Source organism: Nannobrachium achirus (genome assembly GCF_963921795.1).
Source record: "Nannobrachium achirus genome assembly, chromosome: 21".
NCBI lineage: Eukaryota > Metazoa > Chordata > Actinopteri > Myctophiformes > Myctophidae > Nannobrachium > Nannobrachium achirus.
The window spans coordinates 47263532-47334466 of record NC_137828.1 but is presented as its reverse complement, the minus strand read 5'-3'; the positions used below and the strand labels follow the sequence as shown (position 1 = coordinate 47334466).

At 42.6% G+C, this 70935-nt stretch overlaps 5 protein-coding genes across 11 annotated transcripts in view; 2 read left to right on the top strand and 3 right to left on the bottom strand.

Annotated features, from left to right (window-relative positions):
* dcaf11 (ddb1 and cul4 associated factor 11) overlaps nt 1–5192 on the bottom strand; it is a 22605-nt gene extending 17413 nt beyond the window's left edge. Inside the window, exons 1-5 of one of the 3 annotated variants that reach the window (XM_080751486.1) lie at nt 5004–5192; nt 3854–4118; nt 2015–2142; nt 1757–1875; nt 849–913 (exon numbers count right to left, since the gene is read on the bottom strand). In XM_080751486.1, coding sequence (XP_080607612.1) covers nt 849–913; nt 1757–1875; nt 2015–2142; nt 3854–4083 — 542 coding nt within the window. In that variant the 5' untranslated portion in view covers nt 4084–4118; nt 5004–5192. The remainder of the gene's footprint in view (nt 1–848; nt 914–1756; nt 1876–2014; nt 2143–3853; nt 4119–5003) is intronic. The other 2 variants (XM_080751485.1, XM_080751487.1) reach the window with 2 other exon arrangements.
* Nucleotides 5193–12563: 7371 nt separating this feature from the next.
* Nucleotides 12564–14357, bottom strand: thtpa (thiamine triphosphatase). The gene is made up of 4 exons (XM_080751532.1): nt 14257–14357; nt 13921–13990; nt 13146–13730; nt 12564–12724 (listed from the first exon to the last, which is right to left on the bottom strand). Exons 1-4 carry the CDS (start codon nt 14293–14295, stop codon nt 12624–12626), a joined length of 795 nt encoding a protein of 264 aa, XP_080607658.1. The 5' UTR covers nt 14296–14357; the 3' UTR covers nt 12564–12623.
* Nucleotides 14358–21197: 6840 nt separating this feature from the next.
* On the top strand, nt 21198–38396 carry zfhx2 (zinc finger homeobox 2). Of its 3 annotated transcripts, none has more exons than XM_080752112.1 (5): nt 21198–21273; nt 24146–24304; nt 25337–25397; nt 25962–30169; nt 35002–38396. In XM_080752112.1, exons 1-5 carry the CDS (start codon nt 21268–21270, stop codon nt 35446–35448), a joined length of 4881 nt encoding a protein of 1626 aa, XP_080608238.1. In that variant the 5' UTR covers nt 21198–21267; the 3' UTR covers nt 35449–38396. The 3 variants fall into 3 exon arrangements, with proteins under 3 accessions (XP_080608238.1, XP_080608237.1, XP_080608236.1); XM_080752111.1 differs by having other exon boundaries at nt 21227–21567; nt 35053–38396; XM_080752110.1 differs by having other exon boundaries at nt 21227–21567.
* A 486-nt stretch (nt 38397–38882) lies between these two features.
* pabpn1 (poly(A) binding protein, nuclear 1) lies at nt 38883–61147 on the top strand. Of its 3 annotated transcripts, none has more exons than XM_080752174.1 (7): nt 38883–39383; nt 48898–49006; nt 50026–50093; nt 50394–50500; nt 52930–53017; nt 54822–54985; nt 60549–61146. In XM_080752174.1, exons 1-7 carry the CDS (start codon nt 39249–39251, stop codon nt 60733–60735), a joined length of 858 nt encoding a protein of 285 aa, XP_080608300.1. In that variant the 5' UTR covers nt 38883–39248; the 3' UTR covers nt 60736–61146. The 3 variants fall into 3 exon arrangements, with proteins under 3 accessions (XP_080608300.1, XP_080608301.1, XP_080608302.1); XM_080752175.1 differs by having other exon boundaries at nt 59277–60672; XM_080752176.1 differs by lacking the exon at nt 38883–39383 and adding an exon at nt 39930–40054 and having other exon boundaries at nt 60549–61147.
* Nucleotides 61148–64694: 3547 nt separating this feature from the next.
* On the bottom strand, nt 64695–70678 carry ngdn (neuroguidin, EIF4E binding protein; the record flags this gene model as incomplete). Its single annotated transcript, XM_080751953.1, has 11 exons — nt 64695–65128; nt 65262–65325; nt 65585–65738; nt 66453–66627; nt 68073–68190; nt 68479–68531; nt 68708–68792; nt 68995–69132; nt 69412–69483; nt 70316–70375; nt 70658–70678. 11 exons carry the CDS (start codon nt 70676–70678, stop codon nt 65109–65111), a joined length of 960 nt encoding a protein of 319 aa, XP_080608079.1. The 3' UTR covers nt 64695–65108.
* Nucleotides 70679–70935: the final 257 nt, after the last annotated feature.

The following is a 70935-nucleotide window of genomic DNA, read 5'->3' as shown; positions in this document are numbered from 1 at the left end:
GAGCTTGTAAATCAGTTGTTTTTGGTGAATGTTCCACCCAGAATAGGGATGCTGGGCATACTTGGTTACTTCAAGTATACATTTAATTTCAATCTGCCATAATGGAAACGGATATTGTCTAAAGTTTTCCTCCTGACATACCTGTATCTTGAGGGGAAAGATTTACATATTGATGTACTATAATATGACATAGATGTAAGGTGATATAAAATAACAATGTAATTCAGGGTTGCCGTGGATGAAGAAAGTTATTTACAGGGTTGCCCTGAACCAAAAAAGTTTGAAAACCACTTCTCTAGTGCCGGTTTACTTAAAGGTATTATATAGACACACACAGCTTGTCACTGATGAGTCCTTATCTGTGAGACTGTGTAGATCTTTGTTGCAATTCTCCTACATGGAGTCCTACTGTAGGTCACACAGACAGAAAGGCCTCTGCCCCAAGTTATTGATTTACTTAACTAAGTGGGGGCAAGTCGTTTCTAGGTTCTGCGTTCAAATTCTTTACAACCACAACTCAGCAATACATTCCATTTATTTATTATTATTTGCAGAAGAAGCTACATTTTATTGCCTGCGTTCATTTGGCCACAGTTCAGTTTCCATGGAAATGAACATAACAGATTTGAATACATTGCAGCAACTGTAGCAACTCATAAAAAAACATTTATGCAAAAATTCAAGGACCAGTCAATAGGATATGATTTACCCAATTTTTTGCTTTGTTTACCTCTGCAGTAAAAAGTAGTGTAGGCTGCCGTGACGGCATGTTGTTCTAACTTGGAGCAGAGGTGTTTGACTAGTCTAGTGTGGGAGTGCATTGTTGCATGTGGTCTAGACATACTCACTGTGTGCGGATGCGACTGCACTCGCCATGGGAAAAACTGGATCCTCTACACCTGCCTTGTTCCCTCTGCCAGAGACACGGAGCACAGAGAAACAAGACAGTCAATGAAGTAGAGCTCGGCTTTGGCTCTGACGCAAGTTCGTTTCTCTCCGGCAGAACCTCTGACGAATGTCTGTTAGGACTCTTTCAATACCTAGCCCGTCCTAGTGAGTTCTATGCTTAGCTTAGTGATTCTTCCTGTGATCAACTGGAGTCGCGTCTCTGGAATCTGACCCCGATCTAGGTGGGAAGCCGGTTTATATATGTTTCTCTGATGTCATATTGATGACGTCAGTCTGACACGTATGCCGTTCATACCTGGTTGCCATTGACTCCGGCCTAACAAACGGCTACTGTCTATGACGGTAGTCCCATATGACATGATGGAATGGACTATCTCCATATATAGTGTTCTCCACATCTCCATGTTAGGCCAAACAGGTTCGCTCCATATCTCCATGTATAGGTCTAAATCCCCAAGGTTGAGCTTGGCAACGAAACGTTCTTAACAGTCAACATTACAAGAACTTCTACAAAGCATGAACTCCAACACATTCTCAAAATACCAATATCGATTAAAACTGAATCCATTGGTAGTAGCACACACTGCACAGTATTAGTGCGGTGTTACCCAAACTTTGAGCTGTGCCCCATTTCGGGTCGCGGATCCCCTTTTCTTTTTTTTTAAATGGGTCACAATTTTGTTGTCTAAAATAGTTAAAGTATCCGATCTACAAGGTCACAACGTGTTGCGACGGGACACGTTGGGAGCTTGTATATGTGCTAGTATTCCTTATTTTTAAAATATGGCATACATACTTAATTTAACATTTTGGGAATACATCTGTTAATATTTATTTTACGTATTACCCCTGTGAGCATGTGGGTGAAGCTGCGTCGCCCTCTCAGGCTGTAGGAGGCAGTGGCCAGCATGATCTGGGTTCGGATCTCACTCTGATCCAATTCCTCTGTGTCAGGCTGGGTATCCACTGTCGGTCGCAAAACAACGGGTCAGTATTTTTTCAGAGAATAATATTTATATCATTATGATGCAGGGTGTTGACAGCCAGGCAATCTAGGTGTTAGATTTTCATGAGCAGTGTAGATACATGTAAAATGATGGGTTACCGGGGGGATTATATCTGTGTCCCAGACGGCCCTCCCAGGCTCCATCACTGTCATCATCAGAATCTGAGTATGACTGGACCAACTGGAGTGCTGTGGCCCCACTGCCATGGATCAGCCTTACCTGGCCCCTGCACACACACAAAATACCACATCAAGCAAGTAACCAATTAATCAATCAATCAATCAATCAATCCAGTGGTTCCCAAAGCTTTCCATGCCAAGTACCAGCAAATGGCTGAAGATACCCATGGCAATAGTTGCAAAACAAACATGCAAAAACACAAAAATTGCAATCAATTTTGCCATGTGTTTTTTGCTTTAAAAATGTTGAATCATTTTGAAAATAGACATTACAATGTCATACCCAAAATATATATATATATACATACACACTGTATATAATATATTATATTGTAGTTCTTTAAAAAAAAAATCCTCTACTTTCCAAATGGTCCCCTGGCGCCCCCTGGCAGCCCCCCTAGGGGCCACCAACCCCTCTTTGAAAACCTGTGACTCAACCAACCAATAATGAACCAATCAATTACAGTTGGATCCCAAGCACCACTGATAGGATGCTCAACAGTTTTTCCTCCACTGTAGTGAGACTGCTAAATACGCAGTAGTGTAGGACTGGCTGTACTGGCTTTATATCTATTTATAATTTTACGATTGTTAGGTTTTAAATGAACGTTTCTTGCGGTTTTGCAATTTATTAACTTTTAACTGCTGCTGTTTTAAGCTGTTTTACTTGAAATTCATGTGATGTGACAATAAAGTTCTATTCTGCACACGCACACGCGCACACACACACACACACACACACACACACACACACACACACACACACACACACACACACACACACACACACACACACACACACACACACCGCAATTCATTTGCTGTACGTCTTAGAAAGAAATAACCTCCATCAGGAGTTAGCTAATTTACAGATGTACACAGCAACGATCAATCAAACTGGGTTCATGATCTCCTGCCTGGCTGCAGCCCTGTTTCTCCGCTGTGAGGAGGAAGTAGCCTCTAGGACAGATTCATAGCTTTTGGCAGCATGTACCACTGTTTTACATGCTGTACTCAACTGTGTCTGGCTCCATAGTGCTTCTGTGGTACTTATTAATTAAGGGAAGGGAAAGAACAATATCCTCCATTCCACATGCTGGTTGGTTTGCGGGGTGGTCTGACATCTTACCACTGGTGTCACTGCAATTACCAGGGACTGGTTATAAGGGCAGAAAAGTAACAGTTGGCTAGTGTTGTGTCCAAAGGTTTAAACACTTGACACATCTCAGGGGTTGACACTAAGGTCCTGAACTTGCCCGTCAGGGTACAAGTCATGTTGACACTTGGGCCCGATTTGGACATTTTCACTTAGGGGTGTACTCACTTTTTTTGCCAGCATTTTATACATTAATGGCTGTATGTCGAGTTATTTTGAGGAGACAATAAAATGACACTGTTACTGTATACTGTACACTGACAACTTTACATTAGATCAAAGTTTCATCTCTTCAATTTTGTCCCATGAAGAGATATAATTAAATATTTGCAGAAATGAGAGGGGTGTACTCACTTATGTGAGATACTGTACCTGCCAGGGGCAGGTGGGCAACCCTTAGTGACATTGCCATGACAGCATTGTGGGTCCCAGTGACACCCAAAGCTTACCATAATTTCTGCTCCTAAACGTTTCAACAAAACCAAACCTTTAAATTGTTTTCACTAGCTAAATGCATTACATTCTTCCCAGATCACATCCCCTGTGCATCAGCTGACACTTGGCTTAAATGGTAAAATGTTAAGTTAAATGTAAAACTCAACTCAACAAACCTCCTCAATAGGTGAGCCAGCACTTCAGCTAAATCGACGTCCTCCTCTGATGATAACTGTCTGTCCGCCTGCTGCGCCTGCTGCCTGTCAGCCGCCCTGCGGCCTCGGCTACTACCACTGCTGCTCTGGTTGGGTTCTTCTGTTGGATCGGTCTGGTCTGCTGGGTTGTCATTGGAGGATCCCCTTCCACCGGACATCCCAGAACTGGACTGAGAGCCCATAGACTGAAGAGATCCTGGCGAGGGAGGGGAGAGAGCTGTCTGGGACTTATGGTAAATCAATGAGTTGGTAAGCATAAAAAAGGCTTGGTTCTTCTGTATGAGAAAACCCAAGCTTACAAATGCACTTGCTTTCTTTCTCAATGACTCAGAGAGAGACTGAGGTACAGAACTGCATGGAAGAAAAATCACACTAATAACCCACTCATCTGCTTCAATGTCATTTATTGACGTTTCAAGCCAAGGCTCTTCAGCGGATCAAAACAACTGGATTGAGGACAGGAGACTACATACTGTAGTAATACTGAGTAATAATAAATGCTTCTTTATCATACTGCAAAGCAAGACAGGCAGGAGTAAAAGCTATAAATGATCTGATCGGCACAATTACACAACTCAAAATTAGATAGTGTCATAAATTAATATGACTATTTTCCACCAGTAAAAAACAAAACAGGAATACAAGAATTACAAACTGGTGCAATGATGCATCAGGGGGAAAAACTCATGTTTTTGAGGAGTAAGGACTAAAAAAGGAGACCATAATTTAAGATATTGGACTGTTTTGGGATCTGCAGGCTTCCTGATGTCCCTACCTCAATTGAATCAATCATCAGAGACAGGTGTAGAGAGAGAGAGAGAGAGAGAGAGAGAGAGAGAGAGAGAGAGAGACTACGTAGTTTACGTGGCCTCGCCTCATGAATTATAACAGAGCACAGCAGTCGAATTAACGAATTAATGATCTGCTCTGCAGCTCATGTCAAGACTGTCTGTGTTTCACTGATGCAAAACATGAAATACATATCTTATTCTCGCTGTCAACTTGTAACTTTGCCTCGGTTCATTGCAGTAGATCGGCGACGTAAGATAAGTCTCTTCAGGTTATCTAAGAAAGCTACCATTAGCAAGATGGCTAACATTACCTCTATATTGATAGAACGGTCTTCTTCTTGACAGCTCGGCGGCAGAGCTCTTTGACGGTGTAGTTTGCACTTATAACACGTCCGGTTTATTAGCACGGGTCAGATTAAAAAAATGTAGAGTTTATGTCATGTAAAACGTGGACCGTTTTACCAACGCAATATTTCACCGAGCAACTATCAACCTTTGCAGTCCGTGAAGCGCCATGTTGTTTACAAAATGTAAGAACCTTCCTCCGTTAAAGGGCCTGCCCAGAGTATTCCTGTCACGTGATCGCTCTGTGCCACCCACCCATGGTCCCACCCCCCAGCGCCCCCTATGACCCCACCTCTTACCGCGGGACTCAAAACCCAACACCTAAGTTTTAGCCTATGGTTTTAGCTGAGAGAGATGAAGCAGCCAAGCAGGGACCCCCACAACCTTTTCAGAGATTCCATAGTTCCATTGTTTGACTGCACAATCATCAGTGTATTTTGGATTCATGTCAATTTGTGTTTTCAGATATTTAACCACCTGAACCATTAATAGGCTACATCATAAACTTGACCTTTCACTCTGTAGCCTACTTCGACCGAAACCGAAGATTTCGGTCAAAAGGTCCTTTTCGACCATAAAATGATGTCCCTCAGGACATCTGAAAAGCATTAGACCGAATGAGAGTTCGGAAATTTGCACGTCGGAAAACACAACTCACCGAACATTTCGGTCGAAGTATAGACACTTAAGGCCTCTCCATACTTCGACCGAAATGTTCGGTGAGTTGTGTTTTCCGACGTGCAAATTTCCGAACTCTCGTTCGGTCCAATGCTTTTCAGAAGTCCCGAGGGATATAATTTTATGGTAGAAAAGGACCTTTTGACCGAAAACGGCGGTTTCGGTCAAAGTATGGACAGGCCTTAAGACAGGCCTTTAGTGTGCTCTTTTTTCCCCTCTACACCAAACCTCTTTGCCGAAAATAGCCAATCTACAAGCTCACAGATCTGCTATTTTTGCTAAAAAAAGGAATAAAAATGTTTCTATCACAAAGATTTGGAGGCCCCCCTGTAGAAACTCTGATGACCCTCTAGGGGTCCCGGACCCCCTGTTGAAGACCCTTGCCTTAGAGCGGTTGCAAGACCCCAACAAGCCATAGTGCTTTTGGGGGTTAATGATTTAATCCTATAGACCTTGTATCTGAAAGGTTATGTAGGACTACTATCATGTCTTTTCCTTGCCGCTTTATCACTGTATAAGTGTGGGGTGGCTCACGGTAGCTGACAGAGAACAGCATCTTGCAATGGGCCTGGTGTACAAGATAGGCCTACACTACACCAACAAGATACCCATGTACCTGACAAAATACTTCATAAAAGGTCAATGATGTCCACAATTATAACACCAGAGGCAGCTCCACAAATCACGTTCAGCCCAGATTTTACTTTAAAAAAGGCACAAATTCGTTCTCCTGCTAGGCCTACCACTAACATGTGGAACAACCAAGCCCTAATGGAGTGTAAATCCCTAACCTCCTTCAAAATTGGTATGAAAAGTCACCTACAGACGGCTGCTACTTTTCCACTGTAAATATCTTCCCTTTCTTTTATTTTCTTGTTTTTCTTCTTTTGGAACGCTGTTCTCCCTTTTGTTTTTGATGATATCCTATGTAAAGTAATGTGTTCTACCCGTCTGTCTTTCAATGTTATATAAGATACCTAAAATGGTTCCTGTGTAAATAAACCGAATAGTTTACAGGATCTCCTTTTAGTTGACCTTGTACCAGTGATTTGTACTGTCATGAAACTGTACTTTTCCCTATGCAACCTTCTAATAAATTCTTCAATCAATCACTGCTAATAAAGTAATCAATCAATCAATCAATGATTAATTGTAATGAATTGTTTCAGTTAAATAATAGTTATAATTATACAATATCCTTTTTTATGTCAAGGAAATTGATACCCTCAAAATGATTATGATATATATTTGGCCAGGCAGGGAGATTTAAAAAGATTTTTTGCCAGTGGTGCCCGCATAAGAGATTATAGTCGTTTTTATAAAAATTATAAACGTGAAAATAGCAGATCTGCTTCCATGTTGTGCGGTGAATTGTGATCTTGTAGACCTGTTATTCTTAATAGGGCTTAATAAAGCTCTATTATTCTGTTTAAGAATAAAATAATTTTGTTCCATTTTTATGGTATAGTATGTTAATACAATATAACTTCAATTGAGACAGTTGTATTGTCATTGGTCTACTTGCTATTCTTTTGAGAGACATTTGATCCTGTGTCTAGGTTGGACACGACCTTTTGACTCAATCCTGTTTCTGGTTTGACATGAATTCTGAACTGAAGGTTAAAAGAAAATCTCCCCAAAGCAAGCAGGCAGGCTCAGGGTAAACATGTCAGCACTTGCACAGGACACAGAGAATTCTCAAGTCTGGTCAAACTATTCAAACTTTAAAGTCCTTATTTAACTTCAGTATAATCTGTTTTTGAAGTTTTGTGAGTAAATGTTCCCATTGCTGAGCTGAAGATTTATCAAGTTGCACTACATTTTTTCCTTAGGCAGCAGAGGTAGGCACGATGTTTAACTTGAGCGACTGGTTCAATAGGTAGGTAGTACTAGGTACGATAGGATGGACGTGTGACACATCCGTCACACCTCTTTTTGATTGATTGATTGAAGGCTTTATTAGAAGTTTGCATAGGAAAATGTACAGATTCATGACGGTACAGTTCACTGGTACAAGGTCTACTAAAAGGAGATCCATGAAAAGACTAAGCTTATTTCAACAGGAAACCATTAAAGTATCTCATATAACATTGAATGACAGACAAATAGAACACAGTACTATGCAGTAGATATGTAAAGAAAAAAAAGAAAACAGTAGGTCTATACAATCAGTAAGTACAGTATATACAATATATACAAGGAAGGGGCAGGTAACAGTAAGTCTAAACAATCAGTATGTACAGTATATACAAGGAAGGGGCAGGGAGGGTAGGGTTGGGCTAGGTTTTTACCAGTTGTGAACGGCTGCTGCCTGTAAGTGGTTTTTTAGGGCAATTTTAAAGGATGCTAGTGATCCACACTCCTTTATGGCCTTCGGTAAGGCATTCCACATTTTTGTGGTGTAGCAGAAGAACGAGTTCGACCCTTTCTTTGAGTTGACTCTGGGTTGAACGTGATCTGTGGCACTGCCTCTGGTGTTGTAATTATGGACATCCTTAACGTTTTTAAAGTATTTTGACAGGTACTTGGGTATCATAGTGGTGTAGTGTATCTTGTACACCAGGCCCATTGCAAGTTGCTGTACTCTGTCATCTACTCTGAGCCACCCCACTCTTAACTGGTGAGTAGCGGTGAGGTGAGTCTGATTGGGAAGGTTAAGCAGGACCCTAATTAGTTTATTTTGGGCTGTTTGGAGTTTAGTTTTTAGGGCTTGTGGGGCGTCACGATACCATACGTGGACTCCATAGTCAAAGAGGGGCTGGATTATTGCACCAGCTATGGTCTTCAGTGTGTTGAAGTTGACCATTGGGGCGATCCTCTGTAGGAAACGAGTTCGTTGGTTGATTTTTTGTATTACTTTTGAAGTCATCTTTTCGCTGGAAAGATTAGCTTCAAGGATACATCCTAAGTAGGAGATTTCGTTTTTTCGTGTTATGACCTTGTCACCCACTTTGATTGTGAAGTTCTCTACCTTTTTGAGGTTATGATTTGATCCAAAGAGGATGGACTCGGTTTTGCCCAGGTGAATTGATAATTTGTTGTCGTTAAGCCATGTGCAGATCTTACTCAGTTCAGAGTTCAGTGTCTTTTCAACCTGCAAGTGGTCCTTGCCCGAGACTAGGAGAGCCGAGTCATCCGCGAACAGGAACAGGTTGCAGTCGCAAGCAGATGCCATGTCGTTCACGTATATTAGGAACAACAGAGGTCCCAGTATGCTACCTTGGGGAACTCCACAGCTTACTGGGAGGGGGGGGGACAGGGTACCGTTAATCTCCACCACCTGTTCCCTCCCCACCAGGTAATTAACTCCATCACCATTAACACAGACTGCTGGGTTAGTCATCTTGAGAGATTTTAATACATCCCACGGTTGAGAGCAGGTACCGCGAGTGGTTTCCTCCACCTCCAGTCAAGGAAATTAAAAACAAGGTAGGGACATATACGTCATTTTCGCTATCATGCAATTCCAGACGGCAGATTCGTCTCACCATGGGAGCCAGCCCTGCAGCCGGAAGTTTGGTGGCTGCATTGGATTCCATGGAAGTCCGTGGAGAAGCTCATGAACAAACCACCAACAAACAATTATTCTGACTGTCTTAGACCTTTGTCAAATAATCACTTCTGGAAAATAAAAGACATCATATAAAACTTTTTTTCTGCTATGTTACTTTTCAATGTGCACACTGTGCAATTTCATAGAGGTATCTAAAGAGTACAAAGTACGTTCTGAACGTGCCAAGGATTTAGTGTTGCCATGTTCGCTTATTATAAGCGACTTTGGGCTTAATGTCTGTGAAGTTGCTTGTAAATATTGGTTGTTGCAGGTGGCGTCTGTGTGTGTGTGTGTGTGTGTGTGTGTGTGTGTGTGTGTGTGTGTGTGTGTGTGTGTGGGGTGGGGGTGGGGGGGGTCCACGACCCCCAGGGGGTCCGCGGAGGTACTGCAGGGGGTCCGCGAAATTATTGCTTGATTGATGAACAAATAAATACATTTCTTTTACTCTTTCCCCCCCACATGTCCATTTATCTTCAAATAATTATTTTAAAACATTTTCCACATTTATGTTAAAAAATAAAACATGCTTACTGTGCAATTGACATAATGCTGATAGTATTATTGACATGGTTCTCAGTTAATAAGGTATGCCTATATTCATGTTTAAAATAAAAGTATGAATATGTTACATATGAAACAAAATTTTATACATGAATATAGCCTACAAATGTAGCCTCTACGAGGTGGTAATTAAGGGGATCTGCTCCATCTCTGCATCATTTTGAAGGTCCCTGGCCTGATTGAAGACCCCTGTTCTAAAGTGAACAAGTTGCTTATTTTTTATTGATTGAAGAATGTATTAGAAGCCTGTAAAACTTACAGTTGTATGACAGTATAGGCCTACTTGTACAGTACTCATTGGTACAAGGTCAACTAAAAGGAGATCCTAGTAAGCTTTTCGTCTTATTTTAAGCCACTTTATGTAGGCCTATCTCATAACATTGAAAGAGACCGATGGAGCACAGTAGGCTACTTTGCATAGGATATCATCAGTAACAAGAGAATGGGCTTTTTATTGTTTTAACCAGTGGTTCTAAGTGGTTGTGGTGGTACCAACGTTTTTTACTTGAGTAAAAGTATCATCAATATTATCAATGTTTCGATCAATTGAGTACAAAGGACCCCATGGAAACAAGCCATACTTGTACTTTTTTGGAAAAATAATGTTAGCAGATCTTGTACTGTAGCCTACTGTAGGCCTACTGTACTGTAGCCTACTTCTCTGTACCTGTCTCTGCAAACTGTAAGTAATCAATCAATACTAGGGGTGTAACGATACATTTTAATAGCGATTCGATACATATCACGATACATGGTTGACGATACGATACATGGACGATATTGGTTCATTCATGGCGATACGATACGATTCGATTCAATGATTTAAAATCGATTTAGTAACTATTTAGCAAAGAAATTAAATCTGTGTGAAAGGTGTGGATAGTGCAAGTAAACACAGTGATTATCTGCCAAATACATGGACATTTTATATTGACAAACCTGCACCTCGACATGAACCCAGAGATTACACACATTTATCAATAGACCAGTGTAGCTATATGGAAAGGAAAAGTAATTAAACCCCTCCTTTTAATTTTTTCTTCTTAAAAATGCTAAATACAATGCACAAGTAGGTAGTATCGATACAATCGATTCTTTGCACTGCCGATTCGATACGATACAAAATAAAACGATACGATTCGATTTTAGCTGTTTTCATTTCGATCTACTTCGATTTTTTAAGTTAAAAACGATATTTCGATACAGTTACTATATCGTTACACCCCTAATCAATACAGCAATTTAGAAATAATCTCACAAGTTAAACTCAGGAATAAAAAAATGAATGGTATTAAAATATAATTAAAGTAGGCTACCAAGTAGAAAGTGCTCATTATGCAGAATGTCGCATTTGACAAGTTATCAAATTCTTAGCAGAACTATTAGCTTGTTGATGGTTATTTTCCATACAGCAGTAAGTGCTCATAAAAGCCTAGTGCCTGCCTGGCCCTAGTTGGTTATTTTAGGCTTGTTTTCCTAGGCCTGGTTGCTTATTTCTTAGAACCTGGCAACACTACCAGAAACGATACATGACGGAGGATGAGGCTGTTTAGATGCCTCAATAAAATTATACAGTGTGCACATAAAAAAACAATTGATTGGAAAACAACCTATGATATGCATTTTTTTATATTCCTGGACCGATTAACTGACAAAGGAGACAAAAGTTCAGAAATAAATTATTCACAAGCATGGTCCAGCTGGCTGTCTTCCTTCTGCCATGGATTCCAATGCAGTTCACACAACTTCCGGTTCCAGTTTTGGCTCCCATGAGCGTCAATGGCGGATGCCCAGCCATTTTGGCGACTCTACCTTCTTTATAGTTATCTTGCCTCCAGTGAGGAATTCAACAGCTGACTTCAAAGCCATGCTAGAATAGAATATGTTTCCAAACAAACTAATACGTGCACAAATAAAGTACAGATACTAAAAAAAAAATCTACTTTACGGTATGGTAGTGGTGGTGGACAGGAAGAAAATACATTTACTTTGGTACTTTTGGAGTAAGCCTATCTGTAATTCATTTAAGTTTTTTGCCTCAAGTAATGGGGTTGTACACCATTGTACAACCAGTTGATCCATGCTGATCAAAAGTGGAGAATTCACAAAGCTAAACAAGGCTTGACAGCGGAACGCATCCATGTACTGTATGTCTGTGCCTTTTCATTAAAAAGTACCAGATGAACTTTAGAGTGCTGGCGATTCTTTTGTTCTTCGTTTTATACACCAAATTAGGCTACCTACTTTAGGAATTTGACTTGGTCAGACTCTCAGAAATCTCAGATTTCCCAGTTCCTGGAACTCTTTTTGTTGAGATAGTATTAGTTTCCTGCATGGCAACGTTAGGTTATTGAAGATTCTATTGAATTCCATTGCTAATTTCTGTAGCAAACTGACAATTCCACCAAAGCCAAATCGATTGTTATTTAATCAACAATATTAGATAAAACGTTAAAAGTGTAATGGCTGCTGGCATGTATGGAATGGATATGGATCAGTGCTCAATGTCTAACACCTCCTCCCATCACAGAGTGATATCAGTGACAAAAAAAAAAAATCCCCATACTTCATATTGTAATAGATTTTAGTTCAAAATCATATCAACTATATTTGTTTTACATATTTTAATATGTGCATGTATTACAGGTAGGATATGACAACTCAGCTATACAGAATACAAATTGTGCATTAAATTATATATGTTCAGCTATTTTCTTATTTTCTAAAGTTTAATATAGCCATAGTCTCTCCACCTCATTGGGTCCTTTTTAATTGTTGGACTCAATCCAATTTCTCACAAAATATGGGCACTTAGTAGTTTTGCATAATGCTCAGGGCAATATCTTTGAAGGTAGACATCCATTTTTCCTTGAACTCGCTGATCCCCAGTCAGACCTGTGAAGAAGCAAATAAAAATAAAACAAAAAATAATAATAAAGGGTTATTAGAACAGGAGCGCAGTTATTCATATAAGCTAGTCTATTGCACTTCAGGTCATGTTCAAAGCACAAATTGTGCAAAGCACACAATGGCGTATGAAGCTCCTTAGATTAGAGTAATATACTGTATTTCTATGGTGAAAACAAAACAGTAAAGTGTTATGAATGAATACTTAAGTATTTTTTAAAAGCAAGTAGGCCTACTCTGTTATTGTATCAGGTACAAAATCTGACTTTCAGTTAACCACAGGTATTTATTCTTCGACTCAAGTAATGGGGTAGTGTACTTTGTCCGCCTCTGCCTACACAAGATATAATAGAAGTATTAAACTGTTCAGGTAGTTAAATATATATAGTTAAGGTTTAGTGTAGTTTACCCAGCTTCTGTGCTGTTTTCTCAATCTTCTCCATGGCAGGCTGCATGTCTTCTCCCTCAGGTACGATGACCTCTATCTCTCCGACACAGTAACCGAAGTCAGCCTTGTCAAGATCTATATGCACTCCTTCCTCGAGAGTGAATGAGCACCGCACTGTCGTAAACTCTGCAAAGCACACCAGATTCAGCTTGCTCAGCCAAGATTCATCTCCCTCTGATGAGCCTTTCTCTGCTGTTTTAGGCCTTATCTGGTCAGCTACCAGCAGCTTCTCCTCTGCTGAATGTATTCTTTCTTCTGTTACTTCCTCTGGCAGACGTTGACATGACATTTTTCCATCCCTGACACTGTCCTTTAAGACATCTTTCAATCTCTGTTGAATTTCTGGCAGACTAGTTATCTCTAGGTAGCGAGAGCACAGTGCAGCCTGTTCTACTCCACTGTTCTCTGCCTTGCTGACTGTTGCTGTTGGACACTTCAGCTCCCAGCAACCTCTACGTTGACGCAGCCAGGTGTCTTTCAAAGTGAGATGGAAATCTGGTGTGTCAAAGTACCGGTCATGAAACTGACGCTCACCAATACACACTCCTGGTTCAAAGGAGGAGAGAATGAGAGATGACAAGTTAGTTATTAGTCTATATTATAATAATAGAATTGTTTATTTCATATTTCATATGCTGATTTAGGACACTCGTTTAACTTGATCATTAATAAGAGGCAGTTTGCATTGCAACCACTGTAGGCCTATGAGGATGGGGACATAATTATGAAAACATACCTCCAATCCCTTCCAATGTTTTCTGAATGTCAGCATCACATACAAACTTTCTCTCCACTTCCACGCTCATCTGAAATGAGACAATTTGACCGGCATCAATAACCGTCATTACATGCTAGCTATCTGTTTTTATTAATGTATGTAGGCACAGCATGTACACATGCAATTTAGCTGTAGCTGCACCATTAAAATCTGAGTCAATAATAACGAGTTCCATTGAGCTGACGAGTTCCAGTCTATCTATGGTTCCAGACAGTCATTCAGTGCATCCTGAGCTCATGCGTGCAGCGTGCATATTTATTACATTGTTACAAGTTAAAACTGTAATCTACAGACCTTTAAATTCACAATTAGAAGTCCAAATTCACTCGACATACAAAAGAATAAATACAAAAATAAATCACTGGGCAGAAACTCTGCCCTAAGCAACAAATCCTGTAAAGTCCAAAGCTTGGTTTGTTTTACTCAGGCACAACATAGACACCTATGAGAGTGTTCAGGACAATCATATCCTGTCCCAGTAACGCACGCACATGCGTACCAAGCGCATACATTCAGATGGTGCATTTCTAATCATCTCTGCTTTATAAATAAATATGAATTATTCTGCACAGAGATGCCGTTGGTGTACGTCACATTTACTGTATAAAATAAATACATGTAACAATATTGTTTAGTTCATGCACAGTAACAGCGAAGTATCTGTAAAGGTCGATCATAAAGTCTTAATTGATGATTTATTATGCAACTCCTGACACGGTAATTTCGGGCAGTAAGGGATTCATTTTGTTTCACTTGGATGATGTAGGATTCCTCAAGGATTTGTAATTGTTTAATGCAGATATCACTTTCACCTTTTGGACATGATAATAGCCTACATTATTCAAGCAGTTTTCCCTTAATGAAGTTGCTTGCGATGATTTATCATTTAAATTTAAGTCAACTATATTTCAAAGCCTCCTGATCAGTGGTGGAAAAAAATACTCAAATGTTATAAAAGTATCAATCAGTACCGCACTGTAGGAAAAATATTTTCCTCTGAGATGTAGTGGAGACTGGAGTAGAAGTAAAAAGTCAACTCAATTAAGTACAAATACCGCAAAATGTAAAAAAAGTACAGTAGGCTACTTGAGTAAATGTACTTAGTCACTTACGCCACTTCCCCTGATAATGATTATTAGTATTGTATTATAATACATGATGTGTGTGTTATATAAGGAGATTTGATAGCCATTGTGTGTGTGTGTGTGTGTGTGTGTGTGTGTGTGTGTGTGTGTGTGTGTGTGTGTGTGTGTGTGTGTGTGTGTGTGTGTGTGTGTGTGTAGGCCTACTGTACTGTGTGAGGAGTGAATGTCAGCAATCAGCCTTGGGGGGAGCTGTCGTGTGTTTACTATAGAGAGAGAAAGAGGGGAAGGAGAAGAGAGAGAGAGAGGGAGAGGTCCGTGAAGTCAGCTGCATTAGCGTTTCCGGCCTGGCAGCTAGCTGCATTAAGCGAAGCTCCAGCCTTCAAAATAAAAGTCAACTAAATAATGTTTATTTAAAAGACACAAATGTATTTAAGAAATACGTGTATGATGTATGTCTCTATACTAGTGTACTTCTAATTGTCCTAACACATTTTCCAGGTTCTTTCAGATTGAAATTCGTGGTATGCGAGCCATTAAAGGCCACTTAACAAGTTAATTCCATTCTTTCTATTGTAATCCATAGAAGAGCTTCAATTGGTTGTTGACACAAGTAGGCTACATCTAATGAGGTCCAGTTACTTAATTATCAATTTTACTTTATCTGTTTATTTAGATTGGGCAGATGTAATGTATGGTAGGCTACTATGGGCTATATTAATGTAAGTAATGAAAATACACCGTGTGTGCATGTACACCAGGGGTCTTCAACAGGGGGTCCAGGACCCCTATCGGGTCCTCAGAATTACTACAGGGAAAGGCACCAAATCTATGTGTGATAGGACCATTCTTTTAGAATAAATGGACAACCCTCTCATCCCTTTTCTGAGGAGAACTTTAGCCAAAAATAGAAGATCTACAAGCTTGTAGATCTGCTATTTTTGGCAATAGGTTTGGTGTTGAAGTGAAAAAAGCCGGAGACCAAGTACAGAGTGAAAGGTAAAATGTACTAAGTAAAAGATGGAACAAGGATGTAAGGAGTTCAATGTAAAAAAAAAGAAAACGCCCCCAAAAGCTCTAGTGGGCACTAGACAGGAGGCGGCTCTTTGCGTTGGCACTTTGAACACACGCAAAAAAAGTGACATTTTCAGACAATTTCAAACTCTAGTTGGCGCTGGAGAGCAGACAGCTCTTTGCGTCGGCACTTTGAGCACACGCACGCGTTCAGGGAGACCTCCTCTATCACTCCACACTCTCCGCTAAGCAGGAGAGGTGTAAAATCAATTTCTGTTGGCTTTCCAGTGCAGCCACTCGCTCAAAATAGTGACATTTTCAGGCATTTTCAAAACCTAGTTGGCGCTGGAGAGCAGACGGCTCTTTGCGTCGGCACTTTGGAGACACGCACGCGTTCAGGAAGACCTCCTCTATCACTCCACACTCTCCGCTAAGCAGGAGAGGTGTAAAATCAATTTCTGTTGGCTGTCCAGTGCAGCCACTCGCTCAAAATAGTGACATTTTCAGACATTTTCAAACTCTAGTTGGCGCTGGAGAGCAGACGGCTCTTTGCGTCGGCACTTTGGAGACACGCACGCGTTCAGGGAGACCTCCTCTATCACTCCACACTCTCCGCTAAGCAGGAGAGGTGTAAAATCAATTTCTGTTGGCTTTCCAGTGCAGCCACTCGCTCAAAATAGTGACATTTTCAGACATTTTCAAACTCTAGTTGGCACTGGAGAGCAGACGGCTCTTTGCGTCGGCACTTTGGAGACACGCACGCGTTCAGGGAGACCTCCTCTATCACTCCACCTTCTCCGCTAAGCAGGAGAGGTGTAAAATCAATTTCTGTTGGCTTTCCAGTGCAGCCACTCGCTCAAAATAGTGACATTTTCAGGCATTTTCAAAATCTAGTTGGCGCTGGAGAGCAGACGGCTCTTTGCGTCGGCACTTTGGAGACACGCACGCGTTCAGGGAGACCTCCTCTATCACTCCACACTCTCCGCTAAGCAGGAGAGGTGTAAAATCAATTTCTGTTGGCTGTCCAGTGCAGCCACTCGCTCAAAATAGTGACATTTTCAGGCATTTTCAAAATCTAGTTGGCGCTGGAGAGCAGAAGGCTCTTTGCGTCGGCACTTTGGAGACACGCACGCGTTCAGGGAGACCTCCTCTATCACTCCACACTCTCCGCTAAGCAGGAGAGGTGTAAAATCAATTTCTGTTGGCTGTCCAGTGCAGCCACTCGCTCAAAATAGTGACATTTTCAGACATTTTCAAACTCTAGTTGGCGCTGGAGAGCAGACGGCTCTTTGCGTCGGCACTTTGGAGACACGCACACGTTCAGGGTTAAGCGGTTGAAGATGGATGGATGGATGGATGGATTATTTTAGAGTAAGCTACTTTATTTACCATTATTGTGTAGCAATAAAACACAGGCTTATAGTTTAATAAAGAGCCTAAATGCAACAATAGTATAGGCTTGTCATTCATGATGGATTGCTTTGTAGATTAGCATTATTGGACTAAATGTAAAGACGCTACGCTGCGCCAACCGTGAATTCAACACAATCTGCTGTTGAGCAGTTTAACCAATTTGCTACGTACGTCTACACAAACGGTCAGATTACAAAGATAAATTGCTTAGTGAAGGCTCACGGATGTCACCATAGGGTACGCTCCAGCAGAATGTCCCGTAATGATCGTATTATTTAAAGAGGAGCATTTTAATCCGATCGGTCGTCGTTTCCCTAAAAAGGTATTAATGTATCTAAGTGCAGTACACCTCGCAACGGATGGGGTCGCATGGCTGAAAAACAACAGAAAATGACGTCTGATCGGATTAAAATGCTGTTTATTAAACAATACGAAAGATACGGGTAATTCTGTTTGAGCGTACCATACTGTGACAGCGAGTGGCTGCACTGCACAGCCAACAGAAATTGATTTTACACCTCTCCTGCTTAGCGGAGAGTGTGGAGTGATAGAGGAGGTCTCCCCGAACGCGTGCGTGTCTCCAAAGTGCCGACGCAAAGAGCCGTCTGCTCTCCAGCGCCAACTAGAGTTTGAAAATGCCTGAAAATGTCACTATTTTGAGCGAGTGGCTGCACTGGAAAGCCAACAGAAATTGATTTTACACCTCTCCTGCTTAGCGGAGAGTGTGGAGTGATAGAGGAGGTCTCCCCGAACGCGTGCGTGTCTCCAAAGTGCCGACGCAAAGAGCCGTCTGCTCTCCAGCGCCAACTAGAGTTTGAAAATGTCACTATTTTGAGCGAGTGGCTGCACTGCACAGCCAACAGAAATTGATTTTACACCTCTCCTGCTTAGCGGAGAGTGTGGAGTGATAGAGGAGGTCTCCCCGAACGCGTGCGTGTCTCCAAAGTGCCGACTTAAAGAGCCGTCTGCTCTCCAGCGCCAACTAGAGTTTGAAAATGCCTGAAAATGTCACTATTTTGAGCGAGTGGCTGCACTGGACAGCCAACAGAAATTGATTTTACACCTCTCCTGCTTAGCGGAGAGTGTGGAGTGATAGAGGAGGTCTCCCCGAACACGTGCGTGTGTTCAAAGTGCCGACGCAAAGAGCCGTCTGCTCTCCAGCGCCAACTAGAGTTTGAAAATGCCTGAAAATGCCACTATTTTGAGCGAGTGGCTGCACTGGAAAGCCAACAGAAATTGATTTTACACCTCTCCTGCTTAGCGGAGAGTGTGGAGTGATAGAGGAGGTCTCCCTGAACGCGTGCGTGTCTCCAAAGTGCCGACGCAAAGAGCCGTCTGCTCTCCAGCGCCAACTAGAGTTTGAAAATGCCTGAAAATGTCACTATTTTGAGCGAGTGGCTGCACTGGACAGCCAACAGAAATTGATTTTACACCTCTCCTGCTTAGCGGAGAGTGTGGAGTGATAGAGGAGGTCTCCCCGAACACGTGCGTGTGTTCAAAGTGCCGACGCAAAGAGCCGTCTGCTCTCCAGCGCCAACTAGAGTTTGAAAATGTCTGAAAATGTCACTATTTTGAGCGAGTGGCTGCACTGGACAGCCAACAGAAATTGATTTTACACCTCTCCTGCTTAGCGGAGAGTGTGGAGTGATAGAGGAGGTCTCCCTGAACGCGTGCGTGTCTCCAAAGTGCCGACGCAAAGAGCCGTCTGCTCTCCAGCGCCAACTAGAGTTTGAAAATGTCACTATTTTGAGCGAGTGGCTGCACTGCACTGCCAACAGAAATTGATTTTACACCTCTCCTGCTTAGCGGAGAGTGTGGAGTGATAGAGGAGGTCTCCCCGAACGCGTGCGTGTCTCCAAAGTGCCGACGCAAAGAGCCGTCTGCTCTCCAGCGCCAACTAGAGTTTGAAAATGTCACTATTTTGAGCGAGTGGCTGCACTGCACAGCCAACAGAAATTGATTTTACACCTCTCCTGCTTAGCGGAGAGTGTGGAGTGATAGAGGAGGTCTCCCCGAACGCGTGCGTGTGTTCAAAGTGCCGACGCAAAGAGCCGTCTGCTCTCCAGCGCCAACTAGAGTTTGAAAATGCCTGAAAATGTCACTATTTTGAGCGAGTGGCTGCACTGGAAAGCCAACAGAAATTGATTTTACACCTCTCCTGCTTAGCGGAGAGTGTGGAGTGATAGAGGAGGTCTCCCCGAACGCGTGCGTGTCTCCAAAGTGCCGACGCAAAGAGCCGTCTGCTCTCCAGCGCCAACTAGAGTTTGAAAATGTCACTATTTTGAGCGAGTGGCTGCACTGCACAGCCAACAGAAATTGATTTTACACCTCTCCTGCTTAGCGGAGAGTGTGGAGTGATAGAGGAGGTCTCCCCGAACGCGTGCGTGTCTCCAAAGTGCCGACGCAAAGAGCCGTCTGCTCTCCAGCGCCAACTAGAGTTTGAAAATGCCTGAAAATGTCACTATTTTGAGCGAGTGGCTGCACTGGACAGCCAACAGAAATTGATTTTACACCTCTCCTGCTTAGCGGAGAGTGTGGAGTGATAGAGGAGGTCTCCCCGAACACGTGCGTGTGTTCAAAGTGCCGACGCAAAGAGCCGTCTGCTCTCCAGCGCCAACTAGAGTTTGAAAATGCCTGAAAATGCCACTATTTTGAGCGAGTGGCTGCACTGGAAAGCCAACAGAAATTGATTTTACACCTCTCCTGCTTAGCGGAGAGTGTGGAGTGATAGAGGAGGTCTCCCTGAACGCGTGCGTGTCTCCAAAGTGCCGACGCAAAGAGCCGTCTGCTCTCCAGCGCCAACTAGAGTTTGAAAATGCCTGAAAATGTCACTATTTTGAGCGAGTGGCTGCACTGGACAGCCAACAGAAATTGATTTTACACCTCTCCTGCTTAGCGGAGAGTGTGGAGTGATAGAGGAGGTCTCCCCGAACACGTGCGTGTGTTCAAAGTGCCGACGCAAAGAGCCGTCTGCTCTCCAGCGCCAACTAGAGTTTGAAAATGTCTGAAAATGTCACTATTTTGAGCGAGTGGCTGCACTGGACAGCCAACAGAAATTGATTTTACACCTCTCCTGCTTAGCGGAGAGTGTGGAGTGATAGAGGAGGTCTCCCTGAACGCGTGCGTGTCTCCAAAGTGCCGACGCAAAGAGCCGTCTGCTCTCCAGCGCCAACTAGAGTTTGAAAATGTCTGAAAATGTCACTATTTTGAGCGAGTGGCTGCACTGGACAGCCAACAGAAATTGATTTTACACCTCTCCTGCCTAGCGGAGAGTGTGGAGTGATAGAGGAGGTCTCCCTGAACGCGTGCGTGTCTCCAAAGTGCCGACGCAAAGAGCCGCCTCCTGTCCAGTGCCCAATTTGTAAAGGCTATGCACTCCAGTGAACTGCATTTATCCATTTATAATGTTTTTCTAATGTTAATAAAACTTTTTTTTTTACCCAGAAACACAATTAGCATTGTGTGTGTTCGTTTTAATGCTTAATCTATATTTTGAATGTGCATATCATGGGACAATTACTCGTTTTTCAACATTTTTCAATTGCCTCAGGGGTACTCTTATTCTGAAGAGATCGGCACCGGATGTCTTATTGCAGCTAACGCTAATGCAGCTGACTTCACATAGGCGAGAGGGAGAGAGGACGAATGAGAGAGAGGGAGGGAGATCCAGCCAGGGAGGAGGAGGAGGAGAGGGAGGAGGAGGAGGAGGAGGTGGAGAGAGAGAAAGAAGAAAACTTTTCAGTCCCGAGGAGCTGGAGAGAGGAGGAAGCGTGCTACTGCTGGAGCCCGGGCGACCATGCAGGTAAACGCATTAGCTAATTGCTGCTCTCCGCAACTTAATTAAAACAACCGATCGGGTTTAATTATCACGGCCTTTGGACGCGGCTCGCAGCGCAGTCGGCCTGCGGATCGAGTGGAGGAGGGCGATCGTGGATTAATGCAGCATTTTTTTTTTACTAATCCGATCCGTCACAGATTTCGTTCGAACGTTAACAAAAATCCCAAAACTTTTTTTTCCTCCTCGGCTCTCCTTTTTTCCCTCCCCTCCTTCACCCTCCCCCTCTCTTTTCTGCACCACCCCCATCGTTCCAGCAGAGTACGTATGCACACACACACACACACACACACACACACACACACACACACACACACAAGTAGCTTAGCTTTTTTAATTAATCTTCTTTTCGCCAATTACCCACCCCAACGAAACCCCTTGTTTTGATTAGTAGGTCTATGTTGCACGCATCTACCTAGTACTAGGACTTGTTTTGAAAAGGTATATGAATCATGGTTTCATAACAGCAACAACAACAATAATAACAGTGATTATTATTATAATAATCAAAGAGTAGGGGGTGGGGGGTCCCGCGGAAGGAAGGAACGCGATTTGTGGGTGGAGGTTTGTGTGTTTTTCTTCTTTTACACACACACACACACACACACACACACACACACACACACGGGGGAGCAGCTAGCTCGTGCACGTACGAGCATTCATTAATTAAATGGCTAGTTGGGACCGTGCGTGTAGGCCTCGGTGTTGGTGCGCTTGTTGCTGGCCGGACGATCAACGATTAGATACCCGACTGGCAGCACACAATCACCGGGGTGAGGGAACTACCCTAGGCCGGTGTCGATACTTTGCTTGACCGAGTAAGGGGGAACAGATCTACACTACAAGACACTCTTACACTAACATCGCGTCGTTAGCTTGTAGATCTGTTCTTTTTTTGTGTCGGGTCAAGCGCAGTAGTTTATAAATCAAGCTTTTGTCATACTTAATTATTGGTGTTTTCGTCGTCGCGCGACATAAACTACGTATTTCCGAGCGGCGAGTGTCGACGTGACGCGCGTCGACACTGGTTCGTCCGGGGAACGCGACGTTTTTGTTGAAATAACGTAACATTTCGTAATAAGGGGGTCTTTATTAGTTCTGGAGGAGACTTGTCTGAGGAGGGGACGTTAATTACCCTGTGCTGCTGCTGCTTGCTAACAGGCTAGCTAGCAAAGAAGTGCCACGACTGGTATGAGGTTAAACCATTTTGTTTATTAATTAAACAGGCATTTTGGCTCTGGTAGAGAAGCAACAGCGCGCTAAGTGGGATGTTGATCTCATGTTTGAGCAGTATGGGATGTTTGTGACCGTTATGGCAATTATTAATCGTCAGTTAAATGAGCAGCGTTTTGTGGAGCAACCACTGTAATGCGACGCCGAGGCAACCTAGCTTGCTAGCTAATTGATTCATCACTGGGTCGGCATGATAGCTAATTAGAAGGCTCGTTAATTAGCCAGCTCGGTAGCGTTAGAAGCGTCGTTTTTAGTTGCATCTTTTGTGTGTTTTTGATTTGGAGCGTCGGAATGAGCGTCTTCGCACACGATGCAGATCTGCAAACGTTGATGTTGGGAGTTATTTTGGAGATTTCGCTAGCTTGCTAATTGGCATCATGACGAGGAAGTGAGGACCTGTATGTGTGTTGGTCACTCCTCATGGGGACATTTTTACGACCACTAAATCCAGGTTGCAGCTTTATTTATGAGTAGTTACTGTATGGTAAGATTGTTATTCACTCCACATGGGACGATCCCCTCCGAGCAGGCTGTATATGATTTATTAAATTGCATGGGAAGGTTCTTTCACACAATCGGAGGCTGAGGCATGGTGCTAATGTCAAGCTTCGCTACGGTCATGCATGCATGCAGCAACTGTGACCTCAGATAGTCTTATTATTTAATATGCGTTAAGGCTTAATGCTCAAGCCAACACTTGGACATCATTGCTATATTTTGAGACCATACTCATTGTGCAGTAGGTACAACCAGTGATCTCATGTTTGTATTTTCTTAGGAATGTTGGCCTATTAGTTGCAGGCACTTTTCTAACACAATGCATTTGTTTTACTTGTTTTATATAGAAAGTAGTGGTATTTACAACTGGAGATATGTGTGATCTTTTGGGGGCTTAAATTAAGTTAGTTTTCAAATGAAAAGTCCATGCTATCATTACAATAAGGTGTAATTTGATACTGTGGTTGCTGACAGGGGGGAAACTCCCTATAAAAGGTGGTTATGGCTAAAATCAAGACTCGGGTCTGTATTTTCATAGTGCTGTGAAGCTGGATCGGGGTTTCGCTTGTTGGAAAGAATGCATTTTCTCCTGTCGCATTGATTTTCTCGGCCATCTGTGCCATTTCATTTCTATAAAATATGGGCTAATAATGCAAAACGTGTCAACATCAAAGCACAGCATAGATAATCTGGCTGCACAGTGTGGATTTGAAATATGATTTAATCATATTGTTGGGCGAAAAACTATTTACAATTTTGTTATTGTATTGTTTACTTGTCTTGTAATTGCACTTATTCTATATTAGTTTGTTATTCTGTAACAACTGAATCCCTTGTTACACTCGAATGTATTTACAGTACACTGTAACTCTCTGACCCCCTAATTGTAAATAAGAGCTAAGTTGACCACAGTAGTGATCTAGAAATGTATATATTGGTGATCTAGAAATGTATATTACTCTATTCTAAGGAGCTTCACAAGCCATTGTGTGCTTTGCACAATTTGTGCTTTGAACGTGACCTTAAGTGCAATAGACTAGCTTGAAAATGAATAACTGAATCAGTTTTGTTATATTGCCGTATTTTTCATTTTATATTTATTGTCCAGGAGGAGTCTGGAGAGTCTGTGAGCAGTGACACCAGCGGGGTAGCAGAGTGGCTTTGCCCCCTGTGCCAACAAGGGCAACCAGACAGATCGTCTCTATCTCGGCATCTCACTGAACTACACAACGTACTTCCTAACTGCGTAGACAAACTGCTGGACATTGTAAGTACACAAGGACAAATATATCACACCACAGTCCTTTTCTTATAGTTTTTGACACTGTTTTGATGCTAAATACATAGAGCTCAAGAACGGTTAAACTCTGAACAGTGGGGGGTGGCAATATGAAGAAAATTATTTGTTTCAACTCTCACTGCATTTAGTGTTAAGGTTTTTGATTGTTTGTAAGCAATAAGCATTGTGTTGAAGTTATCATTTCATTGTAATTCAATAATATAGAGTGAAACTTGGTGATCAACTCCAAAGTCGTTTGTAATGTAACGAGTGCACACTTATGCAGATACAAATAATAATCAGTACTTGCAAACCTAGTCTTTAAAATTATATATTTAAAGTGCACAGCAGAGGTCAGAGACGATGGCATTTCAGCTGTGTTTTATTCTGTTTTTATTATTATTATTTTTTTTTTAAGATTAGTTTTTGGGCTTTTATGCCTTTTATTGATAGGACAGTAGACTGACAGGAAATGGGGTAGAGATGGGGAGTGACACACGGCAAAGGTCGTCCGGATCGGGAATCGAACCAGCGACGCTGCCAGGCATCCATGCCTAAGCGGTATGCGCCTGGACCAGTAGGCCAGCGGGCGCCCCATTATTCTGTTTTATTTCAATAATATGACCATTTATGCTTTGGATTACCCAGGCAGATCTCAAATCTTTGACAGAAATATTAGCTTACACTTAAAACCTAAAACACCTGAAAGACAAAATTGTCTTCAGTTATAATGATCACCATTAACGTAGGTGAATAGCTGCTACATAGATCTTATACAAAGTCATTGATGTTTATTTTTATGCTTTTCGGGCAAGTGTCAAATTAAAGGCTAGGTCAGGTTGCACTGTGTAACATTGCTATGCTTCAATGAGTCACACCCAGCATGTTGGCCTCATGCTGGATGGCAATCAACCACGTGACTGATAGCATTCACCTTTATGTGAGAGCAGGAGTTATGTTTAAGATTTCCTTTTTTCACAGATGACTGATCCTAATGATGTTTTCCCTCCTTTTTATCAGGCTGTCCCTAAACAATGTGCCAGTGGAGAGGTTGAGGACATAGATGCACACAATACCACAGGTGAGCGAGAGGCATCTTCAAACAAGTCAGAAATCGTTGATTTTTTAGAATTTAAGGAATTAGATTTGCTATGTTCTCAGAAATATATACTGTACAGAAAAAAATCAAGAATAAAGGGTACAAGTATTAATATGGATGAATGAATAGATAGATAGATAGATATAGCATTTCTTTATATTCTGTATATAATTAGATGAGTAATACTTGTAACAGTCCTTGTATTAGTTTGTAAATAGTAAACATTAGTTTGAGTACAACTACTACAGTACTTGCTTGATGTTTGATCTGGCCAAGTGTATGTCTTTGAAAGCAAAACAACCTTTATTTAATGTTTAAGAGAATGTAGAAAATAAATGTTTTACAGTACAAACTTTTAAAGGGAACTAATTGTCCCTGATATGGGTTGGGTGAGGACGATATTTCAGAGGGGTACAAAAAAATGGACGTAAACATGAATTGCATGTGCAAATGTTCATCTTGTCTCATGTTAGTGGGTCAGTTAAAGCAGGTGTTCTGTTTACCACAACATAACAGTTGAGTTTTGTTATTCTTACTCTTTATCAGAAGCTGTCCTCCAACAAGTGAAGCATGGTGAAGACCTACAACCCTGCCAAACCGAGGAAAATTCCCACGCTGTCCAGCAGCCTAAAGACAAAGTGATGGAGGAAGAGGAGGTGGTGTGTGGACAGGGTGCAGCAGAACAGGAGGGAGGTGGAGCTCAACCAGAGTCGGAAAAGAAGGGGAATCAACCCACAGGTGAAGCAACACAGCGAAACACAGCGGAGAACGCAGAAATGGCAGAAGCCAACGCAACCTCTGCTGATAAAAATGGTGTAGTGCCTCCAAAGGTCGCCCGGTCATTTAAATGCACTGCCTGTCATGAGGCGTTTCTGTCCAAGACAGCATTGAGTGTCCACTACTCCTCCGACACCCACATTCAACAGATGAAAACAGGTGGGGAGACTAACCCCAAGACTCCAGTTCCTGTTCTGAGTCGACCTTTTTTGTCCAACAAGCCCTATCAGTGTGCTGTGTGTCGAGTCTCCTACAATCATGCCATCACCCTTGAGAGCCATATGAAGTCTGTTTTACACCAGACCCGGAGCAGAAATGCTGCCAATAGCACCGCGGCTACTGGGGGTTCGGGGAGCAGCAACAGCAGCGTTCCAAGCCCAGAAGTGGGCACTCCGGGGTGCGGAGCCTCACAGCTAGTCACCGCAACAAACTGCTCTGCTCCTGGGAGCCAGGTGGTGACTGCCAAAGACAGGGAGCAGATCCCAGCATCGGTAGCAGCAGCTCCCTCCCTCCTCACCTCCCCTGTGGCCTCTGCTCAAGCAGTCTCTGCTTTTCTCACCCTCCTTACGTCTAGCCCCAGCTCCGTCTCACACTCCCTCCTCCCTTCCCTGTTTGCGGCTGGCACGGCTCCCGGCGTGGCCACGCCCCAGCTGGTTCCTCAGCCTCAGATGCTCATGCCCTTGATCCTGAACGGGCTCCAAGCCCAAACCCAGCAGAGCCAGGAGAACCAGCCTGGACAGCTCCTGACCCAGTGTGTGCCATTACTAGGTCTCAGCCCAGCCCAGCAAGCCCTTGTAGCCCAAAGACTCAATAGCTTACAGAACGAGGGGCCTGCTGTTGGAGTACAAGCAAACACACAGTCCTGTGTGAAAGAGCAAAAGGGGGAGGACGGAAGAAGCGAGGAGGAGCATGTCAAGCAGGAGGATAAGACTGTTAAAGAGGAGAATAAAACGAGTAAAGAGGAGGTCAAGGTTGAGGACATGGACAGTCGGCCCGTGGCAGGTGTTAAAAGAGAGAGAGGTGAGGAAGAAGAGACTAAGGAACTGATAAGCAAACTGATTAAGCTAGAGAAAGATGGAGAGGAGGGGGCAGATGGAGAAGGCACAACAGACGGAGGAGACGGTTCAACAGATCAGTCGGGGCTAGATGGAGGCGATAAAGCAGCACTCCCAACCTCCCCGATATCCACAGAGAAAAGCTTCCGCAATAATAACCTTTCACCATCTACGTCTGTACGCAGCAACTCAAACTCGAGCCTCAGCCCCGTACATTTGAACCTTACACTTAGCCCAGATTCTACCCCACAGAAATCACAAGCAGGCACAAGCCCTTGCGGCTCAGTTGACTCCCTGAAAACCAGCCCGTATAAGAGCACCTCATTTTCACCAGACCACACTCGTCCTTGTCATAATACGAAGGGGCGCTACACATCTCCAGGCCCGCCAGTACTGTCAGAGTTCCAGTCAGAGGTTCTGTCTGCGTTCTTTGAGTCCCGCAGTGAGGCAGATGCTGCCAGCCCTCCTCGAGAGGACTGTGAGGCACTGGGCAGAGAGGTAGGCCTCACTGAGGACGAGGTACGCAGGTGGCTATGCCAAGCACGCACCGCCCAAGTGAGGCGGAGGGCAATGGGATCAGAGCACAGTCAGGACAGAGCAGGACTCGCCACGCACATCCAAGTTGACTGTTTAGATAATGACTTTGATGAGGATGAAAGCTCACTGATAATAGCGGAAAGTGAGGATGGAGCTGAAGCCTCCAGCAGTCAGGCAATTGATTTGTCTAGTAGTAAAAGGAAGAGGAAAGAGAAGGCTGTTGGGAAGAGCAGCCAAGGGGACTCCTGTTTGACCTCTGATTCTGAGACCGAAGAAGTGTACACCTCTATCATTGTGTCTGATGATGAAAGTCAGACTGGATCCTTGAGAGAGGGCCCTGACAGCCCTGCGAAAAACGAAGCACAGCGGGAGCCAGCCGGCAATAAGGGCCCCAGTGGGGGGAAGGTACTGCGCTCCACCACTGTGTTCCTCTCTGATGCTGAGGACGAGTATGAAGAGGAGGATGTCATAGGAGGTCAGAGGGCGAATCTGAAAAAGAGAAAGAGGGAATTTGAACGGGAAGAGGTGGAGGTAAAGAAGGAAAGGCAGGACCCAGATGTGGATCTGGAGTTGGAGGCCCAAGGGGATCCTCCAAGCACCCAGGCCCAATCTATGGACCACACAGGGCTTCCAACTGGCATGCTCCACTCCCTCCCCCTCTCTCTCTTTTCTACAGCACAGTTTCTCAGTCCCTATGTCCTCTCAATTCCTCCCTCCATAATGGGAGATAAATTGCCCACCTTTTCCACCGCACCAAATATAACACGCTTCACACAGTCTCTTTCTTCCCATGGCCAAATCTCTCATTACCTGTCCAATGGAGGTGACTGCGAATCAGCTTTGGACCTCAGCATGGGGAAAAGGAGCGATTCAAAGACTGCTTCTTCCTCATCCTCGACATCCTCCATGGTCGACAGGACATTGTTGCAGAAGGGACGTTTGCTGGACGGGCTGGGTCTGAGGCCCACATCCAAAGGCCTGGTGGTTGTCCAGGTGAAACCCGAAGGCTCAACCACTACAGGTTCCATCAGCAACGCTAGTCTGGTGAACTGCAATAGCCTGAATAAGTCAAGTATTTACATGAGGGCAGCAGAGAAAATGAACGCAACATTGCAGGAGAGGGAAAGGGAGAGGGAGCGGGAGAAAGAGAAGGAACAGCAGCAAAGGAGGTCAAAGGGCAGAAGGTATCGGGACATGAGGCGTTCCAGGACCATCATCCAAGCCGAGCAGCTCGATATTCTCTATGGCTGCTACTTCAAAGACCCCAATCCTGGGAAACACGAGTTTGAGCAGATTTCTGAATGGGTTCATCTCCCTAAGAAAGTTGTCCAGATTTGGTTCCAGAACATGCGGGCAAGGGAACGCAAGGGCGAGGTGCGGTTCATCAGCGATGGAACCCTGGCGGCGCTGGGCAAACCGCTCATCAAGTTCACTTGGCCTCTTTCCAAACCCATATTCTCCAACAAACCTACCACCACTACCAACAGCAGCCCTGGGAGCATCACAACTACTCCCATGGTCCGCACACTCATAAAGACAGAGAAAGAACCTGTGGAAATGGGCAAACTACTGGATATGGTGAAAAATGTAACCCCAGTTCCCATAAAGCCTAAGGAGGTTGTCTCTTCCACCAAGGTCTCTCCTGTGAGCTGTGTCGCCTCATCAGTGCCAAAGATAAAACTCGAAACCACCAGCAACCTCACTATGGTCAAAATTGCCCCCAAAATGAACACCCCCATCCTTCTTGCACCCCCCAAGGAGCTCTTTCCCATTGCCCCTCGCCCAGTCGTGAAGCTAAAGCTGGAAGAGGAGAGTGAGGATGACAAAACGGATGAAGAGAAAGACAGTGAAAGAGAGATGAGGCCCGTCCCAGGAGCCACCAACCGCATGGTACCCAAAATCCCCACCACGCCTATCAACAACAAGCTCCCCGCCACAGCAACTGTGCAACAGAAACAAAACGGACTTAACTACTGGACCCCCAAGGGTTCTTTTAAGATCAATACACTATCAAGAGAACAGCTGGCTCTTCCCATGCACAACGCCCCACCTCGCACAATCCCCCCTCCACCGACCCCTAGCATTGCACCGGTTAGCCCAAATATACCTAGCAAAGTGGCCAGTCCCACCACCCCGGCCATGGCTAAACCCAGCCCTACAGAGAACAGCTTCCTTCCCCACTCTTGCAGCCGCAGACCACGCACACATCTTTCCTGCCTGCAGCTGTCCATCTTGCAGTCTTGCTATGAGACCTGCGCCCACCCCAACGCCATGGAATGCGAGGCCATTGGTACGGAGCTGAGCCTACCACTCAAGGTGGTGCAGATCTGGTTCCAGAACACCAGAGCTAAAGAGAAGCGCTGGCGGCTGCAACAGGAGAAAATGGTAGGTGTACTAGTGGTATAAAGGTTGTGGACAAAGTCACACATGAGTTAAAACGAAAAGCAATATTAGCAAAAAGAAATCACATATTAATAGAAATTATCTAAACTTATGACTTAATCTATATTTCTGCATACAGTCAGGTTTATGCTTATCTATATTATTGCATTGTCACATGTGAACATTACAGCAATAAGTTATTACAAAAAGTAATGAGAACCCCCCCCCTTAATCTATTAAGCATACAATATGTTTAGCTTTGTGTTTAGTTATTACTTTAGATCAGGGGTCTTCAACGTTTTCTTGGCTGAGAGAGAGATGAAGCAGGGACCCCCTCTATATATTGTATAAATGTGTGATGCAGATTTTCATCGATTTCATAGATGAACTAATAGACTTGTTTGACAGCACTGTCATCAGTCTATGTTGGATTCATGTTAATGTGTTTTTTCAGACATTTAACCACTTAAAGTGATAGTTCACCTATTTTTTACATAAAGCTGTGTGAAATACTTGCCATTAAAACAGTGATTAAAAATGTATTAATTGATTACCAGAGTCCTGTGGTCAGAGTTCTGGTCAGTTTCTAATGAATATTAAGTAGTTCCAATGGGGTGGGGGCCATTTGGCGTGGCCCAATCATTGAAAATAGATTAATCCACAAAACTAGCGTCATTTGTATTGTTGGCCTATTTCAACCATATAGAGCGAGGTTTCGTTCTGATCAGCTGCCTGCAAAGCACCTTGTTTTGGGGAAATACGTTGCAGCGGCGTAGTGATACTGGACACAAAAAATAGTACCTTGTGACAGAGGGGTCAAAGTTGAACGAAAGTATTTGGTAGAAATAGGTCAACAATACAAATGAAGCTAGTTTTGTGGATTCATCTATTTTTAATGATTGGGCCATGAGCCCCTGCCAAATCACCGGAACTACTTTATATTCATCTAAAACTGACCACGGGACTCTGGTAATGAATTAATACATTTGTAACCACTATTTTAATGGCAAGTATTTCACACAGCTTCACGTCAAAAATAGGTGAACTATCACTTAAAATCGTTGATTATTAGTAAACTGACCTTTCACTCTGTACTTGGTCTGCTCTTTTTTACCTCCACACCAAACCTATTTGCTGAAAATAGCCGATCTACAAGCTCTCAACGCCTCGCGCTGCGAGGTGTTGAGAGCTTGTAGATCTGCTATTTTTGGCTAAAGTTCTCCTCAGAATTGGGATTTGAGGATTCAAGTTGTTCATTTAAAAGAATTATCCTGTATCACACAAAGATTTGGCGGCCCCCCTGTTGTAACTCTGAGAACCCCCTAGGGGTCCCGGACCCCCTGTTGAAGACCCTTGCTTTAGATCAGGGGTGGGCAACTTTGATGATGGCGAGGGCCACTATATTTCCACCTTCACTCCAGAGGGCCACATTGCATATTGCTATGTCCTACTTTGTCATTCTAGTATCTCATGCAAAAGAAGCAAAAATAGCAGATCTACAAGCTCAAAACTCATCGCAGCGCGATACGTTTTGAGCTTGTAGATCGGCTATTTTTGCTTCTTTTGAATTGGAATCCTGAATTTTTGTTATTTTTTAATTGGAATCCTGAAATGTAACATTTTGATTTAATTTCAAACGCATTTAGTTATATACTCATGTTAACTTTATTAACTTTATGAACCTAAATACAAATACATTGGACATAAAAAAAACATTTTAATACTACTAAACTAGTCATTAAGCTACTAATAAAGACTGAAGGAATTAAAGCAGGTCATGTTTGTAATTGAAACAGCTGAAATCAATAATATATCAGTATTCTGGTATTAACCTGCGGGCCGCATTAATTGAAGGTGGGGGCCGCATGTGGCCGCCAGTTGCCCATGTATGCTTTAGATACTGTAGTTTCTACTCAAACTAATGTCTTAATCTATATATCTGCTTAAAGCTAGCCTTACACCTAACAACTTAAAAGATTTCTCAGTCGTAATAAAATCGAGACAAGTCGCGGCGCGCTCCAGTGATTCGGTCGTTATTCAATTGTTAAATGTGAGGTAGTGGTCCGACTCGATTTTTACCCCGACTTGAGACCCAGATTCTGTTACGACAATATCTAACTGGTTTGATATTTTCAATAATCGGGGCTGAGTCTGACTGAATGTCGAGTACAATGACGTAACAACCAAAACAGAACGCTTTGAGCCAAAACAAAAGCCATTCATTCTCCAAGACACTGAGCTGCCAGACTGGTCGACTCGCCACTAGTGTAGCTGTTGGTGCGGCTACGGCAGCCCTCTAATTCACTGCGTATCATAATAGTACATTATTCCAAACATAAGAAGTTGACAATAAGTTGATAGGATCAATCTGCGCCGGCTATTGGAGAGGAGAGGAGAGAACGGGAGAAGAGAGGACTGAGGGAGGAGGGCGGAGCTCGGTGTGTGCATGCAGACGCAGTGATGGAAAAAGTACTCACATGTTACTTAAGTAAAGGCATCAATACTGCAATACTGTGATGCGACGCGTTGTGAGCTTGTAGATCGATAGAAAGAAACTAGTAACAAAAGTTTTCAAAGTAGTGTAGTGAAAGTCCAATATTTTCCTCTGATGTAGTGGAGTAGAAGTAAAAGTACTGAAAATGGGAAATACTCAAGTAAAGTACAATTACCTCAATTGTACTTAAGTAAATGTACCAGTCTACAAAATCTTTAGAGGCATCTCACATTTAACAACTGAAATCTTTAAAAAAATCATCGTCTTTTTCAAATCTTTTAGTGTGAGAGGGTAGTCTTTTAGAAATCTTTCCAAATCTTTCCAAAATCTTTTCAAAGTTGTTAGATGTAAGAGGGCCTTAACTCTTATACTGCTTTGGACGTTCCTGTTCGCCCCAATTCTCAAGAGACCTCCGCGCCAATACGGCGTTCGTTCGTTCGTTTACCTTGTTGAAGCTGATGAGGGGTCGCGCCGCCGTGTACTGTAAACACATTTTCCGGGTGATGGTGTAAAAAATCCATTATGCGTTAACATCAACGGAGACCAATTCACTTCCTTGTTGATTTCCTCTGGCTGTAAGGCTCTGTGGCCAGTGACTGGTCTGAATGTACGGCAACACATAACAGGCAAATTCACATTCATTCTCGCATGACGCCGCCCTCTGCTGCCTGGCAGACCAAAGTGCACTATTGCACAATCAAAAAAAATAAATAAAAAATAAATAAATGTCTGTCTATCTACTATAACGTATATATCTACTATAACGTAATAAATAAATAAATAATCTGGCAGTAGGAGAGTTAAGGTAGGCATACAGTAAAACATGTTAAGCATTGTGGATGTGAGGACTGATATTGGTCTGGATTGTCTAGTCCAGGGATTCCCAAACATTTCCAGCTGAGATCCAAAGAAAAATGTTTATGTTCAAAAATACATTATAATATTACGCTATAATTCACTATTAACGTTTTCCATATTTATGGATTTTGTGAACGTTTTTGAAATTATTTTGAAAGTTTTTCCCCCCTCAAATTTAGCTTTCTTTTCTGTGAAAATCTTTTGAAATTTTGAAAAGGCATATTTACTCAGCACAAAAAAAGTCCCAAAAATGGGTCCCAACCAGAGCACACGAGCGGAGTGGTGACAAAAGCCGCTCCGCGCTCCAGAGGGCTCATGTCCCACTCGCTCGTCGCTCTGGTCAGCCACCGGGCCGCTCCGCTCCCCGCCGCTCTGTCGCTCAACTTGATTTTCGCATCTCTCGCTCTGTGCTCGCTCCACGCTCCGCTCAGGGCCGTCAATCAGAGTCAAAAAAGTAGTTTGCCACCATGTCCGAAACACTTTCTCCTTTGCCAGTGTGTTCCCAACACAAATGGCTGCGCTAATATGAGCCTCGGGTTTGATGGAGTCTTGGAGAACTTTCCACTCGCCACTGTTTTGTTGGAAACATGCGGCGCGCGGCCCCAACAGGATCGGCTCGGAGTGGAGGAGGGTCGGCACTCAGACCCATTATAAAAGTCGCTCGCTCACGCTCAACTAAAAAACGGCTCGCTCCGCTCCCTGCACCGCTCGCGCTCCACTCCACTCGTATGCTCTGGTCCCAACCCATTGTTTGGGAAACCACTGAGAAAATATGTTGCCTCTTAACTAACTACTACTACTTTATATGACTAACTGTTAAGGGGTGCTCAAATGTTTTAAAATATTCAGCAGAGGTGGGCAACCATGTCTTTTGATCAACCGGTAGATCAGTTGGGTTATATGTAGGTCAAGTAGACAATTTCTAAAACAAAAACATAATTAATTGTGCAAACATATTGTCAGACTTTATTTCGACATATGTGCTGTAAGTGATATTTGTTTTAAAATGTGTTTTGTTAAAGTTCACCTGTAATTACGATATGCCATGGACCACAGGTTGAGAAACGGTGCTATAGAGTGTTCAGTAACTGGATTCTCAACAAACTCTGCAGCTATCATGTAAACAGAATTCATCCGATCAAGAGGCAGAATCCATTTATCTGCCTCAATTGTATTGCGCTCTGGTTCCAATTTGTCCAGTTTCACTTTGTTTATCCTGCATGACTTTTCTCTCTTTATTGGTTGAAAAAATTGGTGTCATGATCTGAAAAATTAGTTTTCTGTTTAATAAAGAGCTGTAGAGATGGGGGGGAACCCTGTTACTGAACACAGTACTGAATTGGTTGGCAATGGTATCACGCCAACCCTTATAAATGGCAAAGTAGGGTAGATCACATGCCAGAAAAGGTTAACCACAAAAAAAAAGCTACACCAAACTCACTTTTCTCTCTCTTCCTCCCCCCACTTTCCCTCCTCTTCACAGTCACCTGTGTCAGGGGGGAAAGTGGACATGAGCTCGGGAAGCTACTTACAGTATAATGCCCTCAGAGCCAACCGACCCATCCTGCCAAAGCCAGTGCAGCTGACGGTTATCGAACACATGGCTCCTTCCGTGGCGGGCCAGTCGGCGCCAAAGGAGACCCTGACGGGTCGCTGCGAGGCCTGTAATATCACTTTCGAGTCCAGAGCTGCGGCCAGATCCCATGTGTTCTCTCCACGACATCTGGCCACCCTGAGAACCACTAACTTTGGCCAGCCAGCGACGCTCGTCCACAAGAACGGAACCAGCAGTGGTGGACCTAGTGGTACCGTGCAGGGCTCACAGATCTCAGTCACTCTCTCCAGTCCGGTCTCCAGTTCTGGTGGTGGTTCTGGAGGTGAGACTGTCGTCGAATCATCTCCATCACCAGCGACCACCAGCAGCAGCTAAGACTTGGATCAGGGTTGATCAACAAATAACTCTTCCTTGGACCTGTTTGGGCTCCTCAGATTTTAAGAAACACACTTTTTTGAGCACTAACCCTAAAACAATTTCTTTCCCTGCACCGGCTATGCCCTTGTTTCCCCTTAACTGACTGAACAACTGATGTCTAAAAACAATGGAGTTCACCCGCTTCCTATACAGCAGGCTATAACCACACTGCTTCATTCAACAGCTCTCGGATGAATGATGAACCTGTCCCAAGCTAGGGCTGCACAATTAACTGAAAGTAATCAGAAAAGGTGATATTATGTAATCGTGAAGCTGTATAATTAATTCAGACACCTTATTTGGCAAGGGTTAATTACCTAAACACTGTACCACCCATCTCCCCATCCACCAGACTCGCAACAATGTCACATAACCATTTGGACAAAGATGGGGTACCGATTACCACAATAGGCAAATGTGAAATCTTTTTCCACCCAAAATAACCTTAATCAAGTCATAACAGTGCAGTCCTATCCCAAGCCCCAAAACCCACCACCCCTTAGAAACATTTTTGGTCCAAGGCCTGTGGTTATATTACCTTCCCTATGAGAACTTCTAATTTCTAGTCACTCAACTTGCCATGCTTGTTGTCCTACTTATCCTGAAGACTGATGCAAAATGTAGTAATATTCTTGTCTTTGGAAGTGGCCATTTGACATTAGGCCTGGCACACATTTTGGGGACACTGACATTACATACACCAAGAGTCTACCCAGTCTGCTCCTATGGAATAATTTCTTTCTTATGGCTACTTTCTCCGTTACAGCAAATATTGCTTTGGATATAGGACAAGTGGATTGATCCAGCGGGAGAGGGGAGAAACTGTTCTTCACCAGTTTATTAGCTAAAAGACATTGTTTTCTGAAAGAGCATTGTATGTCTACTCACTTGGGATTTTGAAGGTACTTAACAAGAAATAGGGCTGTTCACACTTTTCCCCCAATCTGGGTCTATGTTCTAATGTTCACTGTTTTCATGACAATCCAAATAGACAGGGCAAAAATGAGAGGAATGCTGCGGAAGGTAGTTTATTTGACAGCACTTTGACACATTTTACTTGTATGAAATGTTTTTAAGCATTCTAATGCTGTGTCTGTTTATGGAAAGACACGCTAGTGCATGTTGGATGCCTTAATATAAATTACAAGTTAAATTGATTATTTGTTTTCCCTCTTTTGCTAGTCGATCGAACATGCTTTAGCTGCTTGTGACTGTACCATTGTACAAGAAGCATTCGTGCATATACATGAAGAGTTCTATTCCAGAATGATATATTTCCATATTGGGGTTTAAATTTGACCAGAAATTCACTGTTCCATAAAATCAGTATCTAGAATATATTGGAACCTGACTGCAACAGCGTTGGTGTTTTGTCAGCCAACAACTTCAGTAAACAACTATAATGATGTACTATTAACCATTTATCGTTCTGAATGAGACAATGCCATGTTTTCAAACGAACTGGTCTAGTTTTGGAATGGAACTCCTCAAACATCTAAATCTGATTACAGATCAGAGCTGTGCCGAATACTTGACAGCCTTAAAAAGAGGAAATATTACTAAGCGTATGAATTGAAACCGAAAGTGCTCCTCATCCAATGTTTGCAAATAAATTAAATTGCTATTTTACTCATGTCTGGTGAATAGGGTCCATTCAAGGCCTGGCCACTTTAATTTGATAAATTCATTGGGATTTTGTTAGTCATGAATTAGTGTGTGTGAAACAGGAAAATAACTACTTGGATCAATGTATTGATTTTGATATCTTCTAGAGTTAATATGAGCAAATACTATAAACTATTGACTAAAGGTCAAGCCAAACATGCAGAGATACTGGGAGCAGGGTTTCAAATGGTCTCTTGTGTGTTTTGTTCCCCTTCTTGTTTGGTTTTGTCTTGAAACATAATTGCTAATTCTGCTTATGTACCTGCTGGGAAATGAGATGCAACAATGTCTAATAGACATGCTAGACAGAGGGGGTATTATTCTCCAGTAGCCTTATGGGATTATGGGTACTCAAAGTCTAGAAGCAAATTGGGAAATTGACTGAGAGCTATTATAAGATGGTGCTGTTTTGAAGGACACATGCTATACTAAAGACGTTTTCCTTCAGTTTAAGTTGTATATTGTTATTAATGTTACTATCAATAGTTTTAACAAAAATGCAAAACTAAAAAATAACTTTTTGTAAAGAAATATATTAAGAAGAAAAAAATAACTGATTATTCCAAAGTAATCCTCCCTTTGCTTTCTGTCATTTGAAAAACCAAAAAGCAATCTGAGGTTGACGGAGAGCTAGAGAGGCGTTCCTAAATGCAAATTGTAAAGGACATCCAATGGCTGACACTTGTGCCAATCCACTTGGTTTGTTTTTCTCTTTAAAAAAAAAGATTCCAAGATGCACAGCTGCCTCCACAACAGCACAGAAAAAAAGAATAGTTTGTTTTGACCAATTTTGAAATGGAAAAAGTGCTACAAACAATGGCCTTTAATTGGGAATTCACAATTGGTGTCGGAAGCACGGTAGCTAGTGTCTAAACACAGGATTGGATAGCAGTGTTTGAGCCTCCCAACTGGGATTATACACAAACACAGAAGCTGTGTTGCACTGTCCAAGGTAGATAGGTTTTTTATGGAGATCTGCTTTTTATTCTTTAATCATGTTCCATTGTCACTTTGATTCTCACTATTGTTATAACTATACTACTTATCCTATTATCATTACTACTTTCATCACTGTTTTGATTATTGATCCATAACGGTTTTTAAGGCCACCACTTTGCTCAACAACAAAAAAAAAGTTTGGTATTGGTATGAATATTGAACAAAAATGGTGGCTGTGTTATGAATTGTTAGTTTTGTTTAAGCTTATTTTCCCCCCTTCTCACTGTACCTGCTTTTTTGTGTTTGATCTCCATTCTGCTTTCTTTGATATACAGAAAGAAATAAAATCCATTGAACAACTCAATCTGATCTGTGCAACTGCAATGTCATGGAGATTAGTCAAATGTAATTAATATTATTTTTGACTGTAAAAACTGTATTCCGTTATGTACTTTAGGCAATGTGCTTTCTTTTCACAGAAAGGTCACCAAGGTGGCACTAGAGAGTAGAGAGACAATCTGGCAGTCTAATGTGCAGGGGAATTAATTTACTTGACAAATGGGAGTCGGCCTTGTAATTGATCGACAGCAGAGTAACGCTATTAGACGCTCGCATGAGAGTAGAAACGCCGGAATGTCCATGCCTCTGGACCAATAGGAGCCGCCGACACAGAAAGAAGGCGTGCCTGGAACCGCCCGTCGACCAATGGGAGCCCGATTTTTACGGCTGCAGTGAGCGATAGTCCCGCCCCCTGGCTTCCATTTGTGAAGTCAAGAGACCCACCGTGCTCTCGCGGCTGCTGCTCGCTCAGTCCACCTCGTTTCTATACACATTTATATCAAGTAAATAAACTGTAAAGCACGGCCACTACAACCGAGCGAGACATTTAAAAACGTTAACGATAGACAACCGTTTCACCGTGGAGTTCTGTTTGAAGTTGAACGGTGGAAACACGAGGAATAGAAGCGGACATTTTCCTTTTTTTAAATTTCCCATTTTTAACTTTACTACTAGAAGCGGCGTTTTGCGCCGTTTTCTTTCCCCTTCCTTTCTTCCCTCCCCCCGTGTGTGAGTACCAGGGGCCCCGGCTGTAACCATCGGGTTAAGCCCCCCGAGGTGTGTCCGATCGTACACAAGACGAGAATAGGAGGGCCATGGCGGAGTTCGGCAACGGGCTGGCGGAGGAATCTCTATTAGACTCAGATCCCGGCCATCCAGAGCTAGAAGACCCGGGCGTCGGTGACGAGGAGCCGGGATTAGAAGAAGGAGAGGCCTCGATTGAAGACCCGGTAAGGGAGAAGTGTGAAGGGCATTGTTTTAGAGACTCATCACGTCTGAAATGGATCATTTATAATCTACTTTAGTCGCGCGATCGTGTCGCTTGGACAAAGATCATGTATTTTCGACTGGGTGAACCGAAACGCCGTATTTGGGCTAAAGTGCCGATGCGAGTCCACACTCATTTCTGTAACTGACACGTCGGTTTGGTCGAAAATGTATATTAACCGAGCGACTTTGTCGCTCAAAGAGGTTAATAAATCAAGCCATAACTTAACGGCTAACTTGCAAATAGAGTGTATTTAGCCGTCTAAAGAGTTGTTGTGTATTTTGTCTAAAAATCTCGTGGTGGCAGCAAGGCAGGCACATGCGGTGTGTGTGTGTATACGTTAACTGGCTGCCATCATCCAGGGTCGACAATAGCCGCCATTGTGGTTCACGCAGTGCAGTAGAAATGGGTGGTGACTCGCGTGGCGCTGGCGGCCATCTTGGCGCAACGGCGGCGCCAGTTTCTCTGCGCCAAAGAGCGTTTGGTGCTGGTGATAGAGGAGGTGGGGGAGATCTTCGTCGGCGCGAGGAAAAAAATGCTTGGAGATGTAGGAGACGGTCAGGGGCGAGGAGGGTAGGACAGGCCGCCGCCATTAGCCTCCGCAGTGCCAGTCTGTCTGCCTTCTGCTACACGGTAATAAAACCCCACAATCCTTTTTTTATTTTCTTTCTTGACCGTCGCCAATATGGTGACGGCTTCCAAAAGCACCGGAGCGTGTCTGTGTGTGTGTGTGTGTGCACACGGGAGACGACGAAGCGATAGCTAGCAGGGCAGGGCTAGCGAAGCCTGCCTGCTAGCTATCGCTTCATCGTCTCCGTCCGTGTTGTTGTTGAGGAGGTTATTAACGTTATGTCCAGATTAAATGTGCCGTTTCTGATTGTTGTCAGTGCTGCAGTTAGCCGTTATCTTGGTTGTAGTTGTAGAGATGCTTACACAAGGCTCTCTTCAATAGTAGTCAGCCGAGTGACTGACAAAGCTAGGGTGGAGATGGCAGACGTGTTGCTGCACCTGACTGGCCAATCTGGCCATCCATGATATCTTGAATTCACATTACAGGACATGAATCTCTTTGGGTTGGTTGATGCATGTTATGGTTCAAATCTCTCTGAACACATCTGTATGTAATCTGTATACAGTGATGATATTGTACCCGGTGCAGGTTGGATTATTAATGTTGTGGCACAGTTTGGTCAGTGTATGGTGACACCTCAAAACGCAGAAGCAAAGGGGTTGCGGTATTTTAGGGGCTGGGTTTGCAATGCATCCTTCAGTGTTTTTTGCCGGAGCACGGAGGAAGGGAGGGGAGCGAAAGACTATTCAATGGATATGCGACAAAAATGGTGCTAGACATGGCGAGGCAGTGGTGATAGCCAGATGCATGCAACCCCATTGATATACCACAAACTGCTGCAAATGTGGATTAGTATTTGGTACAGCTGAAGATATATTAATGGAGGTTATTGATCCGTGAAACGTATTGTAGGTCACTAGTGCAAGAGGAGTGAGTGCTACTACAAGTGACTGTGTCACATTGCCACCATTGTCTTCATGTTGCCGTCAGTGAGCAGGTTAAAGCACAGGGAAGACTTTGTAATTGTGTCTGTTAAGGGTGAAAAGCCAAATGTCCCATCTGTTTTTTTGTACATCAACTGTATTCTGTTGTTTACCAACCTTAATACCCATGTGTTAGGACAGGCGTTTGAAAACAAACCCTTGTCATTAACGGTAGCGACCCTGGATGGAGTTGGAGCGAGTCCCACTGTGCTGCAGTGCAGCACTGTCAAAAATGAAAGCCCACTCCACTGTGAGGAATCATGCACCCCCATGTTCACCTTTTTTGATTTCCTTATACCTTGGGGTGTGTGTGTGTGTGTGTGTGTGTGTGTGTGTGTGTGTGTGTGTGTGTGTGCGCCTGTGGTCTGATCTTGGAACTAGTCACCCCCTTTCGATTCAAAGTCAAACATGTTAATGGTCATCCAATTATGACACATTCTCGATAGTTTTTATGCCGTTTTATATTTCATGTGTTTAGTCCTTAAAACCGGCTCGCCTATGAAGTTGCCCAACCTTTTAAATTATTTAACAAATTGAGAGCTGTTGGAGTGCCTACTGATGTATTGATTAAAAACACTGAACAGCGTATTTGAATGAATTGGAAGAAAAACTGCTAAAATAAACAACATTGCTGCTTTGCAACCTTATCAGCCACAAATGACAAGTAGGTGTGAAAATTATTGGAATTGTCCCATTTGGTTAACGTGTGTTCGACTTCCGGGCAAACCAGTAATTAAAACGTTATTTGCGAATAACGCTTTACATTTTTTTTCTGAAAACATTTCTGAAATCATGATATCCCTTTGAACATATCTGTCGCTCTGAGGTCTCGTGGCAGTTGAGTTATGCTGCTGGAAAGGGGCGGTTATTCTACGACGCACGGTGCTCACAAGACAAACGGTAAATGAGGCTTATAATACAGTATAATAGGCCTACAAAGTTCAATGGATATTTATTTTTGAGTAATATAATGTGTAATGTGTTTCCGAACAGACAATCGATTTTTAATTATTTTAATAAAAAACGAACCATCGAACATACTGTACCTTTAACCAGCTACTTCACTCTTTGTCAAGTCCCGCCCCCTGTCGCTCTGTTACTAGGTGGGACAAAAAAGTCTTCCCTTCATCCACTCCCATTGTAAAAACAAGATTTTTCATAGCCTCATATTGCTATTTAAAGTACAAAAAGAAAAATCTATGTGATATCCAAAAAGGAACAAAAAAGTACAGTAGTTACACTGCAAAATGGGCGTTTCCCCCGAAAAATACATGTTTTTCTTAGTTTAACCAAAATAGTGCAGAGGGCAGAGAGAGCAGTGCCTCTAGGCTGACTTTTACTGACTAGGAAATTGAGGAAGTAGCCTCAACATAAAATGTATTTTAATTGTAATTCTGCCCATTTTAAAGGGACCGTACCTATGTTCCCCAGGTCCTATGTTCCCCAGGTTCTATGTTCCCCATTTACCCCCACAAAAAAGGTTCTATGTTCCCCACTTACCCAAAAAAGGTCCTATGTTCCCCAGGTTCTATGTTCCCCACTTACCCCTTCAAAAAAAGGTTCTATGCTCCCCACTCATCCAAAAATGCAGGAAACATTCATTTCTAATTATTAATAACAACTCAAAACACACAATAATGGGGAGAAATTACGAATACTAGTGGGACGGGGGCACTAGGGACATCTGGACACCATACTTTTATTATGACGGGGCATCTGGACGAGTGGTCACCGGGACACCTGGGCAATATAGACATGTAGGCCTTTGGACGAGTGGGCATTTCCTGCATTTGAGTTGGGAACATATATATATTTTTTTGGTTGAGCGGGGAACATAGAACCTTTTTGCGGGGAGGGTGGGTGGGGAACATAGAACCTGGGGAACATAGAACCTCGTTGGGGGGGAAGTGGGGAACATAGAACAGAACCTGGGGAACATAGAACCTGGGGAACATAGGGAGGACCCCATTTTGGGAATATGTACGCAATCGAATTGGGTTGTAGGTGTGCGACACTGCCGTGCAACGAGGTATGAATTGTGCCATGTTCTCATATCCGGGTCTATGGGTCTCCTGTGAAACGGCTCCCCCTAGGGTAACAGCTTTCTATGGGTCACAAATGTTTCAGTAATGTAGGCAGTGGCTACTTGGAATGTTTTTGTTTTTTACAGCTATGTTCGTATAGCTTTTCTAAGACTTTCAATGCAGATGTTTACAAAGATGCATGCCAAGGATGCATCGACGGTGAGTAAGTAAGTTGAAGTGTGTATTTGAACAGAACAGAACGGCGTATCATCAATTCATCTTAAGGGTCAAATCAAAAAATTTGCGCTTGCCTGTATCATCTCGGCAATCCGCATATTAAGTCAAGCTGCAACAGCTCGTTTTGTCAAGAGCTTGCGCAGTCGTGCTATCCACGCTAGTAAGTACATGCTTGTCCAGTTGTAGTAGTTCTAGTACAAAAGCCCACTCTCCCCCCACCTGGCTCCTTTCATTCACATAACTACTGCTGAGTTCTTGGGCTAGATAGAACCTTGATACAGACTTAAGCTGTTGAATAAGCCTAGTTAATTAACCCACTTGTCGCATCGACGCAGCAGGCACTTGTTTAAACTAAAATATATCCACGCTGGTTGTAGCTGAATGGTAGAGCTTTCCAAACGTAGAGCTCCGTGAGCAGTGAATTCCATGCTGTAGCTACGTCTCCATCCAAATCACCTGCTAGGCTGCTACTGTATGCTCTGGGGGTAGCTAGCTGCAGAATCTGAACCATGCTGACTTCATTTGGGAGAAAAGAAAGTGATCGTTTGTGTTTTGTCACCGACACTGACTTTTAAGACACTCGACAGACATAAAGAAGAACTGTTTGTGGTTGTAAATATAGCCACAGTGACACTCAGTCTCAGGCACCTGTCACGCAAATTTCATCCCAGGAGAAAGGCTTACAGTAGATTGATTGATTTCGATTGTCTTGTGCAATCCTAGTGTGTGAATGCACCTTAAACGATTCAACGCCAGACTGATACAGTGTGTTATTTGGATTGCTGGACAACTATGAAGCAAAGTTTAACTGACTCGACAGGTAGGCAAATATAAACGTTTGCAGAGTTTTACTGACCCCCAGAGTGACCCTTATATTGCATAAGTGCATTTATAAATTTCTATGCTATACTGCCAACGTTTTTCAACTTGCCTGCCACTTTTTCAGAGATTTTCACTAACATTTGAAAATGTATAGAATATTCCACGATAATCCTGATTTCACAGGAGGGCTCAAATGTCCACGGGTGTCCTGGAGTTTGAAAATAATCCCTGGCCACTTGCGAAGATCCACTCAAAATATATCTGTTTTCGTGTCCACCTCGTTTCCACCACTCGTCCCATAGAACACCATAAGGCTTTTTCCATTTATTTGCTAAAACAAAAGTGATCGCTGTTTTATGGTCTTGACGTCATCGTGTCAGGTGACATTCTGGTTACTCCGGAAATAATCGGTGACCCATAAGCCAGCGAACAGCTCCATCCAGAGTAAAAAGTAAGCAAACTCGCCTGTGGCAGCCTGGACCATTGGCTGTAACCCGTCAAACTTGCGCAAAGCAGCAAATTAGTTGATAATATAAAAGAGAAACACTAAGGAGGTGGGGGAGGAAGGTTGGTAAACAGTAAAGGATTCCCAGCAATAATGACTGCAATGGTGAAAAACATAAGCAAGGTTTGTTGCGACCATAGGTAACAGTTATAATGAAAACCGGCACATCTTTCCGTATCTGTCTGTCTATAACGCCTGACACTGTGGTTCCCCTGACACATCACTGTGACATCATGATGTCAGATACTCAGAGCAGGGATAACACCTGACACTGTGCTTCCCCTGACACATCACTGTGACATCACAGGTGACATCACAATGATGTCAGATACTCAGAGCAGGGATCTCCATATATGGGCATAAACAGGTGACATCACAGTGGTGTGGCTGGTTCAGACAGGGATCTTCATGTATGGGCATAAAATGGATTGTATGTTGTGATGTCATGGGAACTACTCAAACAGAATCCCTTTTATGCCCATATATGGAGATCCCTGATGTCATCAATATTAAGCCCATATCTAACAGGACTTAATATGGGAATGCCCATATATGGAGGAAGACAGCCCATATCTGTGTGGCTGGTTCAGACAGGGATCTCCATGTATGGGCATAAAAGGGATTGTATGTATGTCAGATCTCATAGACGTCATAGGATTTTTACATAACGAATAACTGAGTAAGCATGTTTGGGGTCTCACAGCATATCTCCATATACAGTACATGGATCTCCATATATGAGTAACTGGTCCGATATACATCACTGGACAGCGTCGCCCTGAGGCGTCTTACTAGTAAAAACTAGGGATGCAGTGGTTCTTGGTTTTACAATTCTTGGGTTTTATTTGTAGTCCTCTACGGCCATTCTGAGGACCAACACAGGTGTTTCAATTTGTCTGATTAGCAGGGTTTGAACCACTCACCTTCCGCATGAAGGGCATATTGCACTAACCACTACACCAATGTCGCGCCCAGGACTACAAATGAAACCCATGAATAGGATTTAGCATTATGCATTAATACTGCCAAATAGGGACTGTCTGTCCTGGAGATATCCCCTTCCCACGAGTGAATCCATCTGGTGTTGCTTGCCAAAAATAGTAGTTGCTTGTGGATCATCTATTTTCGACAGGTGACATTCTGATAAATGAGCACAATGATTAGCCCATGCCGACATTTACTTGACAACATTGCCCTCTTTTCTTTCTTTTTTTACTTTTACGGACAAATAGCCAATGTATCCACGAGTTTCCAACGCCCCATAGTGCATTGCGCAGACGTCTGTACCGAGCTTCCGGGGCCGATTTACAAGCTCACAACGGGTTGCATCTGCGACGCGACGTGAGCTTGTATGTCTGCTGTTAAACCCGGAAGTTTGGTCCCGATGGTCTCCAGTAAACTCCCGCGGAAACTTGTGGATAGCATTGGTGCCCACAATGTTTAGGTGTCTTAGCGTGGTGAACAGAGCTGATCTACAAGCTCAAAACGTATCGCGAATGCGACGTATTGTGAGCTTGTAGATCAGCACTGTGCATTAGAGAAAGGGCACATCAGAGAGAAATTACATTTAATTGGTGTCGTGCTTTAGGAGAACCTAGCTGTGGACTTTTTGCCCCGTGCAAGGCTCTAATGAGTGAGATCCATTCCAGAATTACCCTAATAAAGTGAAAATCGAGGTTGACGATTTTCTTGTTTAAATTGTCCAAAAGAAAAAAATCTGATTTGGATTAAAATTTGATTTATCGAACATCTCTAGTGGCACTGTGGCAAGCATTATTTTTATATTGGATTCTCTTTTTGACCGGGAGCCCGAGGAGGATGGTTGTAATATGGTCTCTGTATCGGGTACTGGTGAGCAGATCCCAGACATGCCACTGAGTTTTGGACGTATTGGAGTTGAGTACTTTGGAGAATGGAGATAATGCCATTTTATTGCAGAAGCCTGTGAACTGGACAGTTTTGTGGGTGCAGGTTCACCCCAAAATGGGCGTACTATAATAATGACAAATTTGTATGGTTCATATAACTCTTCATGTAAAGAATTATGCTCAGACAGGAAGGGACATTGAGTCAGTCACAACTCGCCTGCCTCACCTCAACATTAGGTCATATGTGTGAGCCTACCTCTTTAGTCCACATTGTCAGTCAGCCATCACACAGACACAGACACAGGGTCAGCTTAGGCTACAGCAGCAAGCCACTGGCATACTACTGATGGCTGCCATTGTGAAAAGCTCATTCATTAAACTGAATACTCATCTCCAGATTTGGTGTTGAGAGAGGCCTGGGCCTCTGTTTAAATTCATTCAACACCGTTTTGTTTGTAATTAGTGTGGTTGCACAGCAGGGCAACCAGACTATTGTCCTGGGGAAACTTTATTCTCTGTTTCTAGAGTAACTAAATGTTTGATGCCTACTCCTCCCACAGTTTTCCCACAGTCACACACTTGAGCCATATGTCAAATCGACCGGCTTCATCGGGAATTTCCCATTTGCATTTTTCTAAGAGAGAAGTTGTGTCGTTTAATTGATATACATTTTTTAGTGAATTAATTTTCCCCACTGACTTTAATTAACAAATCTGGAGATGACTGACATCATAGACTACATGAGACCATATATTTCTATGTATGGGCATTCCCCCCGAAAACGTTAATATTAAGTCTATATATGGATATATATTAACTGATAAAATAAATTAAATGTCCATATACTGTATGGGCATTACCAGATGATGCCCTGTTTGGCCCCGTTCTGGTTTATAGATGCCCTGTTAGGGTACCCCCTTATACTCATATATGGAGATCCCTGGCATCTCTGAACTTTGTTCATTGACACACTAAAAGCAGGCTCTGGTCCCAAATAGGTCAAATCAGCCCAGTAATGCATTACAATGCACAAGATGCAGCACTTACTGGTAAACAAACATAGCCCCCAAAATAATGGAAATTCACTTCCCAAAACTCAAATATGATTTGAACCACAGGGCAACCACACTTGCAATTTCACAAATTGCACATTTTCTAGTTTCTGTAACCTCTTGGCCTCCTGCCTCTGTTTTAAGCTTATATGTTATTATTAGGCAATTTTGGGGGGGGTGGACGATATTTGTCATTTTATTTAGCAAATGTAATCTGTCTCTTCAAAAATTAAACTCTTCAAATAGCCAAATTAAATGGAAAGAGAAAGCGATATACAAAGCGTGTGCTTTATACTTAATTACACGCTGGTGTCGCATCCCAAAATGCCATGACAAGTAAACCATAACAGCGCTCATCGCCATCCATTCCCCTCTGAGGCTTAGCTGCCCCTACCAGTAGCTCTTGTCTTGGGTCTTATAGCATTGGCATGTAGATTGTTTACTCATTGACACAACGAAGCAGTGCATTGCTGTGCACTGCTGCACCGTCATTTCAGCGCTTGGTGCTATCTCACCGTGTGTCATTTAAAGTACATTATTTCAAATATTTACCGGTAAACTTAAGTTGAGAAAGGATCCGAGCTGGCTACGGAGAGAGAGAGAAACGCTGTCTGTGAATGAGATGGCGGAGGCGGAGCTCGAGTGGCTCTGTGCGTGTGTGAGACTGTCGTTGCTAGGCAGAGATCGAGGAACACATGGCTGGAATAATTCGGCAAATGAGTTTCTTTTGAAACTTTTGCAAATATTCGGAATCTGTAGCCTAGTAAGCTTACTGAGAAATGTATATGACAACACAAATCTCGATGCACACATTGGAAGTGAGTAGGCTATATGCAATATATTATGCACCCTCATACACCATACAATTTCAATTTACAATTTAGAGTTGGTGGTGTCAAAGTGTCCTTGAGCATGGTTTCCTCCCCCATCGGTGTATGAATGGGTGGATGTAATGCACATTGTAAAGGGCCTTATATAAATGGAATAAAGGTGCTGCTGTATAAATGCACGATAACTTCATAAATAAAAACATATTGGTGCTCCTTAAATTTAGGTGGGTGCTCCCAAATCATCTGGTAGCACCGGTGCTACAGTTTCGAGCCCTGTAATACGCTACATATTGATAATGAATATTTAAAGCTCATTTGAAATATACCAGCCTTGTGTTCTTAAGACTATTATCTCTACTACCAGAGGGCCTGCTCTGACAGTGGCGCACACGCCCACCTCGCATGGAGCAGCTTTGCCTCTGATTCACAGTGAGACAGTTTCTCTCTGCAATACAATTGACTTGTATTACATCGGTGTAAGCCCACACACCATGTAACCCTAGTGTGAACCATTTGGACCACGATGTCCATGACTGTACAGCATGTATTGATCATACTATTATGCTATCGTTTTCTTTGTTCAGGAGCTGGAGGCTATCAAAGCCCGGGTCAGAGAGATGGAGGAAGAGGCGGAGAAACTAAAGGAGCTTCAGAACGAGGTGGAGAAACAGATGAACCTTAGCCCTCCTCCAGGTAAGAATAAGAGTCTGGAGAAAACGTCTGGGTTTATACAGTATGTAGGTTTTGTCAGGTACTAACCAATGGTTTGGGTGTTTGTTATGGAAACCTAACCTGACTCCGCCAAAGGGGCGGTATTGAGTTCACAAGTTCAAAACACAGCCTCCATCTGGGATCGCTCAAGCCCAACCGCTGGAGGCCATCTTTTTTTTCTAAGCTACTTGGCTGGCAGGTAATTAGATGGGACCATCTGCTATCAGTGTCGGGACGTGCTAACGCCAACCAATCATATTGACTTGTCTACGTGACGTATATTAGCTGCGCCAGCAGGAAAGTAAACACTAAACACGTGCCTGTTTTTCATGCGAGGCTTGCGTCCCCTGCACGTCTGTCTCTTGCCGTAAAGGGGCGTCTCTCTCACAGAGTAGCAGCACAGACCTTTCCGTGGTGGTGGCCAGGATGAATAGTGAAAGAACTACAGTGCAACAGGCACTTGTCAATGGCGTCACACCCGGTCTCGCCAAGATCCCGCCCCCATCTGGCGGCGTCAGGTTAATGGAAACCTACCAATATGCCACTTACTAAGTAGGATTGCAAGATTATTTTGATTTCTGGGTTTTGGTCCGGACGATTAATGTAACACTTGCAATGCACAAATTCTTCGATTTCATATTTTCAAATATAATGTAAGAATAAAATGTACACGTATGCTGTGCCGATGTGGATGTATCGGGTCTATGACAAAGAAGACCATGTTCCTTGATGGTAATAGTTGAATGTATGGATATGGACACATGTCTATCATAACCGGCAGCTGGTGCTAGTAGAACGCCCGGCATAACATGCGTAGAATCTGTGGACAAGCAAAATAATCACGAAGGAGGCTTCTCTGGAGACAGAGAAGGCCACTCAGGATACACAAATGATTGTTCATTTTTGCTTGATGGAACTCAAGGAACTTTCCTGTTAGTCATGATGACAGGGTTATTGGCATTGATCATCAATGTATAAAAACATTTCTCCCTTTTGTCCAGCCGGTCCTGTCATCATGTCAATTGAGGAAAAGATGGAAGCAGACGGCAGATCAATTTACGTTGGAAATGTAGGTCACTACTCTCACTTATCTTAGTTTTTGTTCCCCATTATAATTACAATTTCATTACAGGTTCAGGTCAGGTTTAGCTACATTTCCCCTATTAATTGTGTTCTGTGTTCTTTTTGTGTAAGGTATAATTCGAGACAATGGGCTTTTCTTGCCATCCGAACACACCAGCTTTTAAAATTATAATATCACATGTAAACTAAACGGTTTCCTCTCTGCCTTTAGTGTTAAAGTGATCTGCTACTCACATGAGTGTTAAGTTGTGTATGTGACCTGACCTTGAACCTCTCCCATCTTCAGGTGGACTACGGCGCCACAGCAGAGGAGCTGGAGGCTCATTTCCATGGCTGTGGTTCAGTCAACAGAGTCACAATCCTGTGTGACAAATTTACAGGACATCCCAAAGGGTAAAGATTAATAATAAATCATCTGGAGAACATTAGCTAGAAAAAAACAATAAAAATAAAAAAGCCAGCCATGCAGATCGTTAAACTCAAGCAGAGCATGTCAAATAATGACAATAACAATTGGGCATCTGTCAAAATGGCACACAGTCTTTGCAGCCAAAGAAGAAAATTGCCATTATGTTCCTGGTGGTCTGTTCTCACACAGGATGGATTCACAGTTGTTGAGTTGTCTATTGCTTGACACCAAATTCACACCAGCAACGTTTTCCGCTATATGGGGGTGTGCAGAGCATTTGAAACAGCCAACAAAACTGACATAGACCTAGCTACTTAAGTACAGTTTTGAGTTTTTTTGTACTTTACAGTTTTCTGTACTTTTACTTCTACTCCACTACATCTCAGAGGCAAATATTGTACTTTTACTCCACTACAATTATTTGAAAACTTTAGTTACTAGTTACTTTGCACAGGGTTCCCACGGTCATGAAATTCCTGGAAATATTTTGAAATTAGAAAAATATTTTTCCAGTACTGGAAAAGTTTTGGAATTGATCAAGGGTCCTGGAAGGTCCTGGGAAATATTGCTACAGCATGCATTGTTTTTGACTGTTTTAAATCGACTGAGGGTTCCCTGACACAATTTTCTTACCTTATTATTATCCACAGATTCCACATTGTTCATATTCACAGTCACTCATCTAAATGCCTGTTGTATGCTGATGTATAAAATAGGCTTAACGTTGTTAAACAGGTTTTATGATAAGCGATTTTGCTTAATATCCTCTTAATACCCGCTCAAGGACCCCTTGACTTTGAGAACCACTGGCCACTGGTGCCAGTACACCCAGAAACGCCATTTCAGAGAACCATACCAAAAAATGTCTTCCAAACCAATGAATGGTCTGATTTTAACTTTAACTGCCCTTTGACATTAACACTCTAATAAAGAGCCCAGGTTTTTTAAGCAAATGAATAATGTGGATGATGTCAATTTGACAATTATTCTCTAATTGTCTTTAGTGCTTTGAGTTCAAAGCCATCACTTAGGAAAAAGTAGAAAGTGAAGAAGGTAAGAAAGTAGACAAAGGTTCAGAGATGGCCATGGAAAGCAATTTTTGAAAATGGGTTATAAATTGCTCCATCTACGCCTTCCCTCTTAGCTTTCTTACATACTATTTAAAAATAATCTAAGGGATGAGGACTAACCACTCAACCTCTTAAAAAACACAGCATATGTCTCCATGCCTACTGGACTAGTAGGCCTATACATTTAGTATTTGACGTGGCACATGCGTGTCCATCATGCACGATCCACATGTGCTCCACGGTCCGTTCGCAGTGTGCACACTTTATTTTTGCTACAGTGCCGGTCTTTGGTCATTTAAGCGACTCGTTAATGCACTGAATTATTGTTATATAGTCCTGGAAATTGAATTAAATATTCTGGAAATGTTTTTGAAAAGTTTTGGAAATTCATTGGTAAAAATGTGTGGGAACCCTGTTTGCAGATATAAATTATTATATTATAAAACATACATTAATTCACTTTAGCCCTATTTTATACCTAGGCGTGACGCGTTGTGAGCTTGTAGATCGGCTATTTTCAAACATTTTGTACTTTTACTTTTGGTACTTTAAGTACATTTTGATTCCAATACTTTCATAATTTTACTCAAGTACATTTTGAATTCTGGACTTTTACTTATTTCTATATTGCAGTATTGATACTTTTACTTGAGTAAAGAATGGGAGTACTTTTTCCACCACTTTTAACTTGCTGGGTGTTTTGACCTTAACTCATCTGCTGCCATTTAACAATACCTTCGTACTCTAATTATGCCAAACTGTCTCCATAGACTTCCATGTAATTCATAGTGCACGGATCATGCACACCCATGCCTAGATAATGCACCACGTGTGTCCACATTGCTCACAGCTTTCAAACAAAAAAATCCGAATGGAAATCCGTTCAGGCATTCATGAGATAGCAGCCATTATGTTTTCCTAAAATGTAAACAAAGATGGCTGCCATGTTTGAAAGATGGGGTTGCTATGGGGGTTAAACATGCAATTTCGCGATTCGCTATCATGCCTACTAAATGTTTTGGGGTCAAAAAAAGTTTTTTGATTTTTTTTTTTTTTTTTTTTTTTTTTCAAAAATTCTGGGGTTCCTCGGGCGTGGCAGGGTGGTACATCGCGAAATTCTCGGGTTCCTTGTTTTTGGCAGCAAATGAGTTAAAGTGATAACACAATATCTATGGGACAAAAGTGTATTTGTGTTTGGTATAAGGTCTTGGTATTAACAAGTGCTCCTCTCCGTCCTGCATTTGTTTTACCAAAATTAAATCTTTGTTAATGGGGAAGCAACATAGCAATCGATTATACCGTATATGTTTTGGTGAATTACAATGTTATGACTCTTTCTTCAGGTTTGCCTATATTGAGTTTGCAGACAAGGAGTCTGTTAGGACGGCCATGGCTTTGGATGAGTCCCTGTTCAGAGGAAGGCAGATTAAGGTGAGAGTTTTAACTGACTGACTGCATTATTTGGGGGATGGTATTAATACATTATATCATTTTATTTCCTCACAAAAAAGCCATTATAAAAAGCACAAATAAGTATTCATCCAATGTTGAGAAATGGTGGTTTGTCATACTTAGTTTTGACATTAGAGATGATGCTGCAACAGGCATTGGAATATACCGGGACCACAATTTTCTTAAATTATAGCAAAATAAATCTGTAAATCAAAGGCAACCATATAGTTCATATGGAAACAATGCAAATAGCGCATCTACAAGCTCACAACAGATGTGTTATGAGCTTCAAAATCCGTTGAGGTACTGTCAAGTTGAAAATGTACAGACCAGTCGACATGGAGCGTAGAGTTTATGGAGGTTTTTGAGCAAGTATTTTTATTATACATTTTTTTTACTCTCAAACCATCTAACATATAATTCACCAAATGTCTGAGTGAGTGTCTGAGTGAGTGTCTGAAACGGCGTTTCTCCTCAGTGGCTGGAGCAATTGATCTGAAATCGCATCACCATTAGCATATGAACACACCTGACATAACTGTGAAGCCCGTTTGTCACTTTCACAAATTGGCCTCATGGTGGCGCTATAACAGTCCACTTTACGTTTCGGCCTGTAACTCTTGAACCGTAGGTCGGAACATTAAAATTCTTTTTTCCCTGGATTCCTTGGGTCAATACGCATCTCCCGATATAGGCCCCGCCCATTTGCGTCAGGATAGATTTTCCGCCATTTTGAATTTTCTCCAAAACACACTTTTTGCTCCTTTTCCTACATATTTTCTTCAAATGTCACGAAAATGGGTACACATGATCTCTGAACCCATGCAATGAACATAGTCAAGGGATATTTTGATAGTCCATACCGTTCGTTCGTAACGGGCCTCCAAAGTTAGCGGGAGGGGCCCGTTTTGCAAACAATAGCCATAAATCACAAACAAAACGTCGAGTCAACACTGAATTTCTGCCACAGGTTGCGGGTGGCTTACTCAACGAATCCCCAGAAGCATTTCCAATTCGACCCGTAGAGGGCGTCACAAACGCGCAAAACGTAACCGTTTTGTTCCAAAACGCGTTTTTCAGGCGGACCGACCCTCTCAAAAAGAAACACAGACCACTCTGCGGATGGTCTCACGGTCCAAACCGCTGCACACACACACACACACACACACACACACACACACACACACACACACACACACACACATAGCCATTAAACGAAACGGGTATTTCTTACATTGATGCTCCTACATATTATCATGCAAGTACCAGTTAAAGTTACTTTCCATCCCTCATATACCGTGTGCACAGTGCACATCCCATAACCCACACACTGCACATCATTTCGGAGCTCATATCTTTGAACGGGTAAGGACTAGTTATATGAAGAATTCTTAATGGAGCAGCACAGGATCTCTTTGGGAGAGAGGAGAAAGGCTTCTATAGTACAAGGTCCAGGTGGGATTGCTGGGGTCAGTGTAAAATAATTATTGACGGCGCGCTCGGGGAAAGGAGATGCTCGCTTCACCTTTGGATGCTTGTAGCTGTTAGAACAGACTCGATTAGGAGTGTCATATTTTTGTGTCTGATGCTTGCTCATTACGTATGAATTCCAGGACACAGTGTAAGACTTAGAAGTGTAAAACCACATCTTTAAACAAGACATCCGGCTAATTCTTGTCCTGTCAATCTTTTTCCCCCCCCCTCCCCTTTGGACACTGTCATCATGTTCATAATGGTGTCACCTATGTACCTAATTAACCTCCCCTTTACCCTTCATCCTCAGGTCGGCGCGAAGAGAACAAACAGGCCAGGCATTAGCACCACAGACCGCGGCTTCCCACGGGCGCGCTTCCGTTCACGGGGGGGAGGAGGAGGAAACTTCTCTTCGTCGCGCGCGCGCTACTACAGCGGCTATACGCCACCCAGGGGCAGAGGACGGGCCTTCAGGTGAGCTGACACCGATACCTTTACATACCACACACCCTGGGGAGCACAAGACACTCACAGACACACACCACCTTCTCACACACTGACTCTTGACACCGGTGAGAGAGGGAGGAAAGGGCCAGCATGGAAGAAGAGGAGCCATTCTTATTGCCCATAGAGAAATATTGACATCTGCTGTGTGAATTGGATCACACGGTTAAGTGCAGATGTAGTGTTGTAGGTAAACGCCTTTCTAACAGACTGACCCATGGTGTCGTCCCCTGTATTGCTCTACCAGGAAATGGCAGGGATGGAGCTATGGAGGAAAATGGAAAGGAATGAACGGCCTTGGAGATGAAGGCAGCATAGGGTATGCCAACTTGTGGCTTTTCCATTGCATAGAACCGCGTGACTAGCTTCGTTTTCCACTGCTGGTTGTCGCAACGACAATCAGTAGTCTGCAGTGTTTTCACATCACCTTTTGGTAATGCCTCAGCTCACTTGGAACTCGAGCGAAGTGATACCAAAAATGTACCGGGTCATTTTGCCTAATGGAAAACCAAAAGAGGCAAGTTGAGCGGAGCCAGTTCTAGGTAATGGAAAAATGCCAATAGTATGAAGTTAGAAATGTGAATAAGTATCGTATTTGGGCCTCTTATCAGAAGAGTGAGAGTTCTGTCATAAAGATGTCAGAGAAGAGGGTTCATGTGTAAAGGCAAGAAAGGGAAAGTATGTGAAGGGTCAAGAACATAACAATCATAATAATTCTGGCGGCAAACATTTGGTGAATAATCTGCAAGGTCACAACACTTTGTGTAGTGAGCTAGTAGACTGGCCATCTTCTGCCATTTGAGATTTGGTGTAGACGTAGGGGCCCTAGTATAAACCCCTGGTGGATTCCGGTCAACTAAGTGTGTAGAGTTAAAGAGGTTTAGAATCTTATCACACTGGTGTTGTGGGTGACTGGGCTTTTTGCATGCAACATCGCCACCAACCACAACTCTTTCACTGAAGTAAAAGCAGGCTCTCAGTGCACAGCAATATGCTCTTCCCCAGGTCATACTACATGAACAACTTTCATGCCTGTTTAAATGTTCAGGCGCCTGTTTGAGTATATGTATACAAGAAGACTTGATGTCACAAAAATGCCACGATGGACATCATTTTTTTACACTGTTCTGTTGGAAGTTAATTATTTTTCAATATTTTACCTTCTAAGATGCTGCCACTTGCTGTGATTTATGTCAGCTGCAGACATGATAGCTGTGACCCAGTACAGTGACAATAATGATAATTGTGATGTTTTGTGTTGGGCAAAGCTTCCTGTCACTCTCTATTCCATCAATGACAGCCTGTTGCCTTAGAAAGCAACTAGTCCACTCTTACCCTATATAAACCATTGGAGTGCTGTGCACAGGGAGTTGGCTTTTCCCATAATGTTTGGTGAGCTGACGAGACAGTCTTCCATAATCACTTCCTGGTCAGATTGGAACAGAAAGGTGTGTTTGCTTCACTGCACACATCAGTAATGGGGTCTCACTGCCAGGTTACTCTCTCTCTTTCTCAACTGGTTCTCCAAAATGAAAATGCCTAAAAGTATGTAATCAAATGCATTTTCTGTTCTTCTGCAGAAAATGTGGTGTCACCCTGTTTAGGGTGACAATGATCAACATGCATTGTGCTGTCCCAGGCTAGTCATCTGTGTGTATGTTGAGAGACTAGGCTACTGCGAGTCTCAACATATAAGCTACTTGTGGGTGGTGTTGGAGCCGTGTGGAGCCATGTTGTAAGATATTCAGACAGAAGCTGTGATCGGCATGCCAACGCAGACTCACACAACCGAGATTTGATATGGAGTTGATTCTGACTAAATCATGCCAGTCACCACAAAGCACTTCGAACATTACATTCTGAATGATGATAAAGTTTTTGGAGCACAGACGATATATTGTTTTCTGTTGCGAGATAGAGCAGCAGTAATTGTGGAGTGGGTTTGAGGGCTTGAGCACAAATGGAAAAGTAAAGTTTGACAAGTACTTAAAACAGACTTTTATTCAGTCTTTTTCTTTTTTGGTCATTCTTTGTTTGGAAATCAATGGAAGAATATTTGTTGAGCCAAAAAACACAAGAATAATCAGAGTGCCCACCGTCAAATGATATCCGCCAGAAAGTGTTAAGACTTTTCCCGTCATTCTTTTGTGCACGTAGGCGTCTGAGCCTCAAGGTCAGTTGCTCTAATCACTCTGTGTACTTACTTACCCCAACCACTCCTACACATACCAAGAAACCCTAACCCAGCCAATTTATTCACTGGGATTTGGTCTTGCAGCGGAACAAGGCACCCCTGGCGTTGAGAAGCTGTGAGGGGAAAATAAGGATTTGAATTCAGGGACTTGGTATTTTATTAAAGTCTCTGAGTTCAGTGTGTCAACTAAGTCTTTAACATCATAGCCCCTCTTAAGCAATTATATTCACAGGATACATCTGCATCTTGGATTTTAGCGCATCTTTGTTCACTGCTAAATTCCTAGATGACAGCATCACCAGCACAGCAATACACCCTTTAGGGGAGAGTTGAAGATAACAATGCGGCCTATCTGCCAGTCATCCATCACCCTCCAATCATGTAAACACATCATCCACTGAGGATAGCACTTCTATCCACTCACTGGAAATGGCACTCTTAGAAGCATTCTCCACAAATAGGTGCCCAGGGGCTGTTCCATTTCGCCTGGCTTTGTTCCCATCCCTTTAGCGCTTCCCCCTTCCACAGCAGAGCTGAAGAGCTTACTTGTTGCTATGTGAGGAGTCTGTCAGCAGAGGCCGTAGTTGTGGTAGTTAAGAAAGAAGGGGGTCTTCTAGTTAAACAGAGCTGTTCCACAGTACACCTAAACTTTTTAAGGGGTCTGTTTGACGTGGGGCTTTGTCTTAGTCCCTGGCAAATGATAGAACTCAGTATTGACCCCCTCGTGAGCATTGGGAGATTTAACATTGATTGAAATGCACCGATAGACAGTTCACATTGAACTGTCTAACACTGATTTACTGTACACACTAGGGGCTGCAGATGAATATCAGCTATAAGCCAAGTCTGGTACAGTGCATCAAATGGTGACATTTATGTTAATGTCCCTTTTATAAATGACATTAATTACAGGATTCCATATAGCTTGTAGTTTGCCCGTGGCAATAATTTTCTGTCTAGACAAATGGAGAAGGCGGCTTGGCTGCCAACTAGTGTTGCTGGATTAGTGTGGCTAAAATATGGGGGGGGACTGGGACTTTTCACTTGATCTGTTGTCTGTTAATATAAATCGTATCTTACCAATTTAATGTAGGACTATGGGATTGATTTGGGCCAGACGTGTTTTCCTATTGTTGTGGGTAGTTGTTAAAAAACACATCTACCTCTACACAGTGTTCACTTCCAGAAATGAAGGTTCATTCCTGCAGCCTGACCTCAGCATCCAGTCTAACCAACCACTGGTTTCAGCCCCTCTTAATGTCTGTGGCCACTTGATGCCTTATGTGTGTGTGTGTGCGTGCGTGCGTGTGCTTGCACGCCATGTACTACTCTATGTGAGAGAATGCCATTTGAGTTGTTGTGCTGTGACTGTCTGGACGTGTTGATTTTTGAAGTTTATATGCAAAAGATGTAAGTTGTAAGTCTGTCCCTCAATTTGTGTTATGCATGTAATTACTTTTTCTTTTATTATTCCCTGTATGTGTGTGTGTGTGTGTGTGTCCTGCTGGGGGTATATGTTTGGTGCTGTTTGTCCTCCTGGTCTCTCCTTACAGTGACCCCTCCCCCCCAAGAGGCGGCTCTCACAGAGAGAGACAGAGAGAGAGAAAGAGGGAGAGAGTGCCTTTGCTGTCCCCTCACACCCACGCACTAATCATTATCCTTACTCTATGCAAAACTATACGCACATTTTTTTTCTCCACCATTGGCAAAGCTGCTCTCAGCTTCTCTTCAGCACTAGTCTGATTCTTCCAATATGCGCTGTAATGCAAGATCCTGTTAAGACCAAAGGCACGATACCGTTAAAATGGTATGAATGTCTATATATAATAGTGATTTGTGAACATTTCCTTGTCAAACACTTATGTATTTCTAAAATGTATTTTAATTTCATCCCCTTCTCAGTTTACCTCAAGGACTGTAATTTCCACAGACCCTTCTTCTGCCCTGCAAGTGCATACACACCTACACATATTTACATATGGCTACTACACACCTGGAAATGGGTGTTCCGTCGTCTTAAGCCAACCAGAAAAAAACTCACCCTCTTTTTCTCTCTCTCTTTTCCAGGGGCCGAGGGCGAACAACATCGTGGTATTCCCCTTACTAATACACCCCCCTCCCCTCCCCACCACCACCACACTCTTTACTATCTCCCCAACTTTTTCCCCCCATTGGTTCCCCATTTAAATACTAAATGAATGAAAAAAAGAAAAAAAAAATCTCCCGTCCCCTTTTCCCATACTCAATAAAGGAAGATCCCCCCCCCCCTCCCTCCTTCCCACCCCAGAAGAAAAAAAAAAAAAAAAAGACAAAAAAGGAAAAAAAAGAGAGAAACCCCCTTCCATCTGGACAGAGAGACTGACTGGCTGCGGTTAGCGTTTGTGTGTGAGCGTGCGTGTGCGGAGGGTGAGGCGGTCACCGCTGGTAAGGTATCTGCTGGCCGTATGGGGTGGCTTACGTATGATGCTGATTATCATGATTTATTGTTTTAAATCTTTGTTTTTGAGGGTGTGGGAGGGAGGGAAAAAAAGAAAAAAAAAAGAGAGGGAAGAGAGAGGGAAGTTGATGGTATCTCAGGCTGCAGATGTGTCTCCTTTAGTCTGGCTGTGACCTATTGCTTTTTTTACACCATGATCCACCAACATCAGCCCTACTCCACTCACCCCACCTACACCTCACCCACAACCATATAAAAAAAAAACAAAGCAAAGCAAAAAAAAAAAAACACTTTCAAACAACAAAAGGATGTTGATATGATTATCTGATTTTAATGTACGGTAGCAAACGATGTTGGTGTTTTTTGTTTGTTTGTTTTTTTAGTTTGTGATATTGGAGTACATCACCCTTCCTCCTCCCCCTACCTCTACTCCTCTTTGTCTTTACTGTTCTTTGATCAGTCCCCCCCTCCCTCACCTCCCTCCCTATCCATTTAATCCTTCATTGGCTTGGATCGGTTTGCCTTCATGGCTATTCAACTTGTGGCCTACATTATGTTTTACTCACTGTCACTGTTAATGTGGGCTGTGTTAGTTCAGTGTTTAGCAGGCTCCCATCCATGTGCATGTTTTTTTTTTTTTTTTTTTTTTTTTTCATACTGCCACCCCTTTCCCCTCCCTCGTTTCTCCCTTTAAAATCTAGTTACTTAATGGCTGGAGCTGGCTACTTTTATTAGTACTTTTTTATAAAAAAGTGTACTTTTATTACTTGCGTTCCCCTCCTCCCATCCATCCATCCATCCCCCCTCCCTCCCTCCCTCCTTCAGTTGTTTCTCGTCACCCCTCCTCTGTCCTCCCCCCTTCCTCCTCTCTCTGTATATTAGACCACTTCTTGTCGTTTCAGGTTTCAGGACCAGTGGAGGCTGACTACCCCTCCCCAGGTGGCGCAGGCCCCCCCCACTGTCTCCGCAGCATCTCTCTCTCTCTCCGCTCCCGCTATGCACACTCACCCCATCTTGTCCGTGTGGGGGGGAGGGGGGCAGGGGGACCACAGGCCACAGGGGGGCATTTACTACAACAACAAACGCTGATGAGACGCTTTTACGTTAAATACACACACACCTCACTCAACCTGCACATACACACACACACAGCCATATACACGAACACACCCGAGGCAAACGGACACTACAGGCAGCACTCACACATCAACAACCACCCGACACATAATTTATAGAGAGAGCGGAAGCCAAGGTAGCTGAGCGGAAGGCAGGCAGGCAAGCAAGTTGACGTGAGAGGGAGGAAGTCAGGACCAGAGAAAGGGGTGGGGTTTTTTTTTGGGGGGGGGGGGGCGGCATCTAGGACCTGAGGGGCACCCCCTTTCTCTGACTATGCGTAGTGCAGTCACGGCTGGTCTGAGAAGGGCCGAGGGGCAAAAGAAAAAAAGGCTTTGATTAATAATTTAATACTGGAGCAAAGCGGAGCTTTTATTTTGGGGGGAGGGGTCAGGGGAGGGTTTTGTGTGGCAAGGTTTTGTTTTTGTTTTCGTTTTGTTTTTGAAAATAGGGGAGTGGGTTTGAACAACAAAAAAGAAAAAAAGATGTTTTGCTTTTTTATTTTTATTTTTAACCCATGAGTCTGTAATTAGGAAAAAATAAAGACATTGTGTAAAAATGAGATGTGTTGTACGTGTGAGTCTGTTCTGATTGAACGTATAATGCTGGAACTGGTCAGAGTGGATAGAAACATGTTTTTATGATTTGAATGAATTGGTGAAATTACCCTGTATTTTCAGGATTTGTGGCTTTAGAACCGACATCCCATAATTAATTATAGACTATTAGCAATTTTATTTATTTTACTTTGCATCTGACTTGTGATGTCTGCTATTTTGATAGGTTGACAGCCATGTACATAATACAAATATTTTCAGACGGGATTAATATTTTTGTTACTTCACTACTTTGTTTTAATAACTTATAGGCTATTGTTTCGATGGCAGTGTTACCTTTGGGACAAAAACATAGTATTGTTTTTGTTAAGCCTCACCGTAGCTTGCCATTCATATGGGGCTAGTTTGTGAATTTGTTTATATTTGAAATATTTATTTGGTCATATTTCATGGTATAAAAATATCAATATTTAGTGTGTATACGTATATATATATATTTTTTAAATACTTGGACATTTAAACTAGTTAACTCATTTTTTATTTAAAACCCTAACAGGGTTATGTTTGGGGCAACGGTGGTATTTGAGGTATTCATGGCTATGGTCATCTGTGGCATAGGTCAGATTATGTCCTTAAAAGTTGTCATGTCTTTGCTGGGCCAGTGTTGCAGACTGCAGAGCTTGGCCACGTGAGGTCCTCGAGATTGAAACATTGTCCGTTTTCTTTTTACACAAGGTGACAAACCGTCCCACCTTGCCCATTGATTTCTCAAATGTTTCTCGGATGATGTGATGTGATGACGTTTGGGGTCACAAAAGTATTTCTAACATCAGTTTCCATTGTGCTAGTTTTAATATTCTGATACCCATTATTTGAAATGATGGAAATATAAGGTATAGTGTAGCCATGTTATACATTAAGGGGGCAATAAACATACTTTGATGGGGTGATGGTGTTTTATGCTATAGAAGTGTCTATAGTCATCAAACGTATGGGCAATCAACCAATGATTTAAATACTCTTATCCTCTAGAACAGTGATATTCAACTGGCGGCCCGCGGGCCAAATGCGGCCCCAGCAGAGCTTTCTTGTGGCCCCTGGAGAACATTCCATATTCCAATGTAAAAATAAATGTAACAAAATATTATTGGATGGTTGGTTGTACAGGATGACCATTTTGAATGTTCAGCAATTTATTGTTTCACCGTGTTGCTAGGCAGCTTGGCAACATGGTAAAAACAAGAACTCAACAGATGAGTTCTGTGTGCAGTTCAACCATCCACTTGAAACCATTTCTGTGGCTTGAGTGGATGTTGTCCTTTTACCCCAAAGAAATGATTGTGTCCATATTTCTCCATCAAAATGATGAGCCTGTGCTCTATTAAGGACTGGCACAGAAAACATCAAAATGCATGAAAGCAGTATGAAGCAGGGCCAAATAAGTTACCATAGCCTAATGGACATACGTGTCCATTTCTGGTTCTTGCGTGGATGTACCCAAATAAATAATTCACCTGGATTGTATCCATCTTCTCCATCATTAACTTCAAGCACATCTTGTGCTCTTATCAGTCAGTGTAAACACTTCACCTTGCCATGCTGCCTCAAAGACGCTTCCATGCCAGAAAACATCAAAATGCATGAATGCAGTATGAAGTATGAAGCAGGGCCTAATAAAGTTACCATAGCCTAATGGACATACAGAATGCAGTATGAAGTATGAAGGAGGGCCTAATAAAGTTACCATAGCCTAATGGACATACAGAATGCAGTATGAAGCAGGGCCTAATAAAGTTACCATAGCCTAATGGACATACAGAATGCAGTATGAAGCAGGGCCTAATAAAGTTACCATAGCCTAATGGACATACAGAATGCAGTATGAAGCAGGGCCTAATAAAGTTACCATAGCCTAATGGACATACAGAATGCAGTATGAAGCAGGGCCTAATAAAGTTACCATAGCCTAATGGACATACAGAATGCAGTATGAAGCAGGGCCTAATAAAGTTACCATAGCCTAATATGCAGAGATGGGAACAAAATCCCCAAAACGTATTTGAAATACAAATTAAAAATACTATGTGAAATACTTACCAGGATACTGTTACCAGGATAGTATCTTGGTGACCGTATCCTGGTCAGTAGTAAGGTGCCCTCACACCAAAATACCTATGAGAGTGGAATCCGCGTTCTGCCAATGCATTTCAATGAGAATGGAGCGGTTTCATGCCAGTAGAGGATTTCTGCAAAAAAACGCTCCACTCATTGAAATGCATTGGCAGAACGTGGATTCCACTCTGATAGGTATTTTGGTGTGAGGGCACCCTTAGACAAAGTTCTGACCAAGTATTTAGATTTTCTTTTAAGTACTTTTTAAGTGCCAATCTCTGCCTAATGGACATACATGTCCATTGTTGTGTCCTATCGGAAATATAGCGAACAACAAACGGTGAAACGGTTAACCATGGACATTTTCGTTTCTGTTGTCAGTCTTGTGGCCCCTGACTTCAATTGATTTTACAATGGTGGCCCACTGCTTAATCTAGTTGAATACCCCTGCTCTAGAAGGAGAATATAGACAAATGCATTCTTACATTCTCAATATGGCATGTCGCTATTAGTCTATTGTGCGAATCTGCACAGAGTGTGACTGGATCAATTTGTTTGATAAATCACAAGATGCCACTAATTTGGCGACAGTCAGCAGAGCCATCTGGGAATTCCCCATAATGTTATGTTGGCTTTATCTTACTTAAACAGCACCATCTCATATCAATGTTGGTACAACATGCAATATCTTTTAGACATCACAAATGTCACCAATTTGGGAGCTTGTTAGGGTGGAACATGACATCATGGCCCATAATAAAATGCCTCATGTGACGTTCATCCTGCTGTCTGATGGGATGTCCTGGTGGTTCCTGTTCCGTGCTGCAGTCTGAGTTGGGAGAGTCATCAGCTGATGCAGCTTGTCGGGTCAGCCTAGGTGCCGAGGGCTTACCAGGCTTACAAAAGTTGGCCTCATCAGCAAACTGTCGCTCTTCCCTTCTACAGACGGGCATCGACTGTTTGGTACTTTCATGTAGCCTTTAACAAAATCTGTCAGATTTCTTTTATCGAGTCTGAAATGTCAAGACTCAAAAGGAATCTAGTCTTGGGTCCTATGCAGCAAGGCCAATTTCTCACACACCCATATTTGTTTTTAATTGAAATACATATCCTTGAGTTAAAGCTTGATTTGTTTGGACTTGCTACTAGCATAGTATATTCATTTATATTAACATTACATCCCCACCACCACCATTAGTAAACAGCATGGATATAAGACAGGCACCAAGGTTCATTATTATAGTTTCTTCCCCAAGGTATTTATTATAGAGGTGGTCCCTACTTACATAGTATGCATTTTAGTAGTACTAACTGTGCTTACATCACAACTGAGTATTACCGTATTGGTCCTCTGGGAGTTTGACATTCCCGAATCCCAATACAATATAAAGTTAAGTTTATATCTTCTCATTTTGAATGCACAATTGATGACGTCTTAATAAGCCATGTTTTAATAACATGTCCACATAAAAAATCGTTCCAGAAAATATGTAATTCGTTAGTCTCCATATTGTACTTTTGGCTTTTGTATACATTTTTCAACAAACACAACACCCATTTTAAATACCCCTGGGAAAGCAATTCTTCACCTTTTTCATAAACCAATACAATTACATTTTGCATGATCTAATGCCGTTTTCTTTGTCTTCCATCTTCCCCCAGCATCAGTGGTTTTTATTTCTATTTGTGTTTCTTGAAAGCTGAAAGGGACAGAATAGGGCAGGATTAACAAGCTGATACGTATTTATACAAATCACATTTGACCAAGGTCTGGCAAATAATTGTGAGCACTGAGCAGCAATTTGTTTACAATTTAGATTTCTTATCACCTACCTTTCCTTTTGGTTTTCTTTTTCATGGGATTCTTCTTTTTCTTGGAACGGGGATTATCCCCTTCCTATAGAGACATTCAGCATGTTGTCAAAACATACAAACTACTGTGATTATAGCCAGGCCACGGGCACATATAACAGAAAATGTGCACTGGGACCCCTCAAGCGTTCATTTCATTTACCAAGTACAACTGGAATGAAATGGAACCCTTAAGCGTCCATTTTGTTCTTTGCAAGGATTTTGTATACAACATTTGTGTGTAGATTTTAAGCAGTTTTGTGTGTTGGACAATGAGGCCCAAAGCTACTGTACGGTCAACTCACCGGTCCTCCCTCACCACCCGTCAGGGCAGTGATGTCACTGAAGTGTGTGATGGCATTGAGCTGACTGGACATTCCCATCAAGCCTCTCTTCTTGGCGCTCTTCTGACTCTTGGGCATGTTCAGACGAATCATCATCGACTCCTCATACTTTTTCCTGTGAAGAGGCAAAGATAAAATAGCTTGAGTCATACTGTTGGAACAAAATAGTGCCTAATAAAATTATTATTCATGTGATGCCGTCCGTTTTTTGGCACTTTACGTACTCTGCTATCTTTTACTTCACTACCTGTTGTAATGTTGCTACAGTTTTGAGGAACCGAAACCAAAGAAATGTACTCTTGTGTCCTTGTAAACTAGATATACTGTACGTAACAACACATGAGGTTCTTGAATGTGATTTTAACATGCCTTTTCCATTTACTACATTACACTTATATATTACTATAATCTGGTTTTCACCCATTTGAGCCACGGACCACCATTTGATGAGATTTAGCCTCTCGGACACAAGACTTATTTTGCTATCGTTGGATAAGATTTTGTTCCATGCTGTATTTATGTGGTACCATAGGAGAGATAACAGGCAAACGTTGATCAAAGTAAAAATTCTTCTACATTCTCTGATAGCAAATGAAGTAATGCAGATGTTTAACAATAATTTAACTCTTTGAAAGCGTAAAATGAAACCAAATAAGATAAGGGTCCATTTGGTTATCAACTCTCCATCATTTAGCTCGGGACCACCTTGAACCCTCTTCAAGGACCACTGGTTGAGAACCACTAAATAAATTGAATGAACAACCCTATTGGTTTGTCAAAAAGAACAGGATCGGATCCAACACTTGGGTCTACATATTAAAAATGGCACCTGTGCTGCTCATCACGGCCCTCCTTCTCGGTCTGGAAGTCCCGCCTGTCCCTGATCTCCTCTGGGGCATCGCTGTACTGCTGTCTCAGCTCCTGGATGAGGGAGCTCCGCAGGGCCACCCGACGCTGCCTCTCCACGTGCTCCTTCTTCCTGTCTGCTTCTGTTAGGTCACCGTCTGGGGCGGAGAAGAGAAAATGAATGAATGGGGCGGTAATACAAATTTGGTTTATTTTTGGTCACATCAGGGGTAATCTACCTACATTTACTGTAATTGGACAACATTATACAACTACTGCAGACATTACATTTACAGATCCATTAAAAAAAAAAGCAGCAGATGCGCCCCCCCCCCATTTGTTTCACAAAGCAGGATTATCAGGTGAACAGGTCAGTATTGCCAGGAAACTAATATCTGTCTGACTTTCGAATCCTGCTTTGTGAAATACAATTTTGCCTTGGGGAGGTCCCCCGTCCCCCTCCAAGGTTAGTGGTAGGGGAAACACTAGTCTAACCTAACGCGAACATTCTATGCCCCCGGCAAATCTCAGCGGCTCCTCCGGCGTCTCGGAATGGGCGCGGCAGGGGACATGACTCCTGCTGCTGTCTGCTTTGAGTAAATGAGGAAGTGATCCGCGGTGGAAAACGGATATAATTATAACAAATAAACCTAAACAAACCAGTTCACATGAACAATACTGATGTAAAATAAGATATCTGAACGGCTACATATATTTTATATACAATTAGCTTATATACACTAGCCCAGGCTTTTCTTTTTGAAATGCCTGGATCCCGACTAGGCTAGGGAAACACTGTCATGGGTGTCCACAACATAACAAAAATGTTGTCAAGCAATACATACAGGCAAGCAGAAAAGAGTAGAAAGCAACTGCACTCTGTGCACAAAGATCCCACTGGAGAAAGAAAGCTTCAGTGTTTTGGATCAGTCTCCAGCAGCAGTGTGAGAGAACCAGCTGTCAGTCACAGTGCTGAATGAAACAATGGTGGCTCAATATCAAGCCCATAGATCAGACACCCTTGAGAATGGCACCTTAAGCCATTTAGGCCTAAAATTATTGAATGCTTTACCTATTGAAAAACAGCAGATATACAAGCTCACAGCGCGGCACCGAGTGCCGCGCTGCGAGCTTGTAGATCTGCTATTTTTGAAAAATATGAAAATGTGTGCAAATCTTTGAATGCCGGTATCTCATTATTAAAGTGAACATTTGTAACTCAAATATTTGCTTCTGGGGGGTCCCTGATACAAAACATTTTGAGACGGTGGTCGGCGGCCAAATACATATAATTCTAGGGGTCCTTGACCTGAAAGAGTTTGATCACCACTGACGTAGAAACATGCTTTTTTTCAACAAAAAAAAAACTCAGAAGGATTTAGAAGACACTTATAGATTCGGGTCAAAATTGGGTCAAAATTCAAATGTTTGCGATTTTTCAAAAATAGCAGACCTACAAGCTTGCAGCGCGGCACTCGGTGCCGCGCTGTGAGCTTGTAGATCTGCTATTTTTCAATAGTTAAAGCATAAAATAATAATACACAATGTGTACCCGTTCTGAGGAAAAAGTAACTGCAGAGTAAATGGAGATGACAGACATTACCATAGTGCATTGGGGCAATCCTGGGAGGTACATATTTCCTGCCACTAGAGGGTGCCGGCGTCTTCTTAGAGGCTGCCTGGTTTCCATCTTCATCTTCAGACTCTTCTGATTCACTGAGCTGTGAGATTGACATGCAGCAAAGGAGACATTAGCGACCAGTATAACTTTCAAAGTAATGCAATGATGTTGAGCTAGTATTTTAAGAATGAATAATGGCACCCTGACTTTCTTTAAAAACAGAGGAATGACAATTCACATTTGAACTCTATGTTTAAATACACCATTAATCAAAATAATTATGTAGGATGAACAACCAAAACCAACAAAAGCCTGATAGTTGAAACAGAAACCAACAGTTACGGTATATCTAGATATAATCAAAATTACCAAGACGACAGAATCTTACTTTGCTGATAAGGTTCTCAGGATTAGGGCGCAGCTGCAGTGGGTCATTTTCAGCTAAAATGTATTGAAAAGGAAAAATAAATGTTGATATACTATACTGTATGTTATAAGGACCATACAGGCAAGTCTGTCATCTTAGGCCCTTCAAAACTTCAGATACACACTCATTGGACACATAAACACACATATACAACAGTGTTTTAACGATGAACTGATGATCTTCAACTCACCTAAGCTGCCAGTAACAGCTGTGCGCACCAGTTTATCAATCTGATATTTCAGCTTGTGATCCAGGGGACGCAACTTCTCCAGCACCTTGAAACAAGAGACATGAACATGTATCATTAAACATCAACAGCAGTAGCCAGGCAAACTTTTGGTTACGCTATAAATAAATAAAGTCGGCCAAGTACGATAGTTAGGGGAACCACACTAATGAAGTGAAATGTTTCTCTGGTGACTGTGGTGAGCCTGTAATAAGAGAGAGATAGATGTGTAAACTAAGCAGAAACCTCACCGTTCTAATGGTGACAAGTCTGTCCAGGGCTCCACTCTCCTTGATTTTGCCTCCTTCTGTTTTGATGCTGATCAGGTGTGTGAGGTCTTGCAGGTAGAACAGCAGGAGGTGGTACCTAAGATCAAGAAAAGACAAACCCTGAGGCAGAGAGGAGAAGAAAATGAGAGGGATACTAGATGTATTCGTGATCCCAACCAGACCAGGTCAAGTAGAATTTCAGTTAGTTTCATACAATTAGTTTTGACCTGCCGATTAGCACTGAGCGGGCTTTACTGAACAATGACAGTGATAGACTAGTTGAAGTTGCTAGTTTAAAATGAATTTGATGCAGCAAAAAAAATACACTCTAATCTGATTCAAGTTTCATTCCATTCCATTGAAGGATTGTCTTCTGACAAAAAAATATTGATCCCTCACCTTTGTCGTTTTAAATGCTCCATCTTGGACCTTCTTTAGTAGCTCACGGACATGAGCTGTAACTGAAGCAACCTAAAGAGGCGATGTACAGTACAACAGTCATACATTTTATGTCTTGTGCTGTTCATTGTTGTCTAATACAATATTCAATTAATCAATCAGTGTAACACTTTACTTTTTTATTATTTGGATACTGAAAACTAATAAACAATAGACATATTGTAGCCGCAAATTGCAACACTAGATTTTTTTATACTCGGATGAATCTAGGGTTGCAATACCACCCATAGGGATTCAATGCATGAAAACAGTTTTTGCTAACTGATTGTATTAAACGACTTCAAACTCACCAATATTGTGGCTCTATGGAAAGCTTGGAATTTACTCTTGCTAACTGCAAAGTGTTTGTTTCTGAAAATTCCACCGTGGAATTGTTATGATTTTATTTTCTGTCAAGAAATTCAGTTCGGGTGATTATTTTTTCTAAGTGCTGGAGTTTGGAAGCGCTCGTGGGAAGTCACTCAGCAGTCCTGTGTACCAGCTGGTTCTGTCACATAGCCTAATGCAGGAGGCAGCGGGACGTGGTGTTATAGAAGACGAGCGCTTCCTAAGTTCAAGACTTAGAAAAAAAACATGGCTGCTCGGATTTTATTAACAGAAAATAAATCATAACAATTCTTCGGTGGATTTTTCAGAAACAAACACTTTGCAGTTAGCAAGAGTAAATTCCAAGCTTTCCATAGAGCCACAATATTGGTGAGTTTGAAGTCGTTTAATACAATCAGTTAGCAAAAAACTGTTTTCATGCATTGAATCCCTATGGGTGGTATTGCAACCCTAGATTCATCCGAGTATAAAAAAATCTAGTGTTGCAATTTGCGGCTAGACATATTGTTGACGTTACCTGTTCTGTGAGATTGTTTAATAGCTTTACAGCTTTGGGTAGATCACTTTCAATTAAATCCTGCGGGGGAAAACTAACAAACGTTAACGTGGCAATAAAATTGATTTTCAGCCACAAGTCCCACAACTGCAAATGAAATCGAAGAAAACAAGGCTAAGAGGGACTAACACACAGACACAGCCAGGGCTCGGTAGCACGTCCTTTAATATAAAAACATATTAATCTAAACATATTCAAAAGAAACTCGCAAACACGACAAAATAATAGTAATTGATCTGGTATATCTCAGATCAATCATAAAATATAACATTAAGAAATTCTTATTTTTTGAGTATCACTCACGCTGTCTATGGAGGCAGCCATTTTGAAGTAACTCGTGTGTGTACAAGTACGGGAGGCGAGTGTTCCTACCATAGGAGACGCGTGTGCATAAATTAGAAAGCGCGGCCTGTGATTGGCTGGAGCGGAGTTCTGGAGCGCTCGGCTGTGGTCACTTGGACTGCGCGGGCGGGTGTGAATGCGTTTATCGTGGACAGGGCGTTTATCGTGGGCTTGCCCAGGCCTTACGGCCTGGGCATAAATATAACGATTGCATTCACCACGGCTTCGTAACTCGCGCG

What these genes read in the sequence shown, in the direction of transcription:
- thtpa (XM_080751532.1), bottom strand. Translation starts at nt 14,295, where the DNA reads ATGTCGAGTGAATTTGGACTTCTAATTGTGAATTTAAAG. An exon ending in AACATTGGAAGGGATTGGAG is followed by an intron (nt 13,731 to 13,920) that starts GTATGTTTTCAT and finishes CCTTTGAACCAG; the next exon opens with GAGTGTGTATTGGTGAGCGT. An exon ending in GAAAACAGCACAGAAGCTGG is followed by an intron (nt 12,725 to 13,145) that starts GTAAACTACACT and finishes GCTTCTTCACAG; the next exon opens with GTCTGACTGGGGATCAGCGA.
- zfhx2 (XM_080752110.1), top strand. Translation starts at nt 21,409, where the DNA reads ATGCAGCATTTTTTTTTTACTAATCCGATCCGTCACAGATTTCGTTCG. An exon ending in ACCCCCATCGTTCCAGCAGA is followed by an intron (nt 21,568 to 24,145) that starts GTACGTATGCAC and finishes TTTATTGTCCAG; the next exon opens with GAGGAGTCTGGAGAGTCTGT. An exon ending in TAGACAAACTGCTGGACATT is followed by an intron (nt 24,305 to 25,336) that starts GTAAGTACACAA and finishes CCTTTTTATCAG; the next exon opens with GCTGTCCCTAAACAATGTGC.
- pabpn1 (XM_080752174.1), top strand. Translation starts at nt 39,249, where the DNA reads ATGGCGGAGTTCGGCAACGGGCTGGCGGAGGAATCTCTATTAGACTCA. An exon ending in TTTACAGGACATCCCAAAGG is followed by an intron (nt 50,501 to 52,929) that starts GTAAAGATTAAT and finishes CTCTTTCTTCAG; the next exon opens with GTTTGCCTATATTGAGTTTG. An exon ending in TCAGAGGAAGGCAGATTAAG is followed by an intron (nt 53,018 to 54,821) that starts GTGAGAGTTTTA and finishes CTTCATCCTCAG; the next exon opens with GTCGGCGCGAAGAGAACAAA.